The 72089-nt window shown below is 37.4% G+C and overlaps 1 long non-coding RNA gene across 1 annotated transcript; it reads right to left on the bottom strand.

The window, feature by feature from the left end:
• Nucleotides 1-28057: 28057 nt before the first annotated feature.
• Nucleotides 28058-52827, bottom strand: LOC136871829 (uncharacterized). The gene is made up of 2 exons (XR_010859826.2): nt 52595-52827; nt 28058-28525 (listed from the first exon to the last, which is right to left on the bottom strand). It is a non-coding gene; the product is annotated as an uncharacterized lncRNA (long non-coding RNA).
• Nucleotides 52828-72089: the final 19262 nt, after the last annotated feature.

Raw genomic sequence — 72089 nt, 5'->3', positions numbered from 1 at the left:
GACTAATAATCCATTAATCAGTCAATATAATTTTACATTATGAAAATTAACACTTTAGAGATAAGACAGTTAACTTCATAGGCCTATTAATGTTTAATGATGCACTATGTTACAGACTACATACATATACAGTAAGTCCATGTGTAGTCTCTTAATCTTCTACACTAGTAACAAGTAGTGATTATTAAAATAGAACAAGATATACTCCTTTTGAATATGAAATTTTCCATAATTTTCAAGAAAACTTCATACTGAATAAAAGAAGAAGAGGGAAAAGAAAAGAGATATTACAAACTTAACATTCTAATCCAGATGGAACTAAGAAGTCAGAGAGAAACATCATAGAGATGATGATGATGATGATGATGATGATGATGATGATGATGATGATGATGATGATGATGATAATAATAATACAATGTAAATACTGTGCGTACTAGTGGTTGGTCAGGTGCAGTTCTTTCATAAATATTGTGTATCTGAAGTTCCCGCCCCCCTGTTCAGGAGATAAGTGATTCAGAAATTGTTGATTCAACCCTAAATCTCTCTGATAGTACATGTAGTTTTCTTATTAGCTTCTGCAATGAAATTAATGCCCTTCAACCTCTTCAATTAAGTTTCCTTCTTCTACAGTGCACATTAGATACAATCATGTTTTTAGGTCTACAGAGGTGATATATAAAAAATAACACATCTATTTGAAGCCTTATATAATATTAAGCTGGCATATCTTCCATATGAAACAGCCATAATATATGCTATTTATTACTCTAGAGAACAAATGTTGCTGGGGAAAGCTAGCCTAAAAGACTTGTAAGCAGACTCACAGGAGAATGTAAGGTGCCCCTCTTCCTGCTGGTTCAGATCAGGCGACCTGAGAGGCCAAGTTCTCTCCGTTTACCCTGGTGATGTGGCGATAACAGACCACTGTTTATTGTTAGGTAGGGCTTTGTTACACAGATTCATGCATGCACATTTCAGTGGTACGTTAAACCTTAATAAAATATTTGCTTTTATTTCTTAAGAACATTTCTTTGGGAAAGCTAATGCCTATGCTGTCAGCAGAAATGTAGGCAAGAGACCATAATAGATCAGAAAGTCTAATATATGGCACTGAATAATGATGATCATCATTCATTTATCATCATCACCACAATAAAAATAAAATTAAGACATTGCATGAATTAATTACTTACTTAATTACTTCAAGGATCATTAAGTTTTTTCAGTGCATAGTCAGCATTGCTATGCAGACAAACTCATGGTTTCCACAACCATCTAATCATGGCTAGCACAGTGACCTCTTCCACCTCTCCCTTCTGTCCTCAAAGCCATTGATCACAAGGTCTATTATGTCTTTCTCTGTTTCTTACCCACTAAAGATGAGTCTGCCAGTCTCTAGCTTAATCTCTCTCTAAATACTTGGATATTTCTGACTACAAAATAAATGAGAGGAGATGGAATTTATGTTCCAGGGCTGATAATAACATTTCATAACATTATTCTATCCCTTCAAACAACAACTGCCACCACTACACAGTTATATTCATTTGGAAACTTCTGAACTGGAATGAAAATACACAATCATACTGTATTTAGTTCTACAGAAGTGAATTTCCGGTGTTCCAAATTGCAAGAATGTTGAAACTTGGCACATACAAAGGGTGTCTTAGATGTGAAGCTTCCATGGTCTGTTGAGGTATTTAGTTCTTTCAGGTTGAATCGCAATGTTCTTTTCTGTACCTTCCATAAAGTCTGCTGACATTCTGAATACGCTGCAGTATTCTTTGTCAAGGCCACTGAAATACCTCTACTTGATGCGAGGTAATCAATCTCCCCAGCTTCAAAAGTACATAGTGAGTGGAAGATTCAAAGGGACGATGTCAGAAGAGGGGTGAAACGCTGACTCAACTGTCAGGACACCACATTTATGAGAGTAGCACCAAAATTCTATGGTTGGACAAATGCCTCAACTGCAACGGGGACTATGAGAAATAATTAAGTGTTGATTGAAGAATACAGTGCATAGTGTGTTATGTCCAAATTATTGTATAATATTGAAAAACATTCATTGTAAACTTTATTTTGGGTTGCCCCTCATAAAAGGGAAAAATACCACCTTTTACTCTCATTTCTACATTTATAAACACAGAAATCAAAATTTAGAAGTGTGCAAAATGTATGCCTCTCAACAAAAGATTAGTCAGTAGGCCAAAGATTGATGAATCTTAACTTATAACTTTCAAAAAGAGTTACTGAAGAGGAGGAAGTGACAGAGTAAAAGTTTAAAAACATTTAAATATCAACACAGAAAAGAGAAATCCACAATAAAGAAACTCTGACTAAATCATTCCAAAATGAAGAAGGCTATGAGCAGCGAATTTATATTAAAAATAATAAGTCAGTTACCTCTAAGTGGGTGACAGAAGCAGAGTAATATGCAGTAAAAAGAATTTTACAATCAGAATTTTAATCTATTTATAACAAAAGGAAAAATTGGAAAATGTTGGCTCAGAGCACACTCACACCTGTTTCAGATAGGGGTGTGTCTGCTGAGTACTGGTACTGGTATGCACACCAGATTTAGCATTGTCACTTTGTCCTCATCCATTTCTCAGTGAACACATTACAGATTACTCAAAATTGAGGAACCAGAATATTCATGGAAATACAAAATATAATCTACAATAAATTTTCATTGTTATTTCTTTTTAAACCCAGTATTATTTAAAAAACACACACACAGAGAATGAATGATTTTGGAATAGTGGAAGTTTCGAGTATGGTCCTGTTATAGCTATACAGTTGTGCCACAGACTGCAGTTACATGAAAGTGAATGTTAAAAGTACTATAGTAATAGTATGGTTGTGGAATGTAAGTCTGAAAGTATTCAGCATGTCTTGAGAGTGTACTTGATGCAGTTATGAACAAATGACAGGGATCTCAGAAAGGTAAGTATTATCAGAATCCAGGGTTGTAGGATAAGGTTCTGTCAAATTGATAGTCATCTATTCTGTTCTGAATTGTATCACTGCAGGTTTCCACCCTAATGCCTAGTTTAACCCAATGCCAGATGCTGAGACAATTGTTGGCGACAGTTGTCCAGTAATTATTGCGAGACAATCGCTGACCAGTCCAGTTGAATGCGAACCCGTTCATATGAGGAAGCTATTGCCATGGCAGTAGACGACGAGAAATGGTTGAGTGAGCAGCGTCTGTAGTGTCCCATGAGGGATGGCGTATGGCTTTTAGTACCGGGAGTGTCCCAGGACATGTTCGGCTTGCCAGATGCAGGTCTTTTGATTTGACTCCCGTAGGTGACCTGCACGAAATGATGATGGAGGCGACACATACACCCAGCCCCCATGCCAGAGAAATTAACCAATTATGGTTAAAATTCCCGACCCTGCCGGGAATCGAACCCGGGACCCCTGTGACCAAAGGCCAGCTAGCCATGGAGCCAGACCCCATGAGGGATTAAATTTATTTTGTAATGATATGTGTCGGTAATTCATTGCTGAGTCATGCAATGTTTTGACCTCAGTCACACCGAATCATTTAATGTTAAATTTATCGGTATCTCCGAAAGTGCCGTTTAACAAGCATTTTTATCTTTGTACCGGTTATCATGCTGGTCCCACAAACAACGTCGTTCCCTATACGGCTCAACAAATTTTACGTTGGTATCGTCACCACACTCTGGAGCCATATTTAAGCAAACAGCTAACAAATAATTTTAAAAAAGTAATTAAATTATCAAGACCACGCAGGCGGCTGCACCTCTCGGTTGACACAAGTGAACTGGCACAAAAGAAATATACAGCTAGTAGATTGTCACGTTCACATGGCACCAATTGTTGTGACAATACTGAGCTCTGGGTGGTGGGGGTTGCAGCTGGGCCCAGTCTACTCCTGGAGACAATCTACTGCCTGGACAATTGTGAGGGCAACTGCCTAGACAATTCAACCGAAGTGTTCACACGTAGCCAGTAATTGTAAGCCAGTCAACTGTCTTCTGACAATTGCCTCATCAACTGGCATTGTGTAACCTAGACATAAGTGCTGTAAGACAGTTCTAATGGGCATAATGACCAGAAGTGTTCACTCTGATACTGTAAACAGTTAATTGTATCACCAATCTCATTACATCAGCTGCTAATGGCTGTGCATATCTAATTTCCTATGGGTGTAGAAGCAATATATACAATAAACTGCTTCTATAATTCACAGAGGAAATGTATGAAATTAGAAACAAAAATCACAACCTCACATTATCTAATGAAACAGAATATAACTTCAAATTACATTTACAAGATGATGACGATGTTGATGATAACACATGGAATCCCTGAATTATGAACCCTACACATTTACCCACCACCACCTGCATTATTTTAATAATACAATTAAAGTATATATATAATAGCATTCCTAACAATATCATCTATTTGCAGAACTACCATCAACAATTATACTCTGACAGATAATTCTTACAAAAACTCTGAAATTAATTCTTTTACAGGGAAGATGTTAAGTAACAGCCACCTTAAAGCTACTCTGTTTCATTTAACTTTTCTGAAATAATATGTATTGTTTATGGCTCTCTTTGTCCTTGTGACAACCTGCAAATATATACTAGAAAGATATCTCATCTAATCCAATATAAGGACCAGAAACCAAGTCATGTTTATAAACAACTGGTTGAATTTTAGTACCAGTAGCTATAACTACTGGAAAAGAAACATTAAAAATGACAGAGCAGATCTTCACAGGCCTCATTTTGCCACTTCCTATTTTTGAGGTCCATAGTTCTTTCTCTCACTATTACTCACAATAATAATAGCTTAGTGTTAAATACCGAGCAAGTTGGCCGTGCGGTTACAGGCGTGTAGGTATGAGCTTGCATTCAGAAGACAGCGAGTTCAAACCCCACTGTCGGTAGCCCTGAAGATGGTTTTCCGTGGTTTTCCATTTTCACACCAGGCAAATGCTGGGGCTGTACCTTAATTAAAACAGCTGTTTCCTTCCTACTGTCGCCGTAAGACCTATTTTTAAATTACACACAATTTAAGTCAAGTCAGTCATAGTTCCTTATTGTGCCTTAGTCTAACATGTCTCTTTAGATTTCCTTTCTGAGTTGTTCTCTGAGGACAATATGGGCACTGATATTTGTGCTTCACATCATATTCTGGAGTCAGGCCTTCCGAACCTGACTCCTCCTCATGCTAAAAATCAAGATTATGCTTTATCTTGATGTGTCTCTTCAAGTTTCCTTTTTGAGTGGTTGTCTGAGGACAGTATGGACACTGGAACTGTGGCTTAATGCCACATACTAATCTCAGATGGTCTACTAAAGCCTGCATATAGGTATACTTTTTAGCACATTTTGGACATTGATAGCAATAGTTTTTCTCCACTGCATCTTGACTATCCCCTTCCTCCTTCACCTGAAAGAGACTAATTTCACCAGAGTTTCTACTTGATGTAGACATTTCTTCTAAATCGGCTTGATATTCGGATGACCTGCTGCCATCATCTGCAACTGCAACGCGGGGAATAAGTGAAACTTCTGATAATATTGTCTTCACCTCTATCTGTTTGTATTCTCCAGCTTTCTGTATATTATCTTGACTCCAAGTCATTTTCTCACCTCTCATCTTCTTTACAAAAGGATTTAGAACTACTTCACTGGTACCTGAAACAAAATACATAGAAAAAAACAATTGTCAGAATTATTCAATACTATCTGTGGTTTGAGTGTAGGCATGGGTGGGGACTGACTTTGAAAGGTTGAAAGAATTTTCAATTTTTAAATCATCTTTAATAATTCCAAAGAAAGCTTAATATTAACCAACTTCAATAGCACAACATTTCACAGTTATCAATAAATTGATAATGATATGGATTATCATAAAAATAAATAATAATGTAAGAACATATTTAAATAGGAAAGTAAACCAATGGAATGTGGACACCATCATAACCAAACACTGCAAAAAAAAAGAACAAAAAAACACCTCTATGGATCACTGGTAGTGTACTGGCCTTATGATCCCTAGATCATGGGTTCAAGCCCAACATAGTTGGAGTTTTGAAGGTTAAATGTTGGCATATAAAAGATCTCTGTGACACATTTGGTGGTTACCCAAGAAAATGAATTAAAACTCAGCCAAAGATCATTCTATCAGAGATCTGCCTTACTCTGCCTTCCAGTAGAATAAAATGGAACATAAAAATTAATGTGAAGCAGCCTAGATGGTATTAAATTGAAATGCCTGTAAATGGTAGCCGCAGCCATAAATTATATTATTTTATTACAGTAAAAATTACTGTTATAACTGAAGGATCAGCTTAGATTGTAGTTGACCTTTCTCCAAAGCTACGTGCCATAGGCCGCGGGCATCTGCAGGAGAGGATGTTCATTTCTACAGAGATATTATCAAGAGGTTCTTGAAGCTGTAGAAGAGAAAAAGAATGCAGTAGCCTCTAAGTAAATCCAGGCTAACAATATGCTGTTCCTCGTGTAGTAATGAAATATTCTGATCTCCAGAAAACAGGCATAATCCAATACTAAATTAAACATTCTTCTTTTGGGGGGGGCGGGGTTACATATCTGAAATAAGATTAAACTGTTTAGAAATCTTGACATTTCATAAAGACAAGGATTAGGGTGTCATACAAAAGCAATTTGTTACTTTCAATAGAACTTGTAAGAAACCTATTAAAAGCATTACCAGTCACAATTTTTTATTAAAAGTTTTACTCCACAACATAAAAGCATGGTTATATTTAAAACACAAGTTCATCTTCATTCAGCAGAATACCTCTTCATTTCTTACCTCTACACCTGCCTACCTACCTATCAATTATTTTTCTTAATCTTTCAAGTAATGCCACAAGTTCTCCCTATGCAAAAGTCACAGTCACAGAATTTTAAGATGATCTGATGCCTTAACAAATCCAAATCCAAAATGTTATTGAATGTCTCAATGAAATGTATGACTTAAAAAAAAAAAAGAAGGTGGATTGTCTCGTACATTTACTATGCTACTCACTGATGAGCAGGAGTTGATGATTTGTTGTATTTTCTTATCCACTGATGAATTTTCTACAAATAATATACCCATGCTACTACTTTCTAGAAATTGTCACTCCACAGAAAACACCTGTAGATTGAAAGAGAGAACACTGCCATCAAATACATAACTATTATCTTTATTTTCTGGAATGATTACACTGGGAAGACAAAATATTCAAACAAGTCTTTTAATTGTCACATAATTAGGAAAGAAACAATATGCAACAAGAACAAAGACATCTGAAATACCTTAGATGCCTATCTTCCATTCACAAAGATGAGATGGTTAGGAAGTACAACTCAATGATTACTGAATCACTTGAAATATGCTTCATACCAATAGTTCTTAAACATATTCAGTTCATTCCAACATAAAGTGGATTTCCATTTTTTTTAAACACACACACGCACGTACAGACACGCGCCCACACACAAAAGCCTATTTGTTTAAGGTCGCACTAACACATTGAAGGTCTCCAGCGATGGAGGGATGGGAAAGGGCTAGGATTGGTAAGGTAAAGGCCGTGGCCTTAATTAAGGTACAGCCCCAGCATTTTCCTGGTGTGAAAAAAGGAACCACAGAAAACTATGTTCAGGGCTGCCAGCAGTGGGATTCGAACCCACTATCTCCCGAATGCCAGCTCACGGCTGCGCGATGCTAAACGCACAGCCAACAACTAGGGATGGGGTGGAATGGCATACTGTTTTATTACTTCTTAAAATATATCCAAACTATCCCACTACATTTTTATAGTGACAATATCATCCTAGAACATTTTAACATTATTTGTTTCAAAACTTATATTTAAATTTCTTTTATGTTGATGAATGCTTAGGAGTCAGCAATAAAATAAAGAAAATACATTTCAAGCTCATAGCAAATCTGTTTCAAAATGGCCAACTGTAACACACACATCTCACCATGTGTATTCCTGGTACTCTGCCAATTGGTGATGTCTGCAATGAACATAATTCTTTCATCTCTTCGAAATTCAGTACTTCTGAAATCAGTAGCTAGTTTAATATTCACATCATTAGTTCAACCTCCACTTTGTGATTTTGATGCTAAATATATGTGAAGGAATGGTTAAAAATACAAATCATCATGCAGATTATCAGTGCTGCACTATGACTGCAGACAGATCCCATATCCATAATGAGAGAAACATCAGGAAAATTATTATTATTATTATTATTATTATTATTATTATTATTATTGCATAATGCTAAAATTAAATATAATAGTAAATCAAGAGGCAGAGGGAGAATGTCTTTAAATGAATATTATGAGTCACTTGTGGAAGAGATGAAACCATTCTGCAATTTTTAAAATTCCACTTCAAGCATTGATTATAATCATACTAAAAGGGTGGGAACACCTCAGAAGGACAACAACAAATTTCTCATAGTAATTAAAGCATACTGGTTTTTCACAACAAGATATTATCAACATTTCCCTCAAGTTATTTTTCGTAACTTACTTCTCGCTCGACTTTCAACAATGTCACACAACTCTTATAAAACTCGATAGATAAAACTCTACTGGTCAATAATTGTATAGGTAGGTAAGGGTTATTCTGCCCGAAGGCAGGTTCGAACTTCCGCAGAGGTGTTCCTGAGCCGGAGTTTACGTGCGGTAGGGTGGCCAGTTCCTTTCCGCTCCTCAATTCCCTTACCCCCCCACCAACAGCGCGTGGCAACCCATCCAACTCCTGACCACGCCCAATGTTGCTTAACTTCGGAGATCTCACGGGATCCGGTGTTTCAACGCGGCTACGGCCGTTGGCACAATAATTGTATAAATATTTCTTATTGTTCAAAAATATATGAAGTGTATGGTATGTTTTCATAAATACAACTTGATAACTGATGTACATTTCTGTTAAAAACTAAATTTAATGCCAAATATAACAACAATCACAGACAACAGATACAAAGGAGGAACTATTCCTGTAACATTATCATGAAAATCAATTCATTTCTATCACCTCTTTATCACAGTCTCATTTTCAGTAAATACAAGAAAATATTTAATGTTAAAATAAGGAAAGAAAGAGAATTAATCATTCAGGGAGAATTTACAAATCAATTATAAGTGTATAAATTAGAACAGAACTCAATTCAAAGCTCTTAAAAGAGTTTTTCACTAGCAGAGATTGAGAAATTTAAGAAAGTTCTCTACAGCCTATACACAGACCAACAGCTAAGTCTATAAGCTGACATCTACTTAATACAATTCTTATGATCTACACATATCTTAATGGATAAAGAAACAGGAAGGGAATTACAGGTCAACAGATCACAAAGATAACTGAATTCAAGCGATTGGTCCTTAAATTAATTTTCCTAATAATTTACAATATTATTGGCATAAATGCTCACTACCTCTCCTTTCGTCCGCCTCCTTAGCTGAATGTTCAACATAGTGGCTTTCAGTTCAGAGGGTCCTGGATTTGATTCCTGGGTGGGTTGGAGATTTTAACCTTAAATGGTTAATTCCCTTGGCTCGGAGACTACATTTTGTGCCATCCCCAACATCCCTACAACTCGCACATCACACACAACACTATCCACCACCATAATAACATGCAGTTTCCTATACACGGCAGACGCCACCCACACTGGACAGTCTGCCTTACAAGGGCTGCACCAGGCTAGCAATAGCCACACAAAATTATTATTATTATTACCTCTCCTTTCATAAATCTTCCACATTCAGAATGCGTTGACTTCAAACAATCCTTTCATAATACAGAAGAACCCTTGTAAACTCAGCCCCACAAATTTGATCATCCGAATAGAATGTGTGATAGAGGAAAAAAATATTAAAATCTCACTTCCAATTTTTTAAAAAAGAAAAGGATTTAATCATAATATTGAACTTAAAAATGATTATTTAAGTCAGTAATTAGTGGAACAGAATACAAATACAGTAAGAATGTTAACTAAACTCTAGTATACAGTAAGTCTAATAGAAGTCAAGCTATATAACAGAAATGACAAATACTGTACTGTACTGTATTCTGCACTACTTATAAAATATGTTTGTTGCAAAAATACATCATTACTGTATTTTGTAATGCACTATTCAACAATATTGTATTTTCCTCTTAATTTAGGTTTCTTCTACGTTCGAGCAGAAACAGTAACTTTCACTTCACTAGAAAAATTCGTAATCTCCTTCTGTCATAAGGGAACTATACCTGCTTGCCTTGTGGCTGCTAATGCTGTAGCTATACTGTATATGGAATATTACAGGTATTATTGGATAATCCAAGTACTTACCAATACTATAACTGCGAGGTTCTTTGGTCTGTCACTCAGAATAAAATAAACTAAGAAAATACCTGAAAGAAAGAAACCATTTAATAACAAAACTGAAGGAAAACATCATTTAATTTCATCAAAGTTTGCAGCTGTGCCTCAACAGCACATTAGCCTCTACCATCTTGGAAAGGTGTAGCAATCCAACGAAGAACCCACTGCTACACTTGGGCAAAGCGATGGTGATTTCATGATTGAAAAGGCCAGAAGAGCTTGAATGTATAACAACAGATTATACCTGTTATACCTGAAAAAATACCATTAATTACAAACAGAAAGACATGCTTAGTTCTTGAACGAACACAACCAGATTCTATCAAATCATACTTTTAATTAGTATTATTATTATTATTATTAATAATTTTTTAAATTTATTAAATTATTACCTGTTGTTATAAATTGACAAATATTATTAAAAAGTGTAAAAGTAAAATTCTGTGTACATGCTTCTAATAACTGCTGAAATGTTGAAATATACGTTAATGAAATACAACTCTTCTCAGTAGTCAAACTAAGAGCGCAATGTGGTACAATGCATCAACATTAGCATTACGCCAGCTGGCTTCTTTACTAGTAACTTTCCATTACGTCATGCTCTAGTGACGTCATTGGCTTTTGCGGAACTGTCTCGTATATTATTATTATTATTATTATTACCGTATTTTTATTTGGGAAAATGATTCAGGTGATGTTGAAGGAGATTAGTGAATTATAAATTATATAATTTGATGGCGTTTGATTTAAACTTCCCCTAAATTAGTTTCCAAAATGAACGAAAATATAATAATAATAATGATAATAATAATGATAATAATAATAATAATAATAATAATAATAATAATAATAATAATAATAATAATAATTTAAAAATAAAATAATTAAAAGTGACAGAGGAACACTCTTCAATTCTCTCAAAGAATTTGGCACAGATAAAAAAAAACTTAGCAAATAATGAAACATTAACAGAAACAAATTCCAAAATAAAATTTATCGGAAAAATCTCAGAACTATTTGAAATCAAACATGGAATGCAGCAAAGTGATGGCCTTGTCCAATTCTCTTTAAATTTTATTTTGGAAAAGGTAATAAAACAATCGAATCTTAGGCTTAAAAAAAAAAAGGATCCAAGAAATAAAATTAGGATATGAAAAGTTTAACAACAAACTTAATTTTCTAGCTTTTGCAGATGTCTTAGCAATATTTTCAGAAAACAAGGAAACAGCATCTGAACATACAAAACTTTTGAAAGAGACAGTTGAAAAGGCACGGTTAAAAATTTCTGAGAGGACAGAACTCGTAATGAACATTTATTATGCTCCAAAATTCCTAAACACAAGATACAGCAGAATCAGTACAGTAAATAAATTCAAGTACCTAGGGGAAATAATACAGCCAAATGGGCTACACAAAGAGGCAAACAAAAATAGAGCTCAGAAAATGGAATTGGCTTATCAACTAACAAAAGACATTTACAATAAAAAAATAACTTTCTGTAAAAAACAAAAATCCAACACTACAACATTTTTTTACAAAGAAAGACTGTCATAAAACCAGAATGCCTTGGTGCAGCAGAATGTTTAGTCATAAACAAAAAAGAAGAATTAGAGAAAATAAGAAGGAAAGTATTAAGAAAGATACTTGGACGAAAAAAAGTTGGGAGTACTTGGATAAGAAGGAGTAATAAAGAAATGTTTAGCCAAACTGAAAAATAATCGCATGGCCTCAGGTGGAGATTTTTTATGTCACTTGGTCTGACTGGAAATCTGACCAAAAAAAATATTTGACCATTTTGACAAAAAAAATCCCAAAACACAAATAAGTTGGTTCATCAAAGTGAAAAAAGATTTAACACAAAAGAGGATTGTGAAAGCAAAAATTCTAGATAGGCCTGCATAGGATTAAAAGTTTGGGAGTTTTCAGGGAAATTCTCTCAAAGAATTTGGCACAGATTAAAAAAAAAACCTTAGCAAATAATGAAACATTAACAGAAACAAATTCCAATGAACACAACGAAAGAATGAAGAAATACTGAAGAGAATGAAAATCAAGAAAGGAGACAAAAACATGAGGAAGTTATTTTATGTTGCCCATAGAATTCTAAAACCGAATAAAAAAGAATTAAAAATGTGATTTGATAGAATCAGATTATGTTCTTTCAAGAATGAAACATGTTACCCTGTTTTTAATATTAACTGTATCTTTTTTCTGTTTAATCTGTTATTAAATGTTTTCTTTTTTCAGGTATTTTCAAAATGTATTTTATCCTGAATGAGTTTCAACTGACCGAAGAACCTCATAGTTAGAGATCAAATCAAAACTAAAAACTCTCTAAACCGAACAAACCACAGCCCCAATTAGTTTGGCTTACCAGGGTTCTACAGCATACTATTTCATTACAGTACAAAATTACCATCCAATTTACGTGAATTTACAGGAAATAATTCATAATATGCTAGTATTTCTTTCTGGTCTTTTTCCCAATTACCTGAGGTCGACACTTTGTATGGAGTTAGCCCGGTTTTGCAGCCAGATGCCTTACCTGATGCGAACCCTGTGTGAAGGGATGCATTCACTACTGTGTTTTTCTGTAGTGGTTTGTAGTGTGATAATAATGGTGTGTGGCCTCCGGAGAGGCCTGGTGCAGGTCTTTCGAGTTGACGCCTTATCGGCAACCTGCGCATCTATGAGGTTTCTAATGTTGAAGGCGGCATATATACCAAGTCCCTGAACCATTTGGAATTAACTAACGACAGTTAAAATCCCTGACCTGACTGGGAATCGAACCCGGGACACTTTGGACCACGCCCAGCACCCTAACTATTTAGCCATGGAGCCTGACTGTAGCGTGATGAGTTGTAGGTAGATGTGTATATTATGATGAACGCAGATAGACAAAATCCCCGACCTGACTTGAAATCAAACCCGGGTCATAACGCTGACCATTCAGCCAAGGAGCTGGACCCACAATAAATCCTGTACTGTTATACATCTATGAAGCTGAACTTAAAATTACCAAAGAGAGCAATATGTGAGAGAGAAGACACTGGAATAATATTTTTTAAATAAAATGTTCTGACCTCACATCCTCGAAAGATACAAAATGAGTAAAGCAAATAAGTTTCTATGGATAATAAAAACCTCTATAAGAAAAATCAAATTTTCCAGATCTCAGCATCAGTACTGTGGACCAGTAATCATTTCCTGCTCAGTCACTTCTTAGAAATCAACTCTCTTTAATTTCTTTCTTCAAACAAAGTAAGACAGTAATTCATGCAGTTTTAGCTGTAATTCCAGGTATATTATGGTGAGAAAAAACCCCCCAGCAACTTTCTGAAGCAAGATCACATTCTACTCCATCAAACATGGACATAATCTCTAGTCGGTAAAGTATGTGAAAACGTACAAAACTCTTCATTAAAAGAATGAGTAAAACTGAAGATTAGGTGGACAAATAAGTTTCTATCAAAGACGATGACATGTTCAAGCACATAGCTACCGTACCACTCCACTCAACTGAAAGATACACAACATAAATTTTACGGGCTGCTGTTTCTTCCTCAGCCATTACCTAAGATTCCTTTGAAGATGGACACTGCACAGGAGACGAGTACTGAAGACAGGGTTTCTCACTAACCTTCCCAAATTACTTCTTCTAACAACAGCCATTCCAAAGCTATCTGAAGTGATCTATATAAAAGAGGAAGTTTTTAAGTTCTGGATCTCTGTTGCACACATTTTTACAAGTTATTGATCCTTAGATCTGAAGCTGTGAATCCTCACCTACCAAGCATGAAAAAGTGAATAATTTACATTGCTGCAGGTATTTTATTTTTAAATGTTGATAACATTTCTTAACAGACAGAGCAGGGGTCCGCATATTATGTAAAACGTAAAATTAAGCAATTTCCTCAATTATGCCGAGAGTTGAAGGGCTAAATGGCCATGAAAAGTTTTAAATTATGAGTCTTGGATAGCTCTATCAAACTAAAAAAATAAATCTCGAAAATCACTTCGAGCCTAAATGCAGTTCCAGAAAAACAGCCTAAAATCGCTTGTTCCTTTACTCTTTTTAAAAATTTAAATCCTAACCAAATTAACTTATTTATGTAATTCTTTCTGTAATGTGTTTCTTGGTTCAATAGCCTCACATGGTTTTTGATTTTTTGAAAAATGTCCACACTTAATGTAGTTATAACAGCTTAAGTGAAACAATGCATTGACTCACATTAGCACTCGTAGTGGTAGAAAAAGGCAAATTGCTAATCTAATCAATGGGATAACGATGATTAAGATAAGGATTGTAACTTTTAAGAATAAATAAAGAATATATTCTCATACTTTATTATATTTTATTTACCTAAAATTGGTAGCTCATATTCCCAGGATATTTTCAACATTGAGTCGCTTGCCTGAAGGGCTAGAACTGTGGATTTTTTTTTTTCAACTTTAAGCTAGAAGATACAGCAATCTGTAGAACTTTTATGACATTCAACATTTTGACTCAGCACCACAGAAAGAGGACAGACAGTCATACTGTGTATGAAAGAGAATTCAGGGAAATCTGCCTTTGAATGTGGACATGGTATAGCAGATGAACACTGGAGACAAGGTCTGTCACTAACCTGAATCATCATTTTCCAAAGAGGCTTCTTCAAACAACAGATATTCCAAAGCTATCTGAAGCAGTCTTTACTTACAGGGCAAGTCTCATCTCTATGGCAAAATGCAGGGGCATACCCGGGTTGATGATAAGGAGAACAGTAAGCCAAGAAGAATGGTCCAATACACCACTTCTGTTTACTAAGTACCTACAGTTTTTAAAAAAAAATTGGAGAACACGCAATGTGTTGCGTTGTTTCTATCAAGAACCGTGAAGCTAGTATGCATTCCAGCAGAAGTCACTTTGAGCAACTGCTGAGATGCTGCTTCTCACCAGGCACAGCATAACCCTGTTACACACGTGCACTCGTCAACAGTCTGCCAGTCGGCCCTAAGATTGCTATATGATAAGGTCACATACACACTCACTACTCACATTTACACTTAAATATTGTATGTTACGAGTGTTACTACAGACTGGCAGCTGCTCTAGCATAATCACATGCAGGCCTGGATGTACAATTGTTGCATACAGTTGTAGTACAAAAATGTTAGTTAATTGGACTATACATCTTGGCTTTGTTATCTTTCTTATCACTTCCTTGCTTTTTGCCACAGAGGGTGGACCCACCCTGTATAGAGGAGGACGTAATCAAGTATGTTAATACAGTAAAACCCTGGTTAACCAAACTCAGGTTAACCGAAAACCGGCTTATCCCAAAATGCCTCCAAAAATGCAAATAAAAAATATAAAACATGTACTGTGCCGCATGGGAATAATCGCAAGGACGAGAGCATGCTGGGCTATGGCTAGCAAAGAAATGAACACCCGAGTTGAATTCCCAGCCACCACCACCCCAGTCTAGTGACAGCTGATGATAGTTTTAGAGCACTACAGGTCATTTTAGGTTGCCCTAAGATTAGTGGGAGTCAACACCGGCTGACATCCTTCTGATGAAAAGTTAGCGGGACATGGCTGCTCAAAGACGCTGGGGAGGATGCAAGAATCAAACAAAAATTACTGAGTTTTTAAATGAGAAATTCATACTAAGATGTATATATTAATGTACTGTAATCCTAAAAATCTAATTTTAACTTCAATAAAGAAAAGTGTAGCCCACAAAGAGAGTTTTGAATTTGTTTGGTTTTCAAAACAATTCAGTGTTACGTATGTAATCAGATAAAAATAGCAATAGATGTTCACGGCTTGATCGAAAAACTGTTATCTGAAACGGCTTCTCCAACCTCTTCAGTTTGGTTAACTGGGGTTGTACCGTACTCATGAAACAATGTAAAATACTTCTTTGGATAATGCGGATTTTGTATAGATTGGTAATCCCATAGCCCAAAATTAAAGGAGATGATTTTATTTTTGAGTTATCCATCTGAATCAAGAAAAATGGTTGAATAACTCTTATGTGTTTCAGAAAGACAATATTGCTCTCATTAGAAACGTTATGTACTGAAAAGAAAGTTCATTACTTACTGAGTTACTTATCATTCCAATACTGCGACGATCGTGTATTGTGTGAATGTGTCACAATAACTAGCGAGCTATGATCTGAAAACTGTTGGGAATACCTGCCTCAGAATATTCTACAGACAACTTAGTTCTCAGGACAGATTCAATGAATAAAAGCTCATCACTGACAAATTATTAACTGATAAGCTAGCCATCTTACTTTGGTTGATGCAGGGCACTAATATGTAGCATTAGATTATTTTTACGTTTGGTTCGATGTGAACAATAAGGACATTGGAACCTTGGCTCTTTACCACATTCATGTTTTATATGGCGTTGGAGATTTTTGTTTTGACTGTACACTTTACCACAACCAAGGGGACACACATATCTCTCTCTGATTTCAGATTTAACTGATTCCCCGAATGACCACTCAGTTTTGCCTTTAAGTTGTAAAGCAGATAAATCACAAGGAAAAGGTATGCCTTCATGAAGAATAGTGAGAGGCTCTTCAACTGCTGGTGGTTTCTGGGCACCGAGTTCATCTTGCCCTTGTGGCTGATTAAATTTTTCCTCACTGAATTTCTCACTGGTTGATGTAACTCGTGGTGAATGTTGGCTAACCTGACGGCAGTCTCTAACATTCCCAAGATGTCCCAATGTATCAGAGGTAGAAGTACTGGGGATATTTTCACAGAAATACTGACTGATGCCAGAAAACTGCCAAGACTGAGGGAAGGGAGCTTTCACTTTCTCTGTAACAATAACCAAACAGAAGAAATCAATTAAAAGAAACTTCATACCCTGCAAGTTGTTTACATAGTTCTTACCATTGAAGCATAAAGAATATGTGAAATCTAAGATTTCAGTCAAGAATTTGGAGAGTTAAAAAATATATTTATATATATTACAGCTCACTCATTGCCAGGAATAAAGTAATACTAAACTCAATCCTGAGGTCTTTTGGTTTCACAGCTGCATTAATCAAATTATGACTGAATCCTGGAAGCAACACCCATTTACAACTCAATTCTCTTTCCAATTCTTTAGCATAAGAGAAGACATTTCTATGATTCTACCATAATTACAGTTCTGGCTAAAGACTGCAAGGTTAACCCACAAGCAAACAATTATATTATTACAATTTTTTTTTTTACATTTTTGATTAAGAATGTAGTATTTAAAAGTTTCTTGGAATCAACCATTAACGTTTAGTGTTTTTTTATTTATTTAAATCATCTCCTAGAGTATAATATACACTGAAACAATCTTTCACAAGAGGACAACTTCACACTTGTCACACTCGACTGAAGTGTTGAGGTTTTGATAGGTCTTCTTTTCTCCTTCACTCATCACTTCTACTCATAGAATTAATGTTTACTGATGCCCAATCACAGCTAACACCACTATTCAATATTTCTGAGTATTCTTCAAGCTCTATCAAAGAAGAAATAAACAAATTCTTTCCTCTTTCTTGAGTAATTTAAAAGACATCACAGTTACAAGCATTAATTCCAAGAACAAGACTATCACATTTTATACCAATACATACATGGCCTTCAGATGATAATAATAAACCCTGAAAAACACACTAATGCTATCAGTGAACACAATAAACTACAATATCATAACTCAAATAAGTCAACAGAAAGAGAAATGTAATTTTGACTGGAATACAATGACAACTGTAGTTCTCATTGCATTTTAATTAAAATAATGTAGACGGCAGTTCTACTTATCATTTAGGGGAGTGGGTTAATGGAAAGGAGTAATAATAATGGCATATGGCCTCCAAAGAGGCCTGGCGCATATCTTTTGAGTTAATGCCCATGAGCAACCTGCATGTCTGTGAGGATGAGGCCCTCCTAGGGAAAAATCTAATGATAAAGATGGATCAAAAACCTAGTCCCTAGCAAGAGGAATTATTAACCAATGGGGGCTAAAAATCCCAAACTTGGCCAGAAATTGAACCCAAGGTCACTTTGACCAAAAGCCAGCATGCTAACCAGCTAGCCACGGAGCCAAACAATGTAGAGGAGTTATTAGGTAACTTATCATCTCAAGCTTTGTTATTTACAGGTGAAGATTCCCCGCCACATATTAGTCATTCTGGAACAGCTGGTTACAAACTAGTTGGTCTAGGTTGAAATTCAAATTCCAGTGTATTTTATGTTCTGAACCTGGAATGGATAGAATCAATCTTATAATTCAGATTACAAATAACTATATCAGAAAAAAAAGTATTTGTCTCTGAAATAAAAGAGCCTACAATAAAAGCATGCAAGGATCAAGATACATAACTGATGATTAATTACATAATACAGCTCTTCTATGCAGAATTAGGATTCACATAAATGTTACAGGTGGCTGAGAGCTTAAGAAATGACAAAATAATTACAAATTGTTCCAAATAATTTTTTAAATATATTCTACCTTTCAATTATACGGTAATTCTACCAGAAACATTTTCTACTTTGTCATCTAGTTGCATCAAACCAAACAAAAAGAAATTTACCTTCATGTGCTCGTATTCTCTTATAGTTTCATTTTTCTGCCGAAACAATTATATTAATATACAATGGTCGTGAGTAGATGATAAGGGAACTGACCTACTAGGATATTACAAACTCGAACACATTGCCACGTAGCACAAAATATATACAGCAATGCTGATATAATCATACTATATATAAAAATGGATGTATGTGTGTGGGTGTGTGTATAAATGACGCATCTCCTCCTAAACCACTGGAGCAATTTCAACCGAACTTGGTACACTTATGACTTACTATCTGGAAACGAGCACTGTGGGGGTAAGCCATCCGTAGCACCCTTAGGGGGTTAATATTAATAATCAAAAATAGTGTCGAATCAACAGTTTTTGTGGTCACTGAGATGAATAGTGACACTCCCGATTTTTTAAAAGTCAAAGTTCAGCTCCCTTTTGAGTGTGGGATGAGGGGGATTGAGATATAAAAATAATCAAAAATAGTGTCGAATCCATAGTTTTCTGGGTCGCTGAGATGAATAGTAACATTCCGGATTTTTTAAAGTCCAAGTTCAGCCCCCTTTGACATAGAGGGTGACAAAGGGTGAAAAAATAAATTGTCCAAAATGATCGAAATAATGGACGTATAGTATGTATGTTCCAGCGTGGCTACCAACCAAAATTTTTACAAGTATGATTTACTACCTGGAAAATATTCTTTGGAAGTAAGATGCCCCTAGAACCAGTAGGGAAGGGGGTGAAATATAATCCATATTAATAGATGGAAGTCAGTTTGGAGCGATCTATATATACTGTGTGTGTGTGTGTATTTATAAATTAAGGTATAAAAATGAAAACATGACGTGAATTAATGAGACACTTCCAGGCATCTTAGAAACTTAAAACTTGGTACCAGACAAGCTGATGACTTCAGGATCCCCAGAAAAATTGAAAATTCTCAAAAATCTCTGAGGGGGACACGCTGAGAGTTACAAATTTGCACAAGAACGCATTCGGATATATTTATAGCTTTCATGGGCTTAAAAGTTTCCTGAAAGTCCTAATTTTTTAACTCCTTTCCCATATCAAGATGGCGGCACAATCTACCAGACGAGCTAGAAAATTTAAATTTAGCAAGATTATAGCTTTTAACCTGTAAACGATGGAAAAATTACAAGATGTTTAAAATTTTTATTTTTACTCCTGAAAAATATCAAAATATGGAGGCAATTTTAATGACCGTGCAGACCTTCCTTTCGAGGTATTTGGTGGCTACACGGTTAAGTCCTATCACAAAACGGATGGCACAATCTCAATTCAATTTAGAGTGATCTACAACTTTGGTCCTATGACTTTTTGTCGTATCTCTATCCCTTATACGTTAAATTTGACTCTATTTCTGGATTGTACCTAAATTTTGCACTTTGTACACGTCTAACTGATGGTTTGAATCACTTATAGGATATATGGGATCATCAAATTCCACACGAATATTGGCCCACCCAGTAGCCACATGTGAGCCAAACACAGACAGTTACCGTGTATAAGTGTGGTATAGGACTGACTAAATGGCTACTGGGCATGCCTACTGTAGTTGTGTAGTTAGGCATTTATATTTTTTTTATGAAGTCTTTAAACATCCTCCTGTAAAGCTAGATAAAAGAAAAACAAAAATTAAGTGGTTTCTTGATTTGTATGCTATACTGTCACTGACTGTAAAGCAATGAATGAGAACACAAGGAAAAAAAGTACATATAGGAGAAGACTATCATAATAGGTGAGATTATGTAAGACATGATTAGCATAATAAGGGATCAGGGAGCAATCCATATACAACTTTGGACACAGACACTGCTTAGCTTGTATACAGCACAAGTGAACGGCATTTAAGCTCTATTTTTAAATTATTCTCTTGTGGTTGAGAAAAGTAAAATTTAACAAAATATTACTTGCTTTGTTCTGTCAATGGGAATTCCACGTTTCCAAAGTTGTATGTTCACAGTACATGAAAAGTAAACATTTTCAAAGGGCCTGGAAATGAATATTTGGTTTCCTACTTCTATTTGTTCTGCAATCTTAATAAAAGCAACACATACAAAGAAGGGTTTAGACATATTTTGTGAAGAATAAGCACTATTTCAATATTTATGGTCATGTAACTACAAATTAGAAGAAAGATTTGATCAAGTACCCTGCAGCTACACAAAATTAACAAAATTGCTTCTTTCAATTCCCACTTTTTGAAATTCAATGTCCTTATCTCCTCAAGAAAGCTAAGAAAATTCCAATACATGGTGGAGAGGAACAAATGTAACTACAGTATAACCATTCGTTTCATCAATATAATTCATTAAATTAACAATAAAATTTCTAACAGTCTACTTTGTAGATTATGACTCTAAAATGAAATTAACGAACTTGTGCCTCTAACAAACAGCTTTCTGTTAATGAGCCTGCAAACCAAGAAGACATCATGGGCTAGTTGTACAGAGATGAGGTGCGGGAACTAACAGGCAATAGCAATAGAAGTTTCATGTTCGGAATACCGTAACGAAAGTGATAACGAAGGCGTTGGATGCATTTCTCACAAAGATGGCCTACATGTGACTGAAACAGCCATGGCCAACATTAAAACAACAAGAGGAGTTCACAATCTGCTTTGGTTGTGACAGTGACACAACATAGCAACAAGCAAGAACGATAAACAAGCTCAAACAACAAACAATACTGTGTTTTTTTTTTCTCCAATGAAAGTTTAACTTGATTTTAAAAGGGTTATTAGGGTCTACTTGTTAAGTTTTGTACAGAAAATTTCCATTTTTATAAGACAAGTTGAATTAATTAAATATTTGCATTACATGAATAGAATCAATGTTTTCATTATTAAGCTAGAACCATGATTTGCTACAAGCTCCATCTTATCTGAGTTTTTTGCTATACGAGGCATTCTCAGCCTTGGATAAGTGGAGTTTATACTGGTACCAGATAAACTGTAACTAGAAGAAAAATATATTTAGTCAGGAAAAACTAAACTGAAAAGCTAGCGAGGATAAAGAAAATCATGTCTGAATCATGAGTGTCAGTCTGTTGGTTTATGATTAGGACTGGGTCAAAAATAAACAAACACTGGAAGTAAAAAACTCATCATGAGGACTAAGGGATAAAATGAATTCACATGTAAATTGTTCTCTTTTATTTGACCTTCATTTGGTACTCATCAGTTACAGAGTTACATGATATCAGCACTAAAGAAAAGTACTGACTTGTATTAATTACAAGGAACATTTCAGAGTTGCATGAAAAGTCTCCGCTGAACAGGTAAATTATCAAGTATACCTTTTCACAAACTGATATCACAAAAATCTCTTTGTGAGGTATGAATTATATTAAATTTGTAAATCATGAAAAATGCAATACCACAAATGTTGATATTTTAAGATGATGATGATGATGATGATGATGATGATGATGATGGTGTGCAGACTCCCAAAAGGCCTGATGCAGGTCTTTCGAGTTGATGCCTGAGAGGTGACCTTTACGTCTGTGAGGATGGGGCCCTACCTACGATGAATTCTAATGTTGAAGATAGCACACACACTCAGCCCCCCAACCATAGGAATTACAAATGAAGGTTAAAATCCCCAGCCCGGCCGGCAGTCAAACCCGAGATACTTTGGACCAAAGACCAGCATTCTAACCATTTAGCCATGAAGATGGATGATGTTTTAGTTATTGATACATTTTTCAAAATCAGAAAAAAATAAAAGGCCTAAGAGTATATAGAGTTCATGTACACTGACTGAGCAAATGTCATGGGATAGCGGAACGCTGATGCGCAGGTGTGTTGTCTGTGCACCACACACCCCCTGTGCCAGCGGCAGTTGTATAGGAGACCTTGTAAGCAGTGGCTGTGCATGCGACAGGTGTAACATGGAACGTCGTCGTGAGACGACACCGTTCGAACGGGGTATAGTGGTCGGTGCCCGCCGGATGGGAAGTGCGATTTTGGAAGTGGTGCGGGAATTCGGCTTCACACGACCAACCGTGTCCAGGGTATATCGTGAATGGTTGAATGCGGGTGTCACCATCCACAACGGACGAACGACCGGCCGTCCAGTCACCCTCAATGACCGTGACCAGCGATATCTGAGACGGATTGTCAATAGTGACAGACGAACCGTGCAACAAATCACAGCTCAATTCAACACAGGCCGTGCTAGACATGTCTCCCAGCGGACAATCCGTAGGAACATGGGTTCTGTGGGGTATGGGAGCCGGCACCGCACATGGCTGCCACTGTTAACCCAACGTCATCGGGCACAACGACGCGCATTTGCTGCCAGTCACCAGGGATAGACACTGGAACAACGGCGTAACGTGATATGGTCGGACGAATCACGATTTCAACTGCACCATGCCAATGGAAGGCACCATGTATGGCGCAGACCACATGGAGCGATGGATCCCGCCTGCCTCGAAGGTGTGGTCTAGGGCGCTGGTGTCTCTGTTATGGTCTGGGGTGCATTCTCCTGGTATGGAATGGGCCTCCTAGTTGTTGTGTTGTAACCAAGGTTGAAGTTTACAAAACACAACTTTTATTGCTTCACTTTATGATATTTACACAAATAACTGAAATTTATTTTGAAGCAAAAAGGAATATTGAATCTTGAGAAAAGTCTGTCTTTATACAATATGTACAGGTTTGCAGTCTTTATATACACTTCTATCTCGAAAAGATAGTCTTGTGAATTGACACGTTGATAGTCGAGAACTATCTGGCACACTAACATAAATGTTCATGAGAGTCCTTGTTTGTGGAAGTGCCTGAATTCCTAAAAAGCAAGTTCAATTGATTGAAGAAATTCCACCTAGCGAAACTAAGGGAGCTTGCATAAGTTAGGGAATGAAAATGGCTTGTAAAAGAATTACGGAACATAGGCAGCGGAAACAGGTAAGGGAGCGGTGACCAGAGGTGAAACCTCGTACTGCCAGAAATTCAGTCCACCTGGTCGAAGCACATTTTCAAGAGGAGTAGCCTCCGTGCTCGACGTAGGGTGTATTCTGGAGCTGGACACCGGGGCAAGTGGGCAAGTGAGCAGACAGGGAGCTCCTATTTATAGTACACTCGATGGTCAGGCACGCGCACTGAGGGCTGCGCGTCGAAGCTAGCAGAATGATACACAGGCGCGCGTGCAGCTGGCTGGCGGATCGAGAAGGGAGCGCCGGACATACAACAGTTCTGGAAGAGACTTCGAATGGTACGCGGTATGTTGAGCTGCTCGGAGACCATCCCCACCCATTTTTCGCCTTCCAGCACCCAGACGGTTCTGCGGTGTTTCAAGATGATAACGCGCCGCCACATCGCTCCCACGTCGCCCGGGAATGGTTCCAGGAACATGCAGCGGAGCCCCAAAATGAACCCTATCGAGCATATCTGGGATGTCCTGGAAAGCAGGCTCCGTGCCATGGATCCTGCACCCACGAACAGACCAGCATTGGTAGCCGCTCTGCAAACGATTTGGTGTCAGCTGCGTTCAGAGGACTACCAGGGACTTGTCGACTCACTTCCATGGCGTCTCACTGCAGTTCGCAGGGCCAGAGGAGGCCCCACACGCTATTAGGTGACTATCCCATGACATTTGCTAAGTCAGTGTACATTCAGGCATACTTCAAGAACTAATTATCTGACGGGATGGCCAGTTAATTCCAGTCTACCATGTTTTGGCTTGGCATTATGTTTTTGTAAATTGATACTGAAGGTAGCCAATTTAGATGTTTCTGAAGTATGCAAAATGCCACTAAAACAAAGGCAGAAAGTTGGAGGATGGGTGTGTGTATGCGTGCATGTCTCTCTCTCTCTCTCTCTCTGCCCCGTTGCCTGCTGGAAACGTTCTTGGATTCATGAAAAGATCACTAAAAGACAGCACAAGGAAGATCTTTAAGGAACGCAGTACCTGAACTAAATTTCATGTTATGCTACAAGAACTTCAGAAGCAGCTTCATTATAATTAGAATTCAGTTTAAGAACATCACATTCCCATACAGAGTGACAGCTATTTTTTCTTACTGGAAAGAACTAGTCTTACACAAACTCTGCATGATAAATGGCCATTTGAATTCTATTACTTAAAAAAAAAAAAAAAAAAAAAAAAAAAAAAGCCCTCTTGTAAACTGTAAAACTCTCTGAAAGCTGAAATACAGACATTTTTCCAAAATAGTTATTTTGTTGTTCCCACCATTGTACTAACTTGGAGAAGTTTTCGGTGTTACTACGATAACAGAGAGTTAGGACTGCAAAAGGTAGGGGCCATCACCTTAATTAAGGTAAGCATTTGCCTTCTGAAAAATAGGAAACCACAAAAATCCTCATCAGGCCTGTTGACTGTAGGGTTTAAATCCACCATTTCTGACTAAGGTCTACTAGTTTATAGATACATAGTGCACAATGCAGTGAAAATGATTTCTGGAATAAATATTTGCCAGGAGGTAACTTGTTATGCAAAGCCATCAGGCCATAAGGGACCTTCGTTGAGAACAAGGCAAAGTGTTTCGTTATTTTTAACCATGGCATTAAGTAGACTCGAGTGGTCAGCTTTATGCCTGTTTACCAATGCACCAAGGAATTAACTTGGCATTCATTTTTGGTGCAGGCTGAGCGAACCGCTAGAACCATATGGCTTACCAGAAGTGAAAGTCATAAATTTTCTTTTTTTCCTTTTTTCCCACATCCTTCCAAGTGAACCAAGTGCACCTTTACTCCATCAGTTAGGTAGCCTCTTAAGTAGGTGATGCAAAGCATTATATGATAGTTTAGAACATTGGGCTGGAGAATATATTATACAGCATGCCGCTAAACAAACAGTAGTGAAATTACAAACATGGTCTGATCATCGAGATACATCATTATAACATTCAATGTGATGACAACACATATCATTAAACACCAATGATCTGCGTTTGGGGTAGCCGCCCAAGTGGCAGTTTCCCAGTCAGTTGTTTACCGACTCTTTTCTTAAATAATTTCAAAGAATTTAGAAATTTATCGACCGGGTAAGTTTGTCATGCGGTTAAGGATGCACATTTGTGAGCTTGCATTCAGGAGATGGCAAGTTCGATCCCCACTGTCGGCAGCCCTGAAGATGGTTTTCTGTGGTTTCCCATTACCAGACAAATGCTGGTGTTGTACCTTAATTAAGGCCACTCTTCCCATCCCTAGGCCTTTCCTATCCCATCGCCACCATAAGACCTTGGCCTATTTGTGTCGGTGCGAAGTAAAGCCAATTCTAAAATTTAAAATATTACTAAACATCTCTCTTGATAAATTATTCTAATCCGGAACTCCTATAAAGAAATATTTGCCCCAGTTTGTCCTCTTGAATTCCAATGACAGCTTGGAACATACCACTCAGTTGAACAGCTGAAACTTTGAAACAGTTTTGCAATGCTACTCTTTTAATTTTAATTAAGAACTTTATTTTATTTTTGAAATTTGTCAATTGTAACATGCTACTCTTTTGTCAGAAATCACCCAGAACAAATCAAGCTGCTTTTCTTTGGATTTTTACCAGTTCTCAAATCAAGTAAGTTAATCCTGGTGAGAATCCCATACACTGGAACATCCTCTAATTGGGGTCTTACCACAGACCTGTCTTTACATCCTCACTACAACTCCTAAATACCCTCATAACCATGTGAAGAGATCTGTAGCCTTTATTTACAATCCTGCTTATGTGATCACCCTAATAACGAGGTACTTACAGTGATCCCCCTGGGGAACTTTCACCTAGAACACATACATAAGGATAAAAGATAATGTTGTTTGCCTGCTTTTCTCATGATGGTGGGCTACAAAAAGATAGATAAAGATTCCAGGAACAAAGAATACACTAAAGGGATGGAAGTAACTGTGTTGGTACATTATGAGCTCAAAATGTGCACCGTCATGTCTCACGCATTGTTCATAACGATACTGTAGATTGTCGAACATGTCGATGAACACAGGCTGCTGCAAGGGCACAAATAATAACTGTAACTTCTCTCATAATTCACGAACATCCTTAGGTGGGTTAGCTGACTGGAAAACGGATTCTTTTAGCATGCCCCATATGTAGGTACCTGGGAATATGATATCCAAGGAGTAGAAAGGGTATAGGAAATTGAGTTATCTCCAAATGTTTCAGAAGGTTAAGTGACCCCTTGCAATGTGGACTGTAGCTCCATCTTGCTGCATCCATTATTGTTGCAGTGGCAGATTTCTGACAACGTTCAATATTGTTTGATGTTCAGAGCATGTCTGTAATTTCAGTATGTACTATTACTTTTGCCACATACTGTACATGGATGAGGAGAAGAAACGTAGTGGACAGAGGGACTGAACTGCACATGGCACAAGCACTAAGGATAAACATAAGACTTTACAGAAAATAAAAAGCATAAAGGGACATGTCACACCAAGGGATCATACAGGCACCTACTTTGCTCGTCAAAGCTTGCAAACTGAATACTGAAGGGTGTATCGATCTTTCTTTTTCATCAGTGAAATCTGATGAAAGAAAAGTCTTGAAAAAGCTTGAACACTTTGCTCAAGTGATGTGACATTCTGAAGGATTTTACCTCATAAACATCATCAAACAAGATGTCATGTCCTCAAGGAAATCTGAAGGAGCAATTCAAGTGCCGGTTAACATGAAAATGATCACCTTTGTTCACTGAGTGGCTGAAGCATGGCCAGGAGAAGAACAATGGTAAAAATACATGTGTGACCTATAAATTTCACTGGTAAAGTCTAAACAATACATTATTTTTAAGTACAAGGGTATACAGCTAAGTCACAATGAAGTTTAATTTAGTAGCCAATGCAAATTTAGGAAGACAAAAACAAGAACTACAAACACAGGGATAAAATATGACGTTATACGCCTACATTTAGCATCACAGTGGGCTAAAAAAAAAAAGAAGACAAATTAGTAAATATTCCAGGAACAAAGAGAATGAACATAATGAGCAAAGAATACACAAAGGGGACAGAAATAAATAGGTATGAAGACTAGGTGTGGTTGGTAAGGGAGAGAGATTTAAAGGATATAAAAGAAACCTTACAGTAAATTTCTCTAAATACAATTGTATTTACATAGCATGTCTTCATTAAATAAAAGACAAATCCATTAGTCAGCTTTACCCCAACTATGGAATAACTTTCATGACAATGATAATTTAAATTCGACCTATTTTGTGAATGAAAACTTTTCTGGAAGGTTTATTGTCTTTTAATACTGTTCATAAATCGCTGATGCCGAGTTTTGATATGAAGCAAGAGATTTCCTTTCCGTTTAGAACGATGTGGGCAAACAGGACATTGAAAAATAGGTTCTTTCCCACACTCCAGTCTCTGATGTCTCATTAGATTACTTTTCATGGTATAAATTTTATTACAATGTTCACACTGAAAGCCATCCTTTTCCAACCCAGAAAAAGATGACTTCCTTCCTCCAAACCGGTTGTTGCTAAAGCTCACAGTGACGTTGTCCAAGAATGAGTACGACATGCCAGGATTACTCCATAGCGACCCAAAATCTGGAAAAGAAAATAAACTATGTTAATGAAAGAAAGCAATTAAAAATAAAATTATTATCCATCCACCAACACCACCCATTCTTGGAAGAAATTAACGTAAATTACTCCAGAAATTATTATTACTTGGGAAGGATAGCAGTAAGAAATAGTAGTGGTATCTGTCCATTCCATATTGAATAAAAGCAGTAGTACAGTATATTAAAAATATGGAATTATTAGGAAATGGTTATTTTTCAGAAATTTATTGATAAAATGTTTAACAGATTACAGACTGAATTATTAGAACATTATCAAATGAAATGAAACTGAACAACAAATGCAGGAGAAGAGGTACAACATGCAGGCGCAGGAGATATTGAGATAAAATATATCCCAAATTATTAGAGTAATGAAGGAATTTATCAATATTTCATATAATGACATATACCTTCACTAACAATGGTTCAGAATGAAAAAAATAATGAAATAATCATAATATCTGCTTGTCTCTTACCTGCTAGGTATGCAGACCTAAAAATCAACTCCACAAGTACAGTAAAAGCAATTTCTTTCATATGCATTTTCAAAATATAAAGTGTCCAGATATTGGATAGAGCATAAGAAATCTATACTGAACAGATCACAGATGGGACAGGCACCAGCTCATGCACCACATGGCAGGAATTAGGCTATGTAGTGGTGGTCATGTGATGCATTTAGGGGAATGGGATTTAAAAGGGGACAAAAGGATATGAATATCATAATAATTTACAGCAAAATGCAAATGAAAGGAGGCAAAGTACAAACAGGAAATATACTCTGCTTTTCTTCAGCTCATTCTATATTTTACTGGAGTCACTATGGCTCATTTTCCTTCCAAATGGTTTAACGTTACACTAGCTAAGAAAAGTTTTTAGTGATCATGAGACATGAAAGGCCTAGGACTGGGAAGGAAGCAGCCATGGCTTCAATTAAGATACAGCCCAAGCACTTCCTGAGAACCATGGAAATAATCTTTAGGGCTATAAATGGTGGGATTCAAACCCACAAACTCCCAAACGCAACCTTACAGCTACCTGCCCCGCACCACGCAGGCTGTATATGTACTTACTCAGTCATTTCGGTTTTGGTTTAAGGCTGGATGCCTCATTTTGTTTTTTTAGATGGAAATTCCAACCAGAGTTTGAGTGGAATATGAACTTTGGTAGTCCAGATGGAAAGCCATCAGCAAAGCCACTGAGCTAAATTACTGAAAAATTACATTAAAAGAGGACCTGTTTTCTGAGAGTAAAATTAATTGCACAGATTCAAGACAAAGAAGCGCTTCCCTTTCAAATAGATATAAAACAGTGACCACCATACCTTAGTTTTCTATATTATTATTCTCAGCTAGTTAAGAGACTTCCATTTATCAAATTATTAGACACCACATTTACATCCACAAGAACTTTGCTTAAGAGTTAAAACTCAGGATACAAACATACATTTCTCAAGTCTGTCTTCAAGGGAAGGCTGAGCTTCAGCTCTTCTCAGTAACATCTAGTTAACAGATTTCCTGATATCTACACCTAGTGGATTCGTAGGATGGTTTCCTGCTTCCTGACCATTTCCCAAATGCTCCCCCTTGATGATAACCAACTTCATAAAAATGTCAAAATGCACCACAACTGGAGAAGCTAATCACAATTTCAGGTTTCAATGCTTCTGTTAAATAAGTTTTAGATCACAAATACTCAGCAAGCACAAAAAGATGCTCCACTGTTTAATGAAATGGAAATTGTGTGTGTAAATTCCAAACTGAACTGTAAAGACATGTATAATGTAACAAAAGCTGCCTCTGTGGATCAGTGGTAGTGTCTCGGCCTCCGGATCCCAAGATAGCGGGTTCAAACCCGGTAAGGTAGTAGGATTTTTGAATGGCAGTAAAAAGTTCATTTGACACTGAATGTTCAATGATGTCAGCATGTAAAAGATGTAAAACACATTTGGTGTTTACCCGAAAAAATTCATTAAATCCCAGCCATAGACGCCCAAGAGAATTTTGGTTTACTTGGTGTGCCATCTAGTAGGCCTAGAGTAAAAGAGAACATCAAAATTGATGAGCAGACAGACAGATGGCGTCAAATTGAAATGTCTCCAATAATCATCATCACCATTATTATTATTACTAGCTGATGTACACGTGCTTCGCAACGGGATTCTAAGAAAGACTGTCTTTGTGGTTTTCCTAACTATTACAAAAACATCAGTAGGAATGTAGGGATTAAAAGCAATGTTATCATATAAAATACTTGTTCAAATGAAAAACCGCACCTTTTCTCGCTTTTAACGAACAGTACTACGATGCCGATCTAACAGTCCAAACTTCCAGTGCTGGTATGACCAGGCCGCAGACAGGCATGATGATGATGATGATGATGATGATGATGATGATGCTTGTTGTTTTAAGGGGCCTAACATCGAAGGTCATCGGCCCCTAATGGAACGAGATGGATGACATGATATATGAAGTTAAAATTTTAAAACGTATCCACTGACTAGAGTTTTAAAAAATGGTGATGAAGATAAATGAGTATGAGATTAAAACAATCAGTGGATGTATTTTGCAATGCCTTATTTTCTAATAAAATAAGAGAAAATACAGGAGACAAAGGAATAAGGCATTGCTCGGTAGTACAGATATATATATACATACATAATTTACGTTAGACATTAAAATAACACATTAACACGTTGGGTGCCACGTGCCGCCATATGGTGTCACGGTGGTCTTGAAATCAGAGTTGGCGTGACGCCATATGGCGGCACAATTGAGTTTCAGGAGATGCACCGTAGATAATCAGCTGTGACATCTATGCGCGTAAAATTGGTACTACGTGAAGGGCGAACTTCAGGGTCTATTCCAGCTATGTATTTTTACTCTATGCCACCATGTGGCGCCACAGTATTCTTCCGAAGCCACTGACTGGCCAGTGGTCATTGTCACAGGTGAAAGCGCGCCAGGCATTGTTTATTCCCCGTTTATGTACGTATTATCACTCAGTTTATATAGTTGTGCAAAAATATAAAAAATGGAAGATATTGGTAATAATCTTACGAGGGAACACATACATGTGTTACACTCGGATTCGGTTGAAATTTGGTAGGAATATTCGTGGGAGGCAGTAGAATGCTAAGGTGAAAACTGCATGTACCCAGCGCAAGTTTAAACGCCAAAATTGAACAAATAAATAGTCATAAAATTAGAAGTGCTGCGGGAGTATCGGGGTGTGGCGGAGAGGTAGGGAGGAGCGAAGCAGCAGACGTGAACCAACCGGGCTGCGTCGAGCTGCGCTAGCAGCCAGGTAGCGTATAGTTAGCGCATTCCCCTTAACTTCCCGATCAGATGTGCAAGACTTAAATATGAAAATAGCACATGAAACAAGTGTACAAAGGACGATGTTTGGACAACGATGCCAATAAGGTTTGAAAAATTACAACGAGTAACAAGAACTCGGGCGTGCCGAGACGCAATTTTCATTGTTTAGAGTTATCAGAAAACTGTTCACAACAATATGTAATGTAATATAAGTACTTGTTTTGCATTTTACTAGGTTTTCATAAATATTGCGTTAATTTGAATTAGCAAATAAATATCCCATATCTGAAATTCGTATTGCACATTCCATGTCAAAAAATTCTGTGACACCATATGGCATCACGCTATATTTTATCTTTCCTAAAAATTGATGTGACACCATATGGCGTCGCACATGACCATGGTATGGTGAGATAAAATTGACTTAGTACATCATATAAATACATACCAAGATTATATAAACAGACTACAACGCATACAATTGCTTTGGCACCAGCGGAATGCAATTCAAAAACATGCCTGGCACCAGTGGAATAGTGTGCTACAATCGGCTCGGCACTCAACGTGTTAAAATACGCAACACAAACAAAAATGAAGTCAATAGGATAAAAGCGCAATTGACACAAATACACTAGCACAAAGGACATCATTACACACGATAAAACAGACCACTATCCCTCATAAAGCGGATGACGAGGTCTGCTGACTGCTCGTCATCTCGCAAGATCAGGGAGATTGTATTCGGGGGGTTAAGACTACGGCACAGATCGACCAGGTCCACACACTCCGTAAGGATGTGTACCACAGTAAGATGATCGCCGCAAGTACACACTGGAGGGGGTTCTCCTTTCAATAGATGGGAGTGAGTCAGGATACTGTGGCCAATCCGAAGACGATATAATACCACTGCTTCCCTCCGAGAAGCCCGAAGGGAAGTCCTCCATACCTTCGTTGTTCCTTTTATCGCTCTCAGCTTATTTGGAAGTGGAATGGCCTGCCACTCCATCTCCCAATGGGACATAACCAGATGTCTCAGCCGAGTGCGAATATCACTTACTGGAACCTTGTAAGGCAACGGGGACAGTGTAACTGCCTCCTTGGCAGCCTTATCTGCTAATTCATTTCCCTCTACACCCATGTGGCTTGGGAGCCACATAAACGTGATTCTGGTGCCGGCATCCGAACACCCGGCCAGCAGGTCCTGGACCCGCTGCACCAGAGGGTGTCGAGGGAAACAAGTATCAACAGACTGTAGTGAACTCAAGGAGTCAGTACACAGAAGAAAGTGTCGGCGTTCATCGGAGAGTGCATACCGCAGAGCTTCACAGATAGCATAGAGCTCTGCTGTGTACACACTACAGGTTTCCAGGAGAGCAAAAAGAAACCTATCATTGTCGACAACGAACGCATGGCCCACCTTCGTATCTGTCCTTGAACCATCCGTGTAGACGACGACTGAACCTGGATATCGGTCAAAAATGGACAGGAAGAGCCACCGATAAATCGAAGGGTCCGTGTTTTCCTTCGGGCCAGTGTGCAGATCCAGAATTATTTCAGGTCATCGTACCACCCACAGGGGTACCAATGACAAGGCAAGGAACCGAAGGTACATGAAACAATCTGTAACTGCTATCCAAGCGTATGTCAACCGGCCGCGTTGCTCGAGGACAAGTAGCATACAGTAGACAGTGTCTATTGTTGAATACGCAAGCATAGCTTGGGTGGAGTGGCATCTATCGCAAATTTGCAGCATACGACAAAAGGAGCTGCTGGCGCCTTAAGTGTAAAGGTTCAGCGAGCAGGCTACCTAGGGGGCTTGTACGAAAAGCTCCCGTTGCCATACTAACCCCACCGTGTTGGATGCTATTCAGCTTCGCAAGGACGCTTGGTCTTGCTGAGCCATATGCTGCAATGCCGTAGTCTAACCTGAATAAAATGCATGCCCTATAGAATTGTAGGAGCACCGCACGGTCAGCTCCCCAATTAGTGCTGCTAGGAAACTTCAAGAGATTAAGCCTCTTGGTGCATTGCACTTTTAGCTCCCGCACGTGTGGCTCCCACGATAATTTACTATCAAAAAGGAGCCCAAGAAATCGGTGTCAACTATGGGAAGAGTGACATTCCCTAGAAAAAGTTCAGGAGATGGGTGAAGAGTACATTGACAACAAAAGTGGACAACAGAGGTCTTTAAGATAGAAAACCGAAAGCCATGTTCTAAGGTCCACTGCTCCACTCCCCTAATAGCTTGCTGTAATTGTCGCTCTGCGACTGCCATACTACGCGAGCTATAGTGCAGAGCAAAATCGCCCACATATAGCAACGGTATTACCGCTGAACCAGCAGCAGCGACAATACAGTTTATGGCAATCGCGAACAGAGTGACACTAAGAACCGATCCCTGTGGGACTCCATTTTCCTGAACGTGGTATTGCGAATATGTCCTCCCTACGATATAGATGTTGATTCCCATAGGGAATCTGAAATATTTGTCCCGAATGAGTAAATTTATAATACCAATATAAATGGTCCATTACTGGACATTGTAAATTTTCCAGCTATCTCATTCCTGGTTGCCAGCGTTAGGCCCCCGTGTGCTAGGCTGGGCTCATCAGTTGGTAGCACTCCTACCAAGATGCATGGCTAGTGCATACCGTGGAGGCCACTGCGTAGGCTCCTTGAAGCCGCCGGCAGTGCCAATGCACTATGAGAGACTTTGTCTCACTACCAAAAATTGATGCCTGCTTGGCCATCAGATGATATAGATGTTGATTCCCATAGCGAATCTGAAATATTTGTCCCGAATGAGTAAATTTATAATATCAATATAAATGGTCCATTATTGGACATTATAAATTTTCCAGCTAACTCATTCCTGGTTGCCAGCGTTACGCCCCCGTGTGCTAGGCTGGGCTCATCAGTTGGTACCTAGGCTAATTGTGGCCTCCACGGTATGCACTAGCCATGCGTCTTGGTAGGTGTGCTAGGTACCAACTGATGAGCCCAGCCTAGTACACGAGGGGCGAAACACTGGCAACCAGGTATGAGTTAGCTGGAAAATGTATAATCTCCAATAACAGACCATTTGTACTGGTATTATAAATTTACTCATTCGGAACAAATATTTCAGATTCCCTATGGGAATCAACATCTATATCATCCGATGGCCAAGCAGGCATCAATTTTTGGTAGTGAGACAAAGTCTCTCATAGTGCACAGGCACTGCCGGTGGCTACAATTAGCCTACGCAGTGGCCTCCACGGTATGCACTAGCCATGCATCTTGGTAGGTGTGCTACCAACTAATGAGCCCAGCCTAGCACACGGGGGCCTAACGCTGGCAACCAGGAATGAGATAGCTGGAAAATGTATAATGTCCAATAATGGACCATTTACATTGGTATTAGACCTATATGTTTCGGTGCGACGTCAAGCAAATTGTAAAAAAAAAAAAAAAAAAAATTCCTTAAGACTAGCATTCTGTAAAGTAATTTTACTGATTACTTGCTGAAGAAAGTAATTTGTAATCATAATTGAGTAAAATATTTCTCAGGTAACTGTAATCGAAAGCAATTACTCTTATCTTGTACTCTTCCCATCACTGGCAACAACTCAATCTCACAGGAGGCTATGGGTTCAGCTGGATATATAAACATTGCTCCAATTTGGACAGGTTTTTCTTGTGGCAATTAGATACAAAAGGGCAAAGAATAGGAAGGAAGCAACCATGGCTTATTAAGGTAAAACCACACCATTTGCCTGCTGATAGTGGGTCTTGAATCCACCACATCCCAAATGCAAGCTAACAGAGCTACACGGTCTGTACTGCACAGCCAACTCACTTGGTGTGATCATCCTATTAATGAGTTCCTTTTCATGTTCCTATCCCTCTTGATATAACTTGACTTGTCAGTCGTTTGTTCTTTTCCATTACTTATACTGGCCCATTGGGATCATTTTCTCCTTCTCGTGTTTGTGCTGCGTTCCTCATCTTTTACTAAATGTATTCATCTTTATTATGTTTCTTCCTTTTTCCTGTCCTTATCTGGCTTTCTTCTTAAACAGGGAGAACACTGCTTCCATTTCCTTCTGTTCAGTTGACTTTGGATATTTTGTTAATATGTAACCAAATGCCCAGCCGCCCAGTGCTTCAGTTCCGAATGCTTCAGCATTTCTCCACCACCACCACCACCACCTGTTCAGTCGAGCTTGCTCTCAGATGATGGAAGACAGAAGGTAGACCACATTGCGAGCCTCTGATGAAGTCTTTTATTTGAGTTCAATGAGAGCTATCAACAAAGAACTGCTGACTGAAGTCACAAAATGACATCCTAATATCATGAACAAGATATCAAGCAAACCGGCAAGAAGTTATAATGAGGCAACGACTCCGTCCATGGCTTCTATGCAAAGAAAGAAGTCAAATACCTCTGTGGTCAATGTGCTGGACAATTCTTTAAATGTCAAATATGCAAAAGAGGATAGAAATCTCCTGAATTCCCTAGAAAAAGTTTTTTGAAGCTGTGGAAGAAACTGTTAGATCTTTTAGTCTTCTGTTGTAAACTGAATTTAAATCTAAAATTAATGCTCTAGTGACAGAATATGAACTGAAAAATGTGAATGCTTCCACAGTGGTACTACTTACTTTTACCATCTATGTTTAATCTTGTTAAATAAAATATGAAAGGAAATCATTAGTTACTTTACTGTAACGGCTAGCCGTTCACCAGGTGATACTGTTTTTCTGAAATTTGATTCTTTTGCATGGAAGTGTAGAACACTTAGCAACTCAAAAACTTGGAGCTTGGCATTCCGAAATATTTAAAGAAATTGTCCTCATCACATAGCAAGTCTGGAAAGTGAAGATAATATTCACCACACTGTTTCCTTTTTAAAATTATTTAATGTATCCAAAATCTTCTTTCTTTTCTCTCTTCTTTGCAGGCTATAATTTCTCTGTTTTGGGACAAAGAGCTCAAAATTGTTACGCACGCTATTCTAAGCCAGCTTCATTGACTGCTTCTGAAAGAGAAGGAAGATATGTGCAGCAACTAACTGATGCGAACAGATACGAGGGAAACCAAATTGAACTGAACCGAGCAAGACGGATACAATGTGCTCCCTGTTTTATCCTACACTTCCCGTATCAAGACTGAAGATCTGTCAAAGAGCCCTTAAATGAGTGTTGATGCCTATCCTCCTAATGAAGCTGCGGAAAAGAATGAGCGTGCCACAGGATGAGAAAAAAAATTGATGTACAAGAACTGAGATTGATCAGGAGAGAGATTATCTATTTGAAGATTTGGAGACAGTCCTTATCCATCTATGTCCTTGTGTCATTAGTCCTTGTCTCATCTTTCTATTACTCCCACTCCCCACATTGGTCATAGTTTTTTTATCCCATTACATGTTCCTTTTCATGACCTAATCTCCCCTAATTTATAAATATAAAATAACTTGTCCTGACTAATTCATCATTGCCAAGCCAAAACTATTGGACATAAAGAAATGAAATTTTGGAGATACAATCATATTATAATGTAGGTGCTCACTAAGGGAGGATTTTTAGATATTCCGTCCCAAAGGGGGTGAAAATGGGGGTGAATTTTTAAAATGAGTGTATCTATATCTCAAAAACTGAACAGTTTAAAGATGCGAAATTTGGTATTTGGAATCTCCTGTAAAAGTGAAGGAACACGCATAATTTGCTTTCTGAAAATCCACTTAAGGGCAAGTGTTAAAGGGGGTAAATTTTTTAAATGAACATATATACAGTATCTCAAAAACTTAACATGTTACAGGAGCAAAACCTGATACTTTTAATCTCCATGGAAAAGAAAGAAACATGCATATTTTGGTTTTTGGAAAAACCACTTGGGTGGGGGTAAAAAGGACTGAAAAGAGGGTTGAATTATTTTTATCAGGATACTGATATCTAAAAAACTGAAGATATTACAGACTTGAAAATTGGTATTTGGAATCTCCTTTAAAAGTAAAGAAATTTTTTTTTTTTTGCTATTGGCTTTACGTCGCACTGACACAGATAGATCTTATGGCGACGATGGGACAGGAAAGGGCTAGGACTGGGAAGGAAGCGGCCGTGGCCTTAATTAAGGTACAGCCCCAGCATTTGCCTGGTGTGAAAATGGGAAACCACGGAAAACCATCTTCAGGGCTGCCGACAGTGGGGTTCGAACCACCTATCTCCCGAATACTGGATACTGGCCGCACTTAAGCGACTGCAGCTATCGAGCTCGGTAAAGAAATATTTAGGCTATATTTTGGTTTTCGGAAAATCCTTTGGGGAGGGGGGGGGGGAATGAAATAATTGAAAAATTAGTTTATTTATTTGTATGATGATACTTACATCTCAAAAACCAAAGATGTTGCAGACGTGAAAATTGGTATGTGGATTATCCTTTAAAAGTAAAGATATGCGTATTCCTTTGATTTCAGAAAATCCATTTAAGGGGGGGGGGGGGTGAAAGAATTGAAAACTTAATTGAATTATTTGTATGAGGATACTTTTATCTGATAAAAAATAAAGTTGTTACAGACGTGAAAATTGGTATTTAGCATATCCTCTAAAAATAAACAAACACACATTTTGGGGGGAAAATCAACTTGGGGGTTGGGGGTGAAAAGGAGTTGAATTCCTTTCATGAGGAAACATATTATATCTCAAAAACTTAAGATGTTAATGTCATTACAATCGGTATTTGGTAGCTCATTTATTAATAAACACGTATTTTTATTTTCGAAAAGTTTACTTAAGGGGGGGAAGGGGTGAAAGGAAGTGAAAAAAAGTTAATTATTTTTATGGGGATACTTATTTCTCAAAAGTTGAAGGTTACAGATGTGAAAATTGGTACTTGGAATCTCCTTTAAACATAAAGAAACACGCCTTCTTTTTTTTTTCGGGGGGGGGGGGGGGGGGAATCAACTTAAGGGGAATGGGGAGAAAAGGGAGTTTAATTCCTTCTTATGAGGATACTTATATCTCAAAAAATGAAGATTTTATAAATATGAAAAGTTGAATTTGGAATCTTCTTTCAAAGTAAAGAAACATGTATTCTTTTGTTTTTGGAAGATCCACTTAAAGGGGGGGGGGAGGGGTGAATGAATTAAAAATTAGTTGAATTCTTTGTATGAGGATAGGCTACATTTCAAAAACTAAAGATGTTAAAGACGTGAAAATTGGTATTTGGAATCCCCTTTAAAAATAAAGAAACATGTCTTCTTTTGTTTTCAAAAAATTCACTAGAGGGTGAAAAAATTGAAAAATTAGTTGAATTATTTGTATGAGGATACTTATATTTATAAAAGCTAAAGATGTTACAGACGTTAAAAATCGGTATTTGGAATCTCCTTTAAAAATAAACATGTATTTATTTGTTTTCGGAAAATCGACTGGGGGGGTGTGTGAAAATAGATAAAGAAGGAGTTGAATTCTGTTTAAGAGGATACTTATATCTCAAAAACAGAAAATGTACAGACATGAAAGTTGGTATTTTGAATCTCCTTTAAAAATAAAGAAACACATATTTTTTGTTTACAGAAAGTCCAATTAAGGGGGGATGGTGTGAAAGAACTGAAGAAAATGTTCAATTATTTTTATGAGGATGCTTATATCTCAAAAACTGAAGATGTTAAGGACGTGAAACTTGGTATTTTGATTGAAAATGAAAACCTACAACCTGTTTTCCAGTCATTGACCGCGTCAGGGATGTAATGGATGAATCATATATAGGCTATTAGTACGATGGGGTCGCCACTCCCAAAGTGATTTAGTAATGACTGATAGAGGCGATGAAATGAGAATGGAGAGTGTTGCTGGAATGAAAGATGACAGGAAAAACAGGAGTACCCGGAAAAAAACCTGTCCCGCCTCTGCTTTATCCAGCACAAATCTCACATGGAGTGACCGGGATTTGAACCACAGTATCCAGCGGTGAGAGGCCGATGCGCTGCCGTCTGAGCCACGGAGGCTCTGGTATTTTGAATATCCTTTAAAAATAAAGAAGCACGTATTTTGTTCTTTTCAGAAAATCCACTTAAGGGGCTGAAAAGAACTGAAAATCGGCTGAATTTTAAAATAAGTACCAGTATATCTACAGTATATGTAAAAAACTTAACATGTTACACACATGAAAATTGGTCTTGGAAAGTCCTTTAAAAATACAGGAACACGTTTTTTTTGTTTTCGGAAAAGGCACTTACCGAGGGTGAAAAGTGAAAAAAGGTTGAATAATTTTTTATAAGGATGTTTATATCTAAAAAACTGAAGATGTTACAGATGTAAAAATTGGTAATTTGAATCTCCTTTAAAAATAAAGAAACATGTACTTTTTGTTTTTGGATAATCCACTTAGGTGGGGTTGGGGTGGGGGAAGGACTGATAAAGGGGTTGAATTCTTATATCTCAGAAACTGAAGATGTAACAGATGTGGAAATAGGTATTTGGAATCTCCTTCAAAAATAAAGACTTGAGAGAAGACTTTTTCTCACATGTACAGTTCTATGTCGCTTGGTCATCTTAGCCCCAAAAGGCAATACCACAAGCGCTGTTTACAAAGAGTTTCTGGGGTAAATGAAACTCAGTTTTTCAGTGAGTTTTTATACTTTTTATACAGTATCAAGGAAGGATTACTTTTATCAAATTACGAAATCCACGCGATCGGAGCCGCGGGTAACTGCTGGTACATTATATATAAATAATCTGAGTAACAAATGCTACCAACCTCAGGTGAGATCGAACCTGCTATCTTAGTAATAGTAGGACAAGGAGCAGTAAACTGCACCACTCACATTGGTAATAGGAAACAGTAGCATACGTCAAGACAGGAAAGTTGTCGTTGGCTGTAACTCATATCTGAGTAAACAATATTCTTCAGCAATTTATGTTTTCACACTCACAAAACTTTGTGAATATGTTTCATATGAGTTAGTAGCCCAATATTGGCATGAAACATACGTGCACACAGATCACATGAAATGGTTGGGGGAGGGCAGAATTGAGCTTGACAGAGCTTCCGTGCTTGTCATTTATTCCCTTCATGTCGCCGTCATTCCTCTTCAAATACCAAAACTGAGGTAGAAACTGTGTAACACCAAAATGTATGATTCTCAGCAAGCGTATCCCAGGATTGAATGTTAATTGCAGCTCTTTTCATACTATGCTTTAGCTGATCCTTGAAATGTCTTAAAGGGGCTCCATGAGGTCTTGTGCCGGAACAGAGTTCACCATACAGAAGTTGACGAGGAAGCCTGGTTTCACTCATGCGATGGACGTGCCCTATCCATGGTGGCCAATGATGGTAGCCTCAATGCTTATAGCAAGTGCTTTCTCAAGAACTGCAAGGTTGGTGACCCGGTCCTCCCATTTGACCTTCAAGATGGATCTAAGTTTTTGCAGATGGAAGCGCTCTAGCTTTTTGATATCCTGATGGTAGAGGATCCACATTTCACAACCGTAAAGCAGTGTTGATATGACAACAGCATGGTAAACCATGATCTTGTTATGCATTGTAAGGTCCTTATTCACAAAGACACGGTGGGATAAACATCCAAATGCTGAATGGGCAGTACCAATTCTCCTATCAACATCTTGTGAGCAGTTAGCATTTGTTGAGAGGTCAACCTGCTATAGTGGAATATCCGCAATGGAGATATCGAAAGGTGGGAGGTTCGATCCAGGTGCAGGCTGTGAGAGTACTGTGTACTCTTAGAGGAAAGTATATGCTATATATATAACTTATTCAGCCTATTTTCATATAGGGGAGGTTGGAGGAATTCCACCACCAGTTTAACTCGAACAACAACGCACCATACACGTGCACGACTAAGCGTGATCTCCAGTGGATGACTACTGAAATTCTGCACGGTATGTCCGTTTCCTGAACGCAAGCATGTTTCTACTCAGGAATTAAAAGTATAAAATCACTCTTTATCATCATCTTTTGTGACATCAAATAAGCATAATTTAAATTAGTGATCACCAAATTATGGTTACATTTCATGAAAGTATGATCAATTGTATCTTATACTATACTTTTGTGTTGTTTGAGTTGTTGGTTATGTAACATTTCAAGCCAAAACTAGTCTTGTACTAACAGGGTAACATGTCCAGCCCCACGGTGTAGGGGGCAACGCGTCCGTCTGTCACCCGGCGGTTCCGGGTTCGATTCCCGGCCATGTGCTTCAGGCAAAATGGAAGCTCATACCACAAGAGAACATTTGAGATTGCATCCTGAGCATGCCTGATTGAATCACAGCTGTAACTGCAGCTATAGGTGGTAATGCCTGAGGCAATGGAAATGTGTTGAAAACATGTAGACATTAAATTTCATTTGAAATACTTAGTGTTTTGCTTTTTTTTGCCAGTGAGTGTAGACTAAGGAAAGCAGAAAAGGTGATATGGACTGTGAAAGATTTACAAACAGCTGTTGAGGCAGTGAATGATAGCTACTCTGTTAAAGTGTGTCTTAACATGTTTAATATTTCAAGAACGGTATAACGAGATAGGCTCAAAGAGAATGTTTGAAAAACCAGTATTAGGGAGTAAACCTATATGAAAAGCAAGAGAAAGAAATTATGACCATCTGTTTTCCTTATCAAATATATTTTATGGCTTTTCCAACATAAAACTTCGTCATCTGGCAGTTGAATTGACAGAAGCAAATGGGATTCCTCAAAGTCTGTCTGTTAGGTCATCAGCCCAGAGGCTGGTTGGATCCTCAAATAGCACCACCAAAGGTTATGCGGTTATAAGGAAACCCCAAAAACCAATGGCAGCACCAAAATGAGGCGTACTAGGCAAGATGAGGAGTGAGGTAGTTTGCCATTGCTTTCCTCACTGGGTCAGAAAGTACTATTGCAGCACGACTGACCCTATGAACAGCACCTTTCATAACACTCAGATGCACTAGTCGTGCACTGAATGTCATTACTCAGCACTACCCATACCCCAGCACTTCCATATTGTCACAGCCATGGATGTTGACTGGGACTTTGGTGGAAGCTACACTTTACTCTGGCCTGTGCCAAGAGATGGATGCAAAAGTACTGTATCCATCAAAAAATGACAGCAGGCAGACCTCACAGTTTAAACTGGAATACAAAACTGACTGGTCCAGACTAGGCTTTTATAAAGAGAAAACCTGAAGCAGCTAGTCTGGACTGGATTTCAGCCTTTAATGAAATTAGCTAAACGTTTGGCCACAAGGGTCAGAAACAAGTATGTGCTGCTATCAGCTGGGAAAGGCAAAAAATGTTGCTGTGGTCTATGCAATCAGAACTGCAGAAAATTTTATTTCACCAATGATTGTACATTTACGAGCAACTGATTCAGAAATGGCTGCCGTAGTGGACACTGTGCTCAGCCTGGCGAATGCAACTTGGGAAGGCATGGCATGTAACAGTGACGATGTCAGATGTTGTATGGGCTGTATGAATAACATTATTATTTAGACTTTCACGGCCCGTGTAACTATTCATGAGGTATATTTTTGGGCTTATGCCGTGTAATTAATTATAAAACACACTCAACGCGTTTCGAAACGAACCTTGCATTTCTTCATAAGGAGACAACAGAGAAATGAAACGACGCATAACAGGTTGCTAGGAGAAAGCAACAAGGAACTTGAAATGGTGCCTAAGATGTAAATGGGACGCCATTTTAGCCCCAGCTAGAGACAACGAATGGTAACAGTAAAACATTACTCTCTAATGGTTCTGATAATAGGTAACCATGATTCACTGAGGTTGTAGTTTGTACCGCGGTTGAAATTATCTGGGTGTTTACGTATTTCAACCGCCTCCCTGATAATTCTTGGGCGATATTGCTTTATACGGGCAAGAACATCCACTTCCTGGAGCAAGATATCATGACCAGGTGTTAAGGCATGATCAGCAACAGCTGATTTATCAGGTTGGTTGAGTCTGATACATCTGGTATGTTCTTTGATGCGAGTACATACCGTTCTCGAAGTCTGCCCAATATAAACCTTGCCACAAGTACAGGGAACTCTGTAGATACCAGGTTGTTGCAATTTAGGCCAACTATCCTTAGTTGGTCGCAGGCGTTGCCTAATCTTAATTGATGTTCCAATAACAATTCGTACATGGTACCTACGTAAGATTTTAGCAATACGATCCGTCGTGTTATAATGTAAGGTAGGTAAGCAGTTCCTTTTACATCTTTTTCCCTTAATAGACGTCCGATTATGTGTCGATTTCAGAACCGTTGAGATCAAAGCTCTGTTGTAACCGTTGCTCTCAAAGGTGGTTCTCAAGGTGTTAATTTCCTCTTGTAGAGCTGACACTTCACAAATCCTCCTGGCCCTGGTAGTCAGAGTTGTAAGGATACCATGTTTCTGGGCAGGGTGATGGTGAGAATCTGCATGGAGATATCTATTGGTGTGTGTAGGCTTACGATACACGCTGTGTCCTAAAGATCCATCCTCTTTCTTGGTAACAAGAACATCTAAAAATGGTATTTTGCCGTCAGATTCCATTTCCATGGTGAAACAAATGGAAGGGTGCTGGCGATTAAGGTGATCCAGAAAGTGACCAAGAATGTCTTCACCTTCCGTCCATACGACGAACGTATCATCCTCATATCGCCACCAGATCTTCGGTTTGCAAGGTGCCGACGACAAAGCTTTCTCTTCAAAGTTTTCCATGAAGAAATCAGCCACAACAGGAGAGAAAGGACTTCCCATGGCCACACCATCTGTCTGTTAATAATATTTCCCATTCCATAGAAAGTAGGAGGAGGTCATGCAGTGGTAAAAAAGCCTTCCGATCTCTTCAGTGAAAATATCATTAATGAGAGACATAAAACCATCAACAAGTACTTTCGTAAACAGAGACACCACGTTGAGACTGGCGATATGTGGATGATATGTTCGTCGTATGGACGGAAGGTGAAGACAATCTTGGTCACTTTCTGGATCACCTTAATCGCCAGCACCCTTCCATTTGTTTCACCATGGAAATGGAATCTGACGTTAAAATACCATTTTTAGATGTTCTTGTCACCAGGAAAGCGGATGGATCTTTAGGACACAGCGTGTATCATAAGCCTACATACACCAATAGATATCTCCACGCAGATTCTCACCATCACCCTGCCCAGAAACATGGTATCCTTACAACTCTGACTACCAGGGCCAGGAGGATTTGTGAAGTGTCAGCTCTATAAGAGGAAATTAACACCTTGAGAACCACCTTTGAGAGCAACGGTTACAGCAGAGCTTTGATCTCAACGGTTCTGAAATCGACACATAATCGGACGTCTGTTAAGGAAAAAGATGTAAAAGGAACTGCTTACCTACCTTACATACATAACACGACGGATCGTATTGCTAAAATCTTACGTAGGTACCATGTACGAACTGTTTTTGGAACATCAATTAAGATTAGGCAACTCCTGCGACCAACTAAGGATAGTTGGCCTAAATTGCAACAACCTGGTATCTACAGAGTTCCCTGTACTTGTGGCAAGGTTTATATTGGGCAGACTTCGAGAACGGTATGTACTCGCATCAAAGAACATATCAGATGTATCAGACTCAACCAACCTGATAAATCAGCCGTTGCTGATCATGCCTTAACACCTGGTCATGATGTCTTGTTCCAAGAAGTGGATGTTCTTGCCCGTATAAAGCAATATCGCCCAAGAATTATCAGGGAGGCGGTTGAAATACGTAAACACCCAGATAATTTCAACCGCGATACAGGCTACAACCTCAGTGAATCATGGTTACCTATTATCAGAACCATTAGAGAGTAATGTTTTACTGTTGCCATTCGTTGTCTCTAGCTGGGGCTAAAATGGCGTCCCGTTTACATCTTAGGGCACCATTTCAAGTTCTTTGTTGCTTTCTCCTAGCAACCTGTTATGCGTCGTTTCATTTCTCTGTTGTCTCCTGATGAAGAAAGGCAAGGTTCCTTTCGAAACGCGTTGAGTGTGTTTTATAATTAATTACACGGCATAAGCCGAAAAATATACCTCATGAATAGTGTATGAATAACAGCTGACTATGGGATGGGTAAGACATAAGATCTCAGTGCATCTGATCGCAGCCAGATTGCAGACACCATACATATAGGTCACTCCATCCGTCCATGGCACTGGGCGTTCCAAGGGCCAACATATCAAGAGTGTACCACGAGTATGTGGATGTGGCAAAACCACCGCCGCCAGGGTCAACTGTCATGGAGTACAACGCGATGATGACAGGGATCGTTGATAGCTATTGTCAGTGGATCGTAATTTTAAGCGGATAGACAGGCCACAGTGCAGCAGATCACTTGTCAATTCAATGCTGGACAATAACGATGTGTAAGCAGCCATTCCATCTAGAACCATCTCCTCGCCATTGGGTATAGAAGCAAGCATCCCACGAGGGCACCTCTGCTCAAAACCTGTCACAAGGCACGACAAATGGCACAAGCAAAGGAACACCATCACTTGACGCTCGTAGCACAGTAAAATGTCACCTGGATGGATGAGTCCAGGTACCATTTGGTATATGCCAATGGCCAAATACTAGTGTGTTGTCAACCAAATCAGGCAATGCCAGCAGGGTGCAGCTAAGGTTGGTGGTGGTAGATGAAATGAAACCCCTGGTACAACTGACAACGTCCCTCTCTGTGAACATTACAGGAATCTGTTGGCAGATCATGTCCACCCCCTCTGTTCGCCTCCAGCACCCTGCATGCAAACTGTACCTATAGCAAGAAAATGTTCCAGCCCATCATTCTCAAACTGTGACTGACTGGACCCTGGATCCTGCTCTGACCAATCTTTGTGGCTTATCAAAGGATGTGCATGTATCAGTATGGCTCCCCAATGCTTCTGTTACCTTGCAAAGTCCATATCACAGCGTATTACTGCTATCATCTAGCCAAAAAGTGGTGCTACAAACCCAAATTCAATTGCTCATGAGTGTGAAGGCCTATAGTAATAATATAATGTTTATATCTCTTAAAAACCAGTGTGTAGAGTAATTGCTGGGCAATTATAACCCAAGACTGAAGTATGGAATGTGTCCATTAGATTTAGGTATGATGCTATGGCAAAATTATCCCCACAGAAACGGAAATACTGCCACGGTTTCAAAAAATATAATAATCACCTATATGCCATGTAAAACAACTAATGCTACTTAACATTATACAAGCTATTACAATAAGGGACTGTATTCTCTATTTTGTTATATTCTACCAATGAACCACTTTAATACAGTGTGATATTATCCTTAAGGTGGCACCATTTCCATATGCTCCTATATTCTTGTTTCATACACTAGAATAGAAAACACTCCCAAACTGAATCCTCCTGACGATTTCCACATCCAGTCTTGAATTTTTCAATAGTTTGGGAACATTGCTAAATGGATCATCTGACTGGAATACAGATATTTTTCACCATGCCCCCAATTATAAGAGAAGATACAAACATTTCTCATGTCCTTTTAGCAATATGTGAGAGATGAGAGTGTACATTTAAAACACATGCTGTACTGACGCAGTTAGATAAACGTTGCAGTCATTACTTTGTATATTATAATATTTATCTTGTTGTTTAAAGCCTGTGGGTAATTTCAGTACACTTTGTTCTGTCTCATAATGAAAATGGGCTCCATTGTTGATTCTGCCTTCTACAACTAAACTCTTCTTGTAGTTGTGTTACCAACTTTTCATTTTCCCCCTACAATTTTTGGTAACATAACATATGATTGTGATTCCTCTATATGTCTGTTAGGTCATCAGCCCACAGGCTGGTTGGATCCTCAAACAGCACCACCAAAGGTTATGCGGTTATAAGGAAACCCCAAAAACCAATGGCAGCACCAAAATGAGGCGTACTAGGCAAAATGAGGAGTGAGGTAGTTTGCCATTGCTTTCCTCACTGGGTCAGAAAGTACTATTGCAGCACTACTGAACCTATGAGCAGCACCTTTCATAACACTCAGATGCACTAGTCATGCTCTGAATGTCATTACTCAGCACTACCCATACCCCAGCAACTTCCATATCGTCACAGCCATGGATGTTGACTGGGACTTTGGTGGAAGCTACACTTTACTCTGGCCTGTGCCAAGAGATGGATGCAAAAGTACTGTATCCATCAAGAAATGACAGCAGGCAGATTCCTCTATAATAGTTACATATTATCTTTTTACAAAATTGGTACCTTTAATATATTTTCTAAGAGTCAGTCTTCTGTGTCACATTTTTCTTTCTATCTACTCTTGAGGAGTCTGTACATTTATTGTGATTCCTAGTGGCTTTACGTCGCACCAACACAGATAGGTCTTATGGCGACGATGGGATAGGAAAGACCTACGAGTTGGAAGGAAGTGGCCGTGGCCTTACTTAAGGTACAACCCCAGCATTTGCCTGGTGTGAAAATGGGAAACCATGGAAAACAATCTTCAGGGCTGGTAACAGTGGGATTCGAACCTACTATCTCCCGGATGCAAGCTCACAGCCACGCACCCCTAACCGCACAGCCGACTCGCCCGGTATATTGTGGTTCCAAATGTCCAGCTGCCTCAGAGGGTAGTACGTCTCAACTACAGAAACAAGACAAGCCAGTATCATTGAGCCATACCATATTCACTAATCATAAAAAGTCTTCACCAAAGGATGGAGGTACAACAACAACAACAATGAAACCCGACAAACCAAAATACGCAGGCTATAATAATAATAATAATAATAATAATAATAATAATAATAATAATAATAATAATAATAATAATAATAATAATAATAATAATAACAATAATAATAATCTGATGGACTCAGCTATTGTGTACAGGCATTTCAATTTGATGTCATTTAGGCTGCCTGCATCTCAATTTCAACTTTCCATTTTATTTAACCAGCTGGTAGGAAAAACGGATCTCTTTTGAACAAACTAAAGCCTGAGGTTTAATTAATCTGGTCAGATAAACAAAATGGATCACCAGAGATATTTTACATGCCGACACTGTATGACATGGAATGCCAAATGGACCCTTTTTACCCTGAAAATATCCGACTGCCTCTGCCAGATTTGAACCCTCGATCTTGCGATTTAGAGGCCAATATTCTACCACTGATCCACAGAGGAAGCTGGACTAAGTAGAGAAAGGCTAATGTCAAATCATTTGAATCACACAAGATTCAACTAACTTATACGGCTGAACTTAGAGATATCATATATTGATGAGAAGAAATGAACACATCTCTCCCAATAATACAACAGCCACTTTACATGTTGAAGAAAAAGATAAATTAAACAGAATAAAACTGACTTTACCACACTATTTAAATATTAAATAAAATCTTTCTTAAATATCATATAGGAATGCCTTTTTAAACTCAATATTTGTAATTGATACAAATATATCATATATTGCAGTTGTCATTCTTGCAAAAACATCTACGAGACAATGTCGTCAGAGAAATACTGACCTGCAGTACATATCACTACCAAGAATTCTTTAGAATAACTTGCAATAAGTTATATTGAACTTTAGTTAACAGAATGTTACTGGCTAAAGTTCTAGGCTGAAATATTTTGTACAGTTGCACATGCAACAACAACAAAATCCCGACCTGTCCAGGAGTTAAAAACAGTTGCCACTCTATATCAATATCATATTAAGGTGGTGCACTCAGCGTCAATCAACAAAATTAAATCAACTCAGCTATACGGGCCATCTGCCTGTTGACATTTCTTGATGGATGCAGTACTTTAGTATCTCTCTTGGCACAGACCAGAGTAAAGTGGTGGTGGCTGGGGGTGGTTATTGTTTTAAGAGGAAGTAAAACTAAGCAACTATCCTCTGCCAGAGTAAAGTGTAGCTTCCTCCAAAGTCCCAGTCTCATCCATGGCTATGACGGTAAGGAAGCTAGCTAGGCTATGGGTGGTTCTGAGTCATGACATTTGGAACACGAGTGTTATGAAAAGTGTTATTCATAGGGTCAATCATGTTGCAAGAACACTTTCTGGCCCAGCGAGGAAAGCAATGGCAAACTACCTAACTTTTCATCTTGCCTAGTAGCCTACGCCACATTTTGGTGCAGCCATCGGTTTTTGCAGTTTTCCAATAACCACATACTTTTTGGTGGTGCTATTTGACTATCCAACTACCCCCTGGGCAGATAACCTAACAGACAGACAATAATGACCATCCAGCAGAATTATTTCATTGCTTGAAAGCAGCACAATCGGAATGTCAAAACTTTTTTTTTTTTTTTTTGCTAGGGGCTTTACGTCGCACCGACACAGATAGGTCTTATGGCGACGAAAATGTCAAAACTGGGAGGCAGCTCACCTAGATGCCGACCCCATGGTGAAGGGTTAGCATGCCTACCGTATCTCTTACTCAGAGGCCTCGGGGTTGATTTCCGGCCAAGTCAGGGATTTTTACCTTGATCTGCAGGCTGGTTCGAGGTCCACTCAGCATATGTGATTAACCTGACGTGCCAACCACATGATACCTTGTAATCTGCAGGCCTTCGGACTGAGCAGTGGTCGTTTGGTAGGCCCAACTACTTCAAAAGTTCTGCAAATCAGAGCTGAGGCCATATTTTTTGTTGTTGTTGTTGTTGTTAATTTGGTACTCTACATTAGCAATGGTCTTCTTGTTCTTCTTATCTTCCCGAAACTTCCTCAGCTTCTCACTATGAGTCTGCCATCTTTCTTGTGTCCATGTGGTTTTGAGTTTCAACTTTTGGGCTGTCGGTTACTTGGGTGTGAACTTGTGTAAGTTGACTTTCTGTCCATAGGCCTATGTAGTTCATGTAAGTTAGTTGCCAGTGGGTCAATATTGACTTTTGTGAGATCCCCTAGGTTGTCTACAAGCTAGCGTACTTTGGTTTGTCGGGTTCCATTGATAAGATTTTCTTGGTCAGAAGATTTTCTCGGTCAATTGCAAATCATTCAGTCATGCTATATGTCCATAGAATTTCTTTTTCATGCAACTGAAGTGAATTGTTCAGTCAGCAAATAAAGTTCTTCACAGCTTTTGTGCATTCTGACACCATCTTAGATCTAGGCCCTAATACCAATTTAAATGGTCCGTTATTGGACATTATAAATTTTCCAGCTAACTCATTCCTAGTTGCCAGCGTTTCACCCCCGTGTGCTAGGCTGGGGTCATCAGTTGGTACCTAGCACACCTACCAAGATGCATACCTATGGGAATCTACATCTGTATCACCATCTTAGATCTTTGATCCGAATATTTTCCTCAGTATCTGCCACTCCATTTTCTTGATGTCTTTGATGTTGGTGCTTAATGATGATGTTTCAGTCACAAAGAGTACTTCTGAGAAAACGACTGTGTGCTAGTGATGGAGTTTGGCTTTGCCATTCCATTATTATTATTATTATTATTATTATTATTATTATTATTATTATTATTATTATTATTGTCATATTCACAAAGAAACTAACAAGAGAGTTATTGGTTTTACATCCCAATAACTACTTTCCAGAGATGCTGAGGTGTCAGAATTTTATCCCACAGGAGTTCTTTCACATGCCAGTCAATCTACCAACATGAAATTGGAGTATTTTTAAAAAGCAGGGCTGAGTAGCTTGGACAGTAGAGCACTGGCTTCTGAGCCCAACTTGGCAGGTTTGATCCTGGCTCAGTCCGGTGGTATTTGAAGGTGCTCAAATACGTCAGCCTCATGTTGGTAGATTTACTGGCACATAAAAGAAATAAATTCCGGCACCTCGGCATCTCCAAAAACCACAAATATGTAGTTAGTGTGATGTAAAACAAATATTATTGTTGTTGTTATTATTATTATTATTATTATTATTGTTAAAAACCTGTTATTTCTACTTTCTACGTGAATAAAACAACAAAAAATACAATACTTTCTCAACTTTCCAGGAAAGTAAATACGAAGAGTGTCCGATGATAGGCAGATGAAGTCTACAGACTCTGCGTAGCTTTCAGATTCTCTCTCTCTCTCTCTCTCTCTCTCTCTCTCAAAATTAAAATGTACATGGAAATATATCTAAATTCATATTTGCAGCAGTTAATGCATAAAAGAATTGGAATGCAATGTTGTGCCACATAATAAGAAATAAGAAATAGTAGACCATAAGAGGAATTAGAACATGGGTAGGCCTAGATGAACTTGCTAGGCCCTTTTAAAGATACCATCATCAAATTACGAATATATTTTTTAAGAGGTAAATTTTCCAACTGATTTGTTTAACCTAGCCTATCTATTTATATCTTCATCAGCTGCTCCTTTGGTAAGTAGGCCTACTTTACTACCAAAGGAATGGGAAACACTTTAAGGATCTAAAATAAGATTTCCTTAAAGCTTTGCAATCTTTCCGGGTGCAATCTATGCTATGAGCCTCTTACATTTTGAAAAATTCCCTAGTTTGATTTCATAATGAGTACTGGTAACCTATTTATGGAAAATAATATACCTACAATAGCCTATTTGGTTTGTATCCAGGCTACTACTCAGATCTTCTTCTTAGATCTAATATTAAACAAAACAAAACAAAAACAAAAATGTTTAGTCAAGTAGGGTACAACATTTTGTCATTCACAAAATAATATTTAAATCTTTGGTTATAATATTATATTAACCACAGCAGTTTTAATGTCTGGAATGCTCTACAGTTTACTCCTTCCTCTGAAAATTTTACTATTTTTAATAAGATTAATAATTAAACAATAAAAGTGTGCTGCTTACCTTTTAAAACATCACTCAACCATAATCACACTTATGGCATTCAAAACTTATTTGAACTTCCCATGAGGATACATTCAAAACTCACAAGATACCGGTTATTAGAATTAGGTAATTTCTTCCACACAACAAACAAATTTCTTCCACATTTCATTATAATAAACAACCAACAGTGATAAAACTATTAAACTATAATCATAATCACAACTAAAGTTTGGAGGTTATGTTTTGAAAGGCTAAATAAACAACAGCTGATTTCAATAAGTGCAGCCAACATATGAAACAATTATTGCCGATTCTGGGAAGTTTGGGCTCAGTACACCAGAAGTTGAACTGTTGGTTATAAAATATTTGGAACTGAAGACTGAACAAAAATGTTAGTGATATATTATAAATATTGTGTTATATTAGTGTGAAAAACTGGACTGGAGTTTCATGCTTCCTTTCCTTTTACTCTACAAACTGGCTCTTCAGTGCATTAATACTCCATTTCTTGCAATTATATGATTCCACTCTATCCTCTGTGTTCCACTCCTGACAGGTTTCAGGAATACAAATGGGAAAAGAACACTTTGAAATGTAAGCTACTCATAAGCTTTTATGGATGTATGTAATCACAAAACAAATAAAACAACCTTTGAATTCAAATATATATTTATTCACTTATTAAATTAAGACAGATTGTTAACAACTGAAATTAGAAAATTATGTATATTATACTTCTTGCATCAAATACTTCACAATATCTCAGATATGAATTTTAGTAAAGATCACATAAACTGGAGTATACACAGAACAATTTCTGAATAAGAAAAAAAAAAAAAAACTAGCCATAAGCTTTTATAGATAATACAATCTGTAATTACAAACCAAGTTCTGTATGATTGTTTCTGATTTTTTTTTTTTTTTTCATGTATTAAATTTGATTGATCATGACCAACTGAAATAAAATATGTATGTTTTATTGAAAATCTGTCAATTTCTTGTATCTGAATATAAACTGGAATGGAAAGAGAACAATTATGCCATTTGGAACAATCTAAAATTTGGTAAATGGAGGTAGAATAACTGAAGTTTCATGTGCGTGTTTGCTTTTCACATGCCTAAAAAGGCTGAATTTGCGTGTCGTTCTTTGAGGACAAAATGGGCATCTGAAGATGGGCTTTTTTCCACATTCTAATTTCTGATGCTGGACAAGATTTCCCTTTGCTCGATAAAGCTTGCCACAATTCAAGCATTGAAACATTGATGTAGCATTTGGATCTAAGGGATCTTTATCGATAACCTGCCATGCAACTTCCTTCATTTCACGTTTAAATTCCTTCCTGCAGCTGTCAAGCCATGATGACCAATCCTGGAATCCATGATTTGGCTTTGGATTGAAATCTTCTCGTTCACATAGGGCTAGAGTATCTGAGAAAGTAAAAGAAAACAACTTTGTTTTAATAATAGGTATCGGTATTGTATTTTATCAAATTTATCATTCTTTTAAGCACACTTTTGAATATTTCAGTCTAAGAGACCTACCGGTAACATTTTAGTTTATTTCATTTGACATTTCATTTCAATGATCTGAATACAATAGAATGGAATGGGAACAAGAATTTTATACAGGCCAACACTCTCCTGTTTGTTAGAGAGGTACTGATAGTCTACATTTAAAGATCTTGAACTGTTTCAAAGTTTGTAAAACATTCATTCAGGCAAAGGAACCTCATATTCATAGTAGGCTATTTACACTAGTGAACATAATTCTGGACACTTTTCATAATGCAATGCATTTGTATGTTACTGACCTGTTTACTTGGCGGGTGATGGAGTTATAAGCAAATTAATGGGTTTTCTTTTTGCTTTACGTCGCACCGACAAAGATAGGTCTTATGGCGACGATGGGACAGGAAAGGCCCAAGAATGGGAAGGAAGCGGCCATGGCCTTAATTAAGGTACAGCACTAACATTTGCCTGGTGTGAAAATGGGAAACCACGGAAAACCATCTTCAGGGCTGCCGACAGTGGGGTTCGAACCCACTATCTCCCGGATGCGAGCTCAGAGCTGTGCGCTCCTAACCGCACGGCCAACTCACCCGGTGCAAATTATTAATGTAATGCATAAGTAATATTGTGGCATGTAATTGTATTTAAGGTTGAAATTTGAAATACACAACATCACGGGCGTTATGTGAGGACGGTATTAATTAATTCCACAGTATAAAACAGTCTCTGCAACGTAACAAATCAATATTTTGTGGGGAATCCCTTGCCTTTTATTATTGCTTTGATTCTGCAAGGCATGGAGTCAACCAACCTTTGAGACCTTTGTTTTGCATTAAGATAAGGCTTTTTTCTTGGCTTCGTGGCTGGCAAACCATTTGCACCCAATTTTCTTCGGACGGCTCTGTCAGTAATGGTGACTCCAAGTGATTCCAGCACTTCCTTAATCTGTTTTGAAGTACACCGACGGTCTTGTAACGCAAGGCGGCAAATTCTTTTTTCATCTTGAGGAGAAAGCACAGGTTTTCGTCCAGTTCTAGGAGCAGTTTTAGTATTGTTGGTTATCTTATAATGTTATAACGTCTTGCTGCAATCTCTTCAAACATTATACTCTTCCTCATGTAAAGTTACACCTCTACTACGTTTAGATGGTGACCAATCAATCCGTTTCTTAGGCGTAGGAGTCATTCTTCACTGAAAGGACAGCTAACAAGTTGAAGAAATGTTCACTCATACACCAAAATGAAAGACTTCTTCAGATCACATCAATAAAAAACTGCTTGGACTCATTACTTTATGGAAGGAAAATGCAAAATATTCATAGGGTATTAACACACAAAATGGGCTAGACTGATAATAAAATGATGAAATATAAAGGTGGTGGTGCAGAATGCTTACTTTCTCCAGGCAGATTATTTTGAAGTAATTTATTCACTATTTTCTAAAATAATCTAATTCCACCACAAGTTTAATATTACTGCCCCATCATATAGATTAAGCAGGATTTTGATGCACTCACAAAATGTTTATTGATGGATTTTGATTTTCCTATATCACATATCAATGGAGATAATTCACAGCATAATGAAATGTCCATAGATGTATGATCAGGGATTTCATTTTAATAGGCTTGGCTGGCATTGCAATTTTATTTTTCCTTAATCCCAGTGACTGCTTTGGCAGTAACGTCTATTAAAATTGTTACTACTGAGTGGAGAAATTATCTTTCCTTTACTTCATTTATATGTGACTACCGACCGCTATTCCACCACAAGCTCAATTCTAAAGCAAAACCATTATCAACAGAATGTTTTGATTATTTTTGTGGCCTATAAGTTTGTTAAGAAAGATAAATTAACATAAACATTTATATCATAAAATCTGTTCTCCTGAGAATCTTGAGATATGTTCATAGAGTATATACAGTAATTCCTACAGTTAAAGAAAGTGCTAGTCAATGGAAAAATCAAAGAACGAGCTGTTCCACAGTCTATAAAAGAATATAATAATAGCTCCAAGTTATGTAGCTTATAATATATATATGCGTGTGTGCGCGTTTGTGTGCGTGTGTGTGTGTAAAACCCTTGTCCTGTTTCTTTACAGGATTGGGTATGAAGTGGTATGAATCTTCGTAGCAAGTTTTTGCGATATCATTCTCATCGAAGGAGATAATGAGATGAAATGAATGACATGATATATAATTATAATGGGATAGGGAGAGGGTGAAACCTGTTGCTAGCACATAGCTGACTGCTGTCAAATAGCATCAAGGGGTCAGCTCTAGGCTTAACATCTCCATCCAAAGGACAAATCACCATCAACAGTGTCATATGCCCTCACTTCACATGAACACTGCGGAGAGGTTCGGAATTGAATCCACGCTTTTGGCACGCAATCTGGTGATTAGAAATTTTATACAACCACCTGTCCTACCCTGCCAGCCAATGTTCTGATGGTGAAAATTTTTCAACCAACAGGACTCAAACCGGCTAACAATGGTGTCAGACCGTATTGACCACGGCCACCAAGCGTGCTATGTAACCTACAATAAATATGTATTAAACTTATAATATAATAACATGGTGAAAGCTGGTAACGTTTTTGAAAAATAACCATAAAACTGAGGATAGCTTACTCAAGACAGTCATCATCTAAAGCAAAAGAGCTAAAAATATTACCAACTTTGGAACTCAAACAGACGCCTTGATCAGGCCTATGAAATTGGTCTATGTATGGGTGACTGGAGTGGGACATTGATGATGATGAAGATGAGGAAATAGTATATCCAACTCCTCCAAGTCACTGTAGCATATTCCTGTGAAGCTGTGTAATATGTTTGGAAAGGGTATATCTTCTCTTCTGAGGGCAGACTGGACACTGATATATTGGTTCTTGTCCACGCTCATATCTTTGATGCCTCAGTATGTTCCATATCTTAGTGAATAATCTTCTGTTCTGCGCTGTGTACACAGGTATGCACCTTCACTTGTCTGTACATCTACTTCAATCAAATTTGTCATCCACAGAGTTGTCACAGATGTTCAGGTCCAGGTTGCTGCCAAGTCTGGAGATGGGGAGGAAAATAAAGTACTTAGAGAATTCCTTTTTTTTTTTTTTTTCCAGTTTATAAATGTTACATTTTAAACCACTAATTAAATATCTTCATTTTGATACCATTTATATTAGTGCCTATTATCAGTAATTGATATAATTCCTTCATAAATTGGGTAAGATTCTGTGTGTTTGATTTCATTAAAACAAGTTGGCCCCATGACTCATCAATACTTCTCAAAACTGCAACCTTGATCGTTTTGCATGAAAATATTTCCAAATTTTAATAACTCAATTAACATCTACAACTGTGATAAAACAACAATAACAGTAATAAAAATGATAATGATGATGATGATGATGATAATGATGAAACAACCAAAGAAGTACAACAGGGAAGTGCTGTATCACCTCTTCTATTCATATCAGTTATGGATACCATTTTAAAGGAACTAAAAGGAAAAGGTAATAAAGATCTTCAGGCTCTGATGTTTGCAGATGATGTGGCAATATGGGATGAAACAGAGGAGGGAGTGCAAAATAATCTGAATGCATGGTGTAAGAAATTTTATGATTATGGAATGAAATTGAACCCATCAAAAATAGTAGCATTGAAAATCAGCAGACATAATACAGAATGCAACATAAAAATACAGGACCACCAAGTTGAAGTAGTACACCAACTCAGACATTTAGGAAGCATAATGGCTAGCAATAATAAAGCTGAGATAGAAATAACAAACAGTGTAACCAACGGCTCTAACTTTTATAGTATTGTTAGATACCTCCTATGGGATGAGAAGGTCCCACAAAGAACAAAAATGATCCTGTACAAGTCATATTTCATTCCCATCCTTACATATTCTCTGGAAACCTGCACACTAACATCAAAGGATTATAGAAGGATTCAAGCCTGTGAAATGAAATTTCTTAGAACTGCCCTCCAAAAGACACGACTTGATCATGTGAAAAATGATGAGATCCGATCTAACCTAGGTCTAAATGAATTGATGGAGGAAAGACTTAGGTCATCTAGACTTAAATGGTTTGGGCATGTTAAACAATGAATAGCACAAGGTTACCATATGCTTATTTGGAAAAGAGAATAACAGGTAGAAGACCAGCTGGAAGACCAAGAAGATGGATTGACCAACTGAGGGAAGACGTGAAGAGAAGAGGATGGAATTGGGAATCTGTCATGGACAACAAAATCTTTTTGAATAGGCAACTTTGGAAGACGTTCATTTTCAAACACCCTACCTGGCTCGCTGGAAGGGCAAACCGATGATGATGATGATGATGATGTACCAATTTAGATATTACAATTGCAAAACCATCTAGCAGCAGATAGGAAATGTTAACAGATGCTTTCAAAGGTAGGTGAATACCTGGACAACTAACATGCTCAAATCTATAACAGAAATTGCCAATATTTTTGACCATCCTCCAGATATGTTTACCTTGACTGGGATTAAGCTGTGATCTTGAAATTACAAGTCAGGCATCTTACAACTCCCTCCTCCTCATACAAACTCACAAAATACAATTTATCCTACCTTTGTTATGAGGATGAAAATAGCTGAAGGACAAAAAAAAAAAAAAAAAAAAAAAAAAAAGCTTCATTCTCTGATGCTTGAATTCACAAATCTCTGTTCTGTTTGATTATTTTATATAAGAAATTTGTGGTTAAATCTCAGTCAATAAATGTAAGACTTTTACAAATGAAAGGGCCTTTTTCTGTGTGTTTTAACTACTTTTATGGTTTTCAAAGATGCTCTTGTTGTGTTTTATAACATTTACAACAGTTGAATATTCAACATTTCTCAAGACTGTAACCATTATCGTTTTGACATACACATATTCCTAAAATTATTTCAGTTTCATACAAAATGATGCAAGACTGTACATTCCTATCCAAGTATTGTCTTGGTGTTTAGCTTTCCCTCATCCTTTTCAAAAGTTCAAACCACTTGAGTTGTGCAGCACTCGGTCTCTTTGCTATTGAAAGGCCCATCTACATCTCTTCTCTGACACTGTCATTTCTAATTTTATCTCTTCTACGCTTTTGCATGGCTCACTGCAGAAAATTCATTTCACATATTTTGTAATTTTCTCAGTAATTTGCTCCTTTTTAATTTATTCATTTCTCTGTTATGTTTTTACCATTCCTTACTACCTTTAAAGGTACATACTTGTTTCCACATTCTTCAACAGTTGCTAACCTATCTCATAGGCTGTTTACATTTTTATTTATCATATTCCAGTGATCATGCCAACGGCCGTAGCCATGTTGAAACACCGGATCCCGTGAGATCTTCGAAGTTAAGCAACATTGGGCGTGGTCAGGAGTTGGATGGGTTGCCACGTGCTGTTGGTGGGGCGTAAGGGAATGGAGGAGCGGAAAGGAACTGGCCACCCTACCGCACATAAACTCCGGCTCAGGAACACCTCTGCGGAGGTTCGGACCTGCCTTCGGGCAGAATAACCCTTACCTTTACATTACCACTGATCATAATAACTCTTCCTCCCCCATGCCTCTCCAATAAACCATACAGTACTGCCTAATAACTTTTACAACCTTCCTTTCTCATCATCATCATCAATGTCCCACTCCAGTCGCCTGGGTGTGGTTAACAAACCTCCTCCACTCCTTTCTCTCCTTCCACTTTTCCTGCTCCATTACTTCCGCCACATCCAATCCAGCTTCTCTAATGTCCTTCCAAATCTGATCCATCCACCTTCTTCTCGGTCTTCCAAACGGCCTCTTTCCCTTAACTTCTCTCTCCAATTGCCTTCTTGCTACCCGTTCCTTTCCCATTCTTTTTACATATCCGAACCATCTCAGTCTTGCTTTCTGTATCTTCTGTACTAACGGTTCTATATTTAGCTCTTCTCTGATTTTAATATTTTGAATTCTATCTCTCCTTGTCTTTTTAACCGATGTTCTTAAAAATTTCACATCTACTGCTTGGATCTTACTATTTTGTCTCTTATTAGTTACCAGCGTTTCTAGTCCTTATGTTACAATTGGTATGAAATACTATTTATATAACGTTCATTTCGTTCTCTTGGATACTTTGTTATCCCACAAAAGCTCTCTGACTTGATAAAATGTTGTACCTTTACTTAGTCTGTTATTAATTTCAGGGTTGATTTCATTACTTCCATTAATAATGCTACCCAGATATGTAAACTGTTCTACATTCTCTAACCATTCTCCGTCTATGTTCATTTGGCTTCTCTTTTTCTCTTTTCCACAGTGCATGACTACAGTTTTCTTTTTACTAATTACCATTCCAAACTCCAGATTTTCATTCCAAATGTCCAGACTCCTTTGTACTTCCTTTTCTCCCTTTCCCCCAATGACCACATCATCTCCAAATACCAAAGCATTCACTTCATCACTACTGATACTCTGTTTGACACGTTTTATGATTTCATCCATCAATATAATAAACAATAATGGTGACAGTGCACTTCCTTGCTTGAGACCTTTTTTTGTATAAAATGTTTCAGAGTGACCTCCCCACTTGTACACTGCTTTTACTCACATGATACAACATTTTTATCTTGTAAATGATTTTACATTCCTTTTCAGCAGGCTTCCCAAACATGTTTTCTCTTAACTGTATCATAAGCCTTTTCCAAATCCTAAAATATGAAGAACTTGAGTGTCACCTTAGGACTTAAATTTTGTTAGTGTTTTCGTAAGGTATTGTATGCTCCGTTGTCTGAATGTTGCCCTATGGAGCATACAATGTCTTACGAAAACGCTAACAAAATTTAAGTCCCAAGGTGACACTCAAGTTCCCGAAGATTCCAGTGAGAGCTTGCAAATCGGATATTGAAGACTAAATAACCCCAAACCAGCCAGGAGAACACGCACATTGGATATTAAAGACTGAATAATCCAAATCAACCAATGTCATTCACAAGTTTTTAAATCATAACAATTAGGTTTTTATCAAATGTTTAATAATTGTAGACTCACCTTTTTTAGACAGAACAATTATTGTATGCAATCTAAATGTTTCTATATATAGCACATTTCACTAGTCAAAAAATTCACATCAGCCGAATGTTTCTACAGACCATATAATACACATAAAATTATCTTTATAGTTAAAATAATCCATGTCAGCATAACAACTTTATGTATTTTATTACTAAGCAAATACCGAGGATCCTGGCTATTTTGATGTTAGTAGGAACAGCAGTTGAAGATGCCTAAAAATATAGGTGAAACATGTCCCTCTTAAGACATAATGTCATTGTTTTATATAAATCAATAAAAAACATATTGTATTGAAAAGGTGGACTCTCAAAATTTTTTTTAGGAAGATATATACTGTATTTTTTAAAAATTAGTTCAGTTCTCTTTTAACATTTTTGTAGCTTACAAATTCTTCTTTCACCAGTATAAATATTCCTCCTCCTACCATTCCTATCTTGTCTCTATGATAAACACTCCAGTTGGTGAGAAAATTTTCACATCCTTAATATCACTCAGCCTTGATTCAACCCCTTTTACAATATCTACCGTAGTAAATATACAGTATATCTATTAAATTTCTTAATTATATTCCTTTCTTCACAATACTTCTATACTTTACAACTTTATGCCATCTTTACTTGACTTCCAGCTCCCTATACTCTCATCACCATTGCATAGTCCACCCCGATTCCCTGTTTTTATCTCCTTATACTGTAGTTAACTTTTACCAGCAAGTATGAACACTTCTCTGGGATCCCAAAGTACCAACAAAATCAAAGCTGGTGATGTTCAATCAGTACTTCATACCAGCCATAATCTATGATATCGAAACCTGCACCCTACTAAGAAGGACTCATCAAGGTTGCAAGCATCTGAGATGAAGTTACTTAGGTCCACAATTCAAAACACAAAACTGGACAAGTTATGGAATGACATTGTTAGAAAAGAAACTGGGATTGAGACATTGTTAGATTGGGTCAGCATGTCCAGATTGAGGTGGTTTGGGCATGTTGAGGATGGAGGCAATAAAGACAGCTTATGTTAACAAGGAGAGACATGTGGCAGGAAAACGGATGGTGGGAAGACCAAGAAACGACTGGATGGACATCGTAAAGATGGATATCGAAGATCGGGGAAGGACACTAGAGGATGTCATTAACAACAGAACGTATCTCAATAAGACAGAATGAAAGAGGCTCGCCAACAATACCTGGAAAACTGGAACTGTAAAATGATTATGATGATGATGATGATTATGATGATGATGATGATGATACTGTAACCCTTCTAAACAAACCCCTTAACTTATACATACCATTGTAGTCCAAGAGAAAGCCATCTGAGCATTGATCCCTATCTCATGCCCACCCATTAGGATCTACAGGATTCACTCCCAATTTCCCACATACCCACTCACTAGTATTTAAATCCCCGATCACACTCCAGTCAGTCTTCATCCTACACAGTATCCCAGTGATAACAATCTCTGCTCCCTTAAACTTCTCCTGTGCTGCTATAACCAGATCACACACTTTCTCAACTATGTTAGTACCCATTCCTGCCTGCCTTATGTTTTTGGTACCAACGTGGAAAATTACCACTCTCTCCTCCCCTTCTATTTTCTTCAACATCTGCCTTAATCTAATTCCTGAATAATTCTCCTTCCTACTTTCCTTTCCACCTCACACTTTCCCCATCTGTCTAAAAAATTTCTCCATGACCAGAGACTCAACCCCATCCACCTCTTTAGACTTCTTCCTCTCCTTGTCTCCTATATATCCTCATTCTAAAATTGAGCACATACTAGTGACAATGGCCAAAGTTTCTCAATATTTTAAATTATAAATATTAAACAATCTATAATACGGAATTAAAAATTATTAATTAAGGATGTAGGTAAAAAGGAAAAAATATGACAAACTAATCTAGATGGTACCTTTATTTCTTGGTTAAACCAATGTTCAATACATTAAAATAAACAGTAAATTAAATGATTGCTTATGAGATGAACTGAGCATGATGCCTTTTGACGTGTCTATAGAGACTGTTCTTGCGTGTTGTTCTCTGGGGACAGAACTGGCACTGGAATTGTGGTTCTTTTCCACATTCATGACGTTGATGTCGGACCAAGGAACCCTTAGAGCTGTATGTCTTGAAACAATCAGGACAAGTGAATGGTTGTAAACCTGCATCAATGTCCCAGGTCATAATCTTATCTGCCAACAGTAACAAAAAGAAACTGCTGTAGTGAAGTATTACTTAACACTGTTAATTAGTGCAGAAAAGGAAAGTAGAAAATTACAAATTTAAAAATTAAATTTGAAGCTAAATAATCTATGAAAAAGGTTACATTTTAACATGTCATAACTGGCTTGCTCTATAGTTTTAATATTTTCAATCTTTCGATTTTGATCTCTGTATTGTACAGTATATGCAATGATATATGCAGTGATATGACAGTTGTGGGCCTGATCCTCTACTTGACAGATTCTTAGAACTAAATTTTTGAACAGATAAACTGGAATGAAAAGAGAACAATTACTTGGAACAATATAAAATTTGGTCAAAATGAAGGTAGGAGAATTAAAGAATTGCCATCTGACATGGCAAGCTCAGGAGAATGATGGGCTCTGGCCACCAGTGGCCGTTTTTGACAATGCTGTTTTAATACCATTAAATATAGTCCGGCTCCATCGCTAAATGGTTTGCATGCTGGCCTTTTGTCACAGGGGTCCCGGATTTGATTCCCAGCAGGGTCAGGAATTTTAACCATAATTGGTTAATTCTGCTGCCACGGGGGCTGTGTGTATGTATCATCTTCATCATCATTTCATCCTCATCATGACGCATAGGTCGCCTGCAGGCTTCAAATCAAAAGACCTGCATCTGGCGACACTCTCGGCACTAAAAGCCATACGCTGTTTCATTTTTAAAAATCGTTAAGATTTCTAAGGTTGGCACTGCATCTGGCGAGCCGTACTTGTCCTCGGACACTCCCGGCACTAAAACCCATACGCCATAACAAAATGTCTGCTTCTTGCATTTGTAATTATAGGAGACCGGTTATTAAAATGCTGAAGGAATGCAGTTTCTCATCAGCATGAAGCACACAGTTTAGGAATGTGAACCTTAGGAGAGAGGGATGTGTTTATTATCAATGTTAGGGACCCACCAACCTGCCCCAGAAATATATTTACTTTTATAGCAAAATATCAGAAAACATGCAACATTTTCCATACATGCCAAGTGAAGAGCCAATGCCACTGGCTGAAATTTATTAGATATGCCACTATCAGACTTCAGTACAGATAGAATTCATTAACAAAACTTCTGAACAATAAAAAACACCTGTGATGTGACATGAAACAGTGTCCCCAGACATGCTTCCGTCGAGATGCTTTATGCTATGCACTCCTGATGTGTTAGACCAATGCATTTGTCACTATCCAGGATATGTGTACACCAAACCAATTATTAATATACATACCTTGGGGTGTTTAGTGAACAATTGGTAATAGTGTGAGGAAGTAAGGTAATGACTGGGAAGAAGAGAACTTGTGGTATGGTCTACTTGTCTTGACTGAGTGGAACTGTATACATTTGACCATAATGTTACACACCAGAGAATGTTTGAAGGTCACTGCCTTGAAAGGCTAAATAAACAACCACTGATTTCACCATAATATGCAGTCAACATTTAAAACAAGACAACATTATTACTGATTTCTTCAGGAAGCCTAACAGCTAGTTATAAAATATCGAGAAGTAAGTTTTGAATAAATAAGGAAATGGGATGTTAGTGTGATGAATTAATGCTGGACGGGAGTTTATGCTTACTTTTTTTTTTTTTTTTTTTTTATGACACACTGAAACAGTTAGGTCTTATGATGCTGATGGGATAGGAAAGTGCTAGGAGTGGGAAGGAAGCAACCATGGCCTTAATGAAGGTACAGCCCCAGCAGGTGTGAAAATGGGAAACCACGGAAAATTATCTTCAGTACTGCAACAGTGGGGTTTGAACCACTATTTTATGAATTCAAACTGAAAGCTACATGACCCAAACTCTGCAGCCACTTGCTCAGTAGTAATTTTTGATTCCATGACCAAATAAGCCTGTTTTCAGGAGTAAAGGGAGGGGGATATACAGACCAAAAGGTACTCTAAACTTTTATAGGATCAATACACTCACAAATCAACTTCTGAATTCAAACATTTATTGTTTTATTTTTATTTTTCATGTTTTAAAGTTGATGTCATGAAAGTTGAAATTGAATACGCATGTTTTATTATTGAAAACTTACAGATTCTTGGATCTAAATTTTCAAACAGATAAACTGGAGTGAAAAGCGAACAAGTACTTTGAACAATCTAAAATTTGGTCAAAATGGATGTAGAAGAATAGAAGTTTCATATGTATGCTTGCTCTTCACCTGCCTGAGGCTGAATTTGCATGTTGTTCTCTGGGGGACAAAATGGGTACTGAAGATAGGATTTTTGCCACATTCTTGTCTCTGATGCTGAACAAGATTTCCCTTTGCTCGATAAAGCTTACCGCAATTCAAGCATTGAAACATTCGGATCTAAAGGATCTTTTTCAATAACTTGCCACACACCTTCCTTTGTTCTGCATTTAAATTCTTTACTGCAGCTGTCAAGCCTTGATGACCAATCCTGGAATCTATGATTTGGCTCTGGTTTAAAATCTTCTCATTTGAATAGGTCTACAGTATCTAACAAAGTAAGAAAATAACTTTAGTAACAGTGAAGTTTATCAAATTAGTATTTCTACTTATTTAAGAGCAATTATCAGTCTGAGAATTAACGTTTTAGAAAATGTATTATTTTAGTTTCTTTCATTTCACATTGAACAAAAGAATATTATCGGTCTTGAACAGAATAGAAAGAGGATAAGGAATTTAACATACACTGTTTCTAAGAGAGGTACCAGTAGTCAAAATTTACAGATTCTTATCTTGAGGCAATTCTTCATGGGTATGCCATTTTCTGAACAACAGGGATTATTTTAGTGATTTTGCAACATTTGTACAGCAGCTATTCATACCAAACTGCTTAAAATCAATTGAAAGTTTGCCAGGCTGAGTGGCATAAGACGGTTGAGGCGCTTGCCTTCTGACCCCAACTTAGCTCAGTCCAGTAGTATTGAAGGTGCTCAAATACGTCAGCTTCGTGTGGATAAATTTACCCGCACGTAAAAAACTCCTATGGGACTAAATTCCAGCACCTCTGTGTCTCCCAAAACTGTAAAAGTAGTTAGTGGGACTTAAAAACAATAACATCATTATTCAATAGAAAGTGAATAAAAAATACAGGAAACAGGACAGTTGTAAATTGTAATATTATCCTAAACAGTGGAACTTTGCAGTGCGTACCAAAACATTGTATCAGGTTTTAATGCACTTGAATAACTACATAGATGGTCTTTGGTTCCCGCATTAATATTGTTCAATGCAGAGGATACTTGGGAAGATATAAACAATTTGCAGTAGGTATCCATTGTGCAATAAAGTTGGTAAATAATAGTTCCAAAGCACATTTTATTTATTCTTTTATGCAGAAGTCTAAATTTTTAGGAAACTCTTAATGTGATTAATATTTGAATTATTGTAATAAAGCACAATTTCAGAAAGTAAAATGAACTCTGCATTTGTAACAATAACAACAAAAGAACTTACCTATTTTGATGGGCTTAAAATGTAGGCCTACATTGCTATGTTGTCATCCCTGTAGCATGGCTAGAGAGTTACACATATTAGTATGTTATTTAATAACCTGTAATAATAATAATAATAATAATAATAATAATAATAATAATAATAATAATAATAATAATAATAATAATAATAATAATAATAATAATAATAATAATAATAATAATAATAATAATAATAATAATAATAATAATAATAATAATAATAATAATAATAATAATTTCTAATATGATATATTATGCATGACACAGCCAAAATTAGCTACTTTACTGATACATGTCAGTGGAAAGCATATTATATAAAAAGCACAATGTTTTTATATTTATAAATTTTACAATAAAAAAATAATCTGGATATAATAAGGTGGATTTAAATCCAACAATAGTAAAGAAATAAGAACATGAGAAAGGTAGCCCATTTATTAAATGATTAGCAGTTATTCAAGTTTATTGCATGAAGTACAGTACTGGTATCATCAACATATAAAGTTTCATGAAATTTCACTCTGTGATGCTGTTAAAAAAATAAATATGCAAAAATTAAACTGAACTGGACATCAGCCATTATGTTCCGAGTCCAATATAAAAATCACGTACCAGGTTAATATTTAAAAAGTACTGACAGAAAGACAAGTAGGACTATTCGAGTATCAAAGATTAAATGGGAGATCTGCATGAACTGAAGGAAAAAACATTGGAACTCAGGTTATAAATTATTTGTTTAGTATATGGTGGCCTGGTAATACAGTGGCTGAGGTTTAAAAAATGAGCTCTCAAACATCAGTATTAATGTTAATATTATCAACAATTACATAACAAATATAATATATAATTTGTATCTATTGAGTCTTATGCTATTTGCTGTATAAAGAAAGGTAACAGAAATGTATATTATTTTAAATTTTTTGTTTTTCCTACAATATTTACTTATTAATTTTTGTATTTAAATTGCCAAGAACCTACTGAAAGTGTAGATGATTTGTACTGAATAAGAGAATGAGTTGAAGGATAGTGTAGGTGAAGTATGGACAGAGTGCACTAGAATCAAGGCAAGGAGAGTCTGGTTCCTTCCCACCTCCCCTTCCTCTGGTACCAATCTTCCTCATCATCTGCCTGAAAAAGATACCATGTAGCTCTAGTCGGCAACTAAAGCTCATAACTCAAATATTGTGCATGTTATTTTATACTTACCTGGCTGACAAGGACTGCTTTAGGATTTACAGTGGGATGATTGAATTAGCTTGAGTAATTTTACTGATCCAAAGTATTTATTGAGACCACTATTAAGATCCAACTCTGCAGGGAATGACTGATGCTAACAGTTTTGAATTCTGGAGAGAAATGACTTATCATTTCCAGTCAGTGACAGGTACAACAGTTAATACAATACATTTTTAAATTGATATTTTCACATTAACTATTCTCCATTAGCTAAACTTACATCTTTCTCAGACATAACTCTATGCTGTGGACTGTGTTGCATTAATAGCATTGCCACTGGCTTTTTACCAAGGTAGCCACAGTTTGAATCCCAGCCAATGCATGTAGGATTTTTGAAATTAAAACTCATGTTCCTGTGGTACAAATTCTATATAAAACTGGACATTCTGTGGCTATGAATACTATATGTAAAACTACAAGCTTCCTTCCTTCTTTCCTTTCCTCAGTAGATCACAAAAAGTGTTCAAGGCTGCCATGAGGTTGGGTATTGAAGGGAGTCATGCACACCAAGAACTTTTGTATAACGTGTTAATTCTCTACTTGTATGGGTATATGTAGGTGATGTTTTTAGCATAAAGTTATTAAGAATACTACCATACCAAAACAAAAAATTGTTTGGGAGAAGGTAATCGAAGTTTCAATTACAAAGAAATTCATGGAGTGCTGCACAATGTGGTATGGTAACAAAATGAAGATTTTTTTCTGTGCCGGCAAAGGAGTACGTAGCATACAAAATCCACACAGGGGAAGTGGTAGGTCATGGTCACGGTGGAAAATAATAGAAAAAGAAATCAGGATCGTTAATTTACCATCAGTGGCAACACGCGATCGAGTATCATGGAATCATAGTACAAGGAGACACGATTGCTACAGAATATTTGACTTTTCAAGTATACTCACAACTTTAACTTAACAAGAAAGGCTACATGGAAGTTGGTGTAGTCCAATATGCAGCATTAAATCTAACAATTCTAGTCATATGAAGACAAACAGTATAGCGGATCTGTCGGGTTCTGAACTCTAGCTTTGAATTTCACAGATAATTATATAAAAATGTTGCTCTTCCACATTACAATTAAGTACAATATTTTAGAGGTAAGGAAAGATGGGAAAGCAAATAACTGGACATTTCTTGCTGGTCAGAGTTGAGACAGATGGTGTCTACGAATGTGCCTAAGCATATTACATTTATGTTTTGTCTGCTGAGAGCAATAAGGGCATTGAAATTGGGGTTCCTTGCCACATTCAACCCGAATGTGTCTTACGAGGGTGCCTTTCTTCTGATACACTTTAAAACAATTTGGGCAGCTGTACGATTGACTGCCGCTTGTACTTTCAAAAGAGGTATCCTGATTCCCAAGTGAGGTATCCTGATTCAATATGTCTTCTATAACAGGAGAATAATCCTTTGGGTGTTTGTTCCACAACCTGCATACACCTGCAATATAAAATACAATGTACTGTAGTATTTTTAGGTTTTTAAACAAAATTTTCCTTTCCTTTTGGTTTTGTCGTTCCATGGAGTTTAATCCATTAAAATTAAATTTCATATACATTCACAGCATGATCAACAACTAGCTACAAAAATTATACTTTTATGAAAATAAATGGAAGACAAAAATACAACTTTGTAACACTTCTTAAAGCAAATTATCAACCAGACTATGTAGAGATAAACATTCGGCCATCCAACTCTCTCTCTAGCCACTACTGGACTGACGAGTCCACACTTATTCTCCTTCTGAATCTCAACTTTCTTATGCCAGAGGACAATTAATGAAATAAACAGTGTTTAAGGAAAGTTCCTTTGCATTAGGGCTGAAGTGAAGATATTTCCATGGTTTGAATACAAGGACCTTAAGCCCTTAGTTTTACTTCTGACAGCAGTCATACATTAGTGACCATATTATTAAAGTATAAAGTGGAAGGTCTGCTGTACACCATCTCCTGGTCGGGGTTATATTCTAACTCAAGATTACATGAGACAAACCAACAACTTAACTGGGAATTATTTTCATCATCAAATGGCAGAGAACCATTTGTGAAGATTAAGATGTATACTTATCACAGTGTGTGAAGAGGAAGCAATGGAGAGGAAACATAAGGACAAACATGAAAACACAAACATGCAAGGATAAACACCACAACTTCACAACACACACTGCTGTTATAATTAAGTGTCTCTTCCCTCATTACTCCTAGTTTTTCTGCATCCACTTCTCCTTAGCCCCCACCAAGCTTGTTTCTGCTTGCCAATTTCAATAGGAAGGTGGGTATCCTCATTCACTAAGATGGCTGTACTAGAAAGACATTGTCTTAATCGGGAACTAGCAAAAAAAGGAAAGCCAGATAAACACAAGAAAAAGAGAGGAAAGTTCAAACATGTGACAGAAAAAACAAAAAAGCAAGTTAGAGGAAAGGAACAGTTTATATGGAAATAAAGGAAACAAACAAATGTATAAATGTCAGAAAATGTGTAACCTCCATTACCAGGCATTACTTATACTCACTCTGACACTCTTAGCAGAATTCAGAGTTCTGTCATATACCTAGCAGTGTTACTCCACCTGAGAGGAGAGTAAGGTTTATTTCATTGTTTGTTTCCTTTGCATTAAATGTGAGCGAGAGGGTTGGCCATGACGTTACGGTCACGTAACTGTGAGCTTACAATTGGGGGATGGTGGGTTTGAATCCCGCTGTCAACAGCCCTGAAGATAGTTTACTGTGGTTTCCTAGCCCTTTCCCATCCTTGTGTTGCCAAAAATCTTCGATCTATTAGTGTGACATAAAACCACGAGAAAAAAAAAAAATTACATGTGTGTGCATTATGAGAGAAATGTATCAGAAGATTTTGTAACTCGATACCAAAGTGATGTTCAACTTTTGTTAAGTTGTTGTTGATGTTGTTGTTATTATTATTATTATTATTATTATTATTATTATTATTATTATTATTATTATTATTATTATTATTATTATTATTATTATTATTATTTTAATATATCCAGATTTTGATATACCTAATTAATTTCTTCTTTCATGACAGATTGAGGTCAATAGCTGCAGTCGCTTAATTGCAGCCAGTATCCAGTATTCGGGAGATAGTGGATTCGAACCCCACTGTTGGCAGCCCTGAAGATGGTTTTCCATGGTTTCCCATTTTTACACCAGGAAAATGCTGGGGCTGTATCTTAATTAAGGTCACGGCTACTTCCTTCCCACACCTAGCTCCTTCCTGTCCCATCATCGTCGCTATAAGACCTGTCTGTATCGGTGCGACGTAAAGCAACTTAAAAAAAAAAACTTTCATGGCAGAATCACTTCTTTGGGCTTAAGGATCTTCACAAGTATTATTGTTGCCAATTTGTTTTACAAAGTGGTCACCAGACTTAGCCTATGTATTTGTGTGAGTCAAAGTTCTTCGACCTTAGTTCAAAGTTCTGTGTCTCTGAAAACTGTAAAAGTGTTTAGTGCGATGCAGAACCAATTACAATAAGTTCTGTGATAATCTGATGTTGTGTCAGTAAGGGCCAGTCTATATGCTATGATTTATCATATGTCTTGTCAAATCAGACAAATCATATCAAGTAAGACGGAACGTGTGGACTGCAAAACATACATCTTGCATCAATGGAATGAGGCTGGACGACAAGTTAAAAGACTGAACCCAGGAGCATAAATTACCAAAATTTGATACAACAAGACAGAACATGTGGACTGTCTTCCATCTTGTTGTTCAACTTCTCTGTCTTCTAACAGGTAATCCGAGTAGTGTTGTCTGTATCACATAAGGTTACAAGTACATATTTTAATATGTATGATCTCTGCCAGTATTCTTGTGAATTTCTGTGTGAATTTATATAAGAATTGTATCGGAGTTGTGAAAAGCAAGGATTATAGTGATCACCATAAGAAGAGCGAGACCATGATAGTAAAATACAAGGGGGTAGATATATCAGCCAACAAAGAGAGCGTTACAAAAAAAAACTGTAAGATGTCACAAAATTCAGCAA

This window comes from Anabrus simplex, chromosome 1 (genome assembly GCF_040414725.1).
Source record: "Anabrus simplex isolate iqAnaSimp1 chromosome 1, ASM4041472v1, whole genome shotgun sequence".
Taxonomy (NCBI): Eukaryota; Metazoa; Arthropoda; class Insecta; order Orthoptera; family Tettigoniidae; genus Anabrus; species Anabrus simplex.
This window is presented reverse-complemented; position numbering and strand designations above follow the sequence as displayed.